Below are 72,089 nucleotides of genomic sequence, written 5' to 3' on the forward strand. Positions count from 1 at the left end.
ATTTATTTATGTTGTTTTTTTCAGAGATCAGTGAGGACTGAGAGAGAAGGATAAATTTGTCAGAGGGGAGGAGAGAATTAATATCTTAAATAACTGTGTGTGTGTTTGTGCGTGTGCGTGTGTATGTAAGTGTGTGTGCATGTGTGCATGCGTGTGTGTGCGTGCATGCATGTGTGTGCGTGCATACGTGTGCATGTGTGTGTAAGTGTGTGTGCATGTGTGCGCGTGTGTGTGTTTGTATCAAAAACTGAAGATGAACTAGTTTTGCTGTGATTAATTACAATAATTTTTAGCTGCCACGTGAACTGTATTTTTTATGTTTTTTGTTTCAAGCTTTTTGTTTTTTATATCTTAATTTATGTGTTTTTGTATTTTAATGTGTTTTTGGATGATTAGCTTTTCATCCACTTGAGCCAAAGATGATTTTCCATCATCTGATGAACAATAAAGTTTTCTTATTTGGAAGTCATCATACTTTTGCTCTCATGAATCCTTAATGGGCATTCAATTAAAGGAAAACATGAGATAGTATTGTAATGGTAAAGAAACACAAAGAAAATATAATTCAAATGAAATTGCAAAATTTTAGGTTCAATATCATGCAATAAATATGGAATAAATACTGAATAAGTTTTAGGGCACATGCACTTCCACTAAACCTTAGTTTTTGTGATCAACCCCTATATTCAATTAAACACAGGTACCCATTTTAAGGGCATATTTTGTATTCACTCAATGAAGCCTTTCAGTTCTCTAAGACTGAAAAATACATGAAACAGGAAGAGGTGTGTCCTGAATGTTTTCGGAAGACCCATGCTAGAAGAGGAAGCTTTTTTTTAAATTATCAAGTGATTGTGTAGTCTGAAAAATAACCTTTTTGCAGCTCTCCAACCATAAAATCCTCATCGTTTTAATATAGATGTCATGGTTTCAGGGTGCAGTGGCTGGGTGCGGCCACCAGGGGAGCACCCTGAGTCCTGATTGGGCTCACCGGTTCACGACAGGGTTGGTCGTGTCTGTGTCGCTATCACTAAGACCAGAGCCAGGTAATAGGACGGTGGGACAGGTGCTCTGTGTGAGCTTTATGTGTTGGGTTGCTTGTCTGGTAAATTCAGCGTAGGTGTTAAGCGCAGTTTAGTGTTCTATAAAAAAAGAAAAGGTTCTTTATTATTTTGCAGCTCTGCGAGCTGGGGTATTTGGGACGTTGTCCTGGTCTTGTATTTCTTTTGGGTTTTTCTGAGTTGCACTCAGATTATTTATTTTAGCTGAGTGTTTGTCACTCAGCTGTATTCTCTGTTAAACCTTAAGGGTTTCCCGTTGGGACTTCTGGGACCTTTATTATTTAAGTACCAGTGTTTGGGTTCTCGGTTTAGCGTTTGTCGGAGATCGGATTCGCTACTATTATTTCTTTGTCTTTTTTTTTCCTTCCCTCTGTTTAGTCCTTTGGGATTTAGGGGCTACTTGTAGTAGCTTGGTGGTACCCTTGTCAGTGCGCTTTTGAACCTCCAACACTACCCATTCCCCATTATAGAAGATTAATAAATAAATAAAACTTTGGTGAGTCACATAAATTGTACATTTTGTGTGTATTCCACACACTGCATTAGTAATTCAGGTACCTGGCTGTAATCTGTAATTTGGTTTGTTTTGTTTTTATTTGTTGAAAGATTTTTAAGAAGTTTTAGCCAATGTTATGCAGGCAGGCTTCTAGAGCTTGTACCTGATTTAAATGGTCAGAATTCAACAAACTGCTTCCTGAAGATCACACAGGTTGTTGCTATATGGCAAAAACTATTTTTCACCAAATACAAGGTGCTCAACTCATTTTTAAATAAAATTAATACTATTAATTTCATTAACAATGGTTAATTCTATTACTACTGCTACTACTACAGCTAATAATAATAATAATAATAATAATAATAAATAATAATTATTATTATTATTATTACTGTGGATAAGTGGGTATAGTTAAGGAATGGATGGATAATAATAATCATAATGATAAAAAATAACTTTTATTTGCATGGCACTTTTCAAGCATACAGGGCAAGCTGATTTACAAGAGTAAAAAAACACAATAAAAAGACTTTAAAAAAGGTACAAATTAATAAAACATCAAAAAGACAGACAACAATGTAAGAAGATAAAAATGGATAAAACAGAAGTGAAAATACAGATCATTCGTTGTAAAAGGCAGGTCAGTAAAACTGGACCTTGTAGAAGGGATTGGTAAGAGGCCGCTGACTTGGCATGAATCGGGAGAGTCACATGACTTGCATGTCCTCCTGACATCAGCACGAGAAGTTGCGGCGGGAGATCGAGAAGTTTGGTTGAGTTCGGTTTGGGAAAATCAGGGCTAAAAGAAATGTTTGACCCCACACTTTTCTTTTTTCTTTTTTTTTTACGGATTCCAGCCAGGGCTGTTTCTGACCTAAACAAAAATGACTCCAAGCATAATTTTATAATAAAGATGGTGGGGGGGGGGGGGGGGATGTGTGATTGTGATGACAGATCATGTGATGGAGATTGTGGTAGCAGAGCAGGGCGGAAGATTGTGACTAAGTGCTGTTTCTCTTTCTCCGCGAGGTCTTTAAGCCAATAAGGGGTTCTTTTCAAGGAAGGCAGGGCCCAACGCGCAGTTCGTATCTCACCTACAGGATGGGGCAACCTTGATTTTAGTGCCCCTGACCAAGACCCGTCTGGATCTGGCAGGTCACTCAAAACCGAGCCGGCAGTGCAGAATACACACGCTAAAAAAAGCACTGTGAGGACAGCGGTCACTCTGAAACGGCTCAAGAGTTCCACAGCCTAAATGTTCCACAGCCAAAATGTTCCACAGCCAAAATGTTCCACAGCTTAAATGTTCCACAGCTTAAATGTTCCACAATAAAATGCAAAAAAAATAAAAATAAATACTCACGAGTCAACAATATCCCTCCATAGAAGGGGGCTGTGTGGCAGGTGCATGAAGGAAAGCATTGCTGAGAGACTCCACAGTGAACAGTTTGCAACAGAACAATTATGCGAGACATTTGGGTCATTGGATTCTTTGTGCTAAATGTTTTGGACCAATCACAGCACTGGAAGATCAGCAGCATGAATTAATAGAATCTTATTAACCCTTTAAAGTGCAAGATCACAAATATGTTATTGGAATGCTTGTGACTGAACATTCGGATGCTGGTGTAAGAATAGCTGCCTTTAATTGAAAGCAATGAAGTTCTAGAACTCCAATTTAGAATTAAAAAAAAAAAAACATCCCAGAAAGTCTACTCTTCTTTTTTTGACATTTTCTCCCCAATTTAGTCGTTATACCAATTCCCCATGTGTATCACAGTCCTGGTCGATGCGCTATCTTCTGTTGGTCTGGGCAGGGTGTAGACTACCACATGCCAGTCTCTGATACAGATGTGGAGTCACCAGACGCTTCTTTTCACCTGACAGCAAGGAGTTTCACTGGGAGAGCGTAACGCATGCGGAGGTTCACGCTATCTCTCCCAGATCCCCTCCCTGCTGAACAGGCTTCCCGACTAACCAGTAGGAGTAGCGCAACGATCAGGACTCATGCCCTCACCGGCTTCCCACCCGCGAACACTGCCAATTGTGTTCGTAGGAACGTCTGACCAAGCCGGAAGTACCGCTGCCAGGGAATGAACCGGGGTCTCTGCGGCGGTAGTCAGAGGTAGAGTGCTTATACCTCTACACTACCCAGACGGCCCAGATAGTCTACTCTTCTAAGGGTTATGATGCACCCTTATTCACGGTGGCATATATGGACTCAGGTTGTGTTGGAGGGTCTCCTGCTGGTCCCAACACGTCATAGACTGTGTTCACTTTTGGATGGTGCTCTGGCTTTGCAGTGGTGACTGTTTCATACACGGTTACTTCCCTGCTTGGATTACTGAGCTCCACACCCGGGCCCTATGGACGAACAGAGACAGGGACAGAACAGTTATCATCATTTAGGGCTTGGTATATATATATATATATACACGGGTGCAGTTTGCAATTGAACAGGTGTACCTAATGAAGTGGCGGGTGAGTGTGTGTGTATATTATATATACACACACACACACACTCACCCGCCACTTCATTAGGTACACCTGTTCAATTGCAAACTGCACCCGTTAAAGCAAATATCTAATCAGCCAATCACGTGATAGCAACTCAATGCATTTAGGCATGTAGACATGGTCAAGACGATCTGCTGAAGTTCAAACCAAGCATCAGAAAGAAAGGTGATTTAAGCGACTTTGAACGTGGCATGGTTGTTGGTGCCAGACCGGCTGGTTTGAGTATTTCAGAAACTGCTGATCTACTGGAATTTTCACACACAACCATCTCTAGGGTTTAAAGAGAATGGTCCGAAAAAGAGAAAATATTCCAGTGAGCGGCAGTTCTCTGGGCGAAAATGCCTTGTTGATGGCAGAGGTCAGAGGAGAATGGCCAGTCTGGTTAGAGCTGATAGAAAGGCAACAGTAACTCAAATAACCACTCGTTACAACCGAGGTATGCAGAAGAGCATCTCTGAACGCACACCACGTCAAACCTTGAAGCAGATGGGCTACAGCAGCAGAAGACCACACCGGGTGCCACTCCTGTCACCTAATGAAGTGGCCGGTGAGTGAGTGTATATATATATATATATATATATATATATATATATATATATATATATATGTGTGTGTGTGTGTGTGTGTGTGTAAAAAAACTGTAACAGATTTATAAGATTGATAGGAATAATTGTACCTCAACAGAAGCATATTCAGTGTTGCACTTGCCCTCTATCTGGGACCCTGTGAAATTCAAATCTAGTTAATACTTCACTGGGTTCAACAGCAGAATTTATCAGGGTTCAATGAAAGAAATGTTCTCAGTAAGGGGCAGCCATTTTTAGAATGAACAACATCACTTCATGTGTAAATGTATTTTAAAATACTTCAAATATGTATTTACATACATTTTCAAATACAAATACAAATACAAATACGTGTTTGTATTTGACCCAGCTCTGATACAGACTGCTCAGGCTTAATAGTGTAGGAGCAGAGAGCATTTTTATCCCACAAGCTACAGCAGCAGTGAACACCAGTGTACACTGATGTGCCATTTTACAACAAATTACACTCTGTACAGCTGTTTACTTTATTAATTCATTCATTCATTTAATTTAATTTACATTTACACAACACCATAATTTCATATTTAAATTGCTGTAACTGTACGGTATGTTATGGCAGACTAGCAGTTAGCCATGAGAGGGGTACAGGGTGGTATGGCTGCATAGCTTCAGCAGTTAGCCATGAGAAGGGTAGAGGGTGGTGTGGCTGCATAGCTTCAGCAGTTAGCCATGAGAAGGGTAGAGGGTGGCGTGGCCACCGGAATAGCAAATGTAATCTGGAAATACTCACTGAATCATTAATCACTCAGTGAATGACAATGACTCATAACTCACTTTTATTTGTGAAATATTAAAACCTGATGCGCCTTACCTCCAGATTTCCTCCTCTTTTTATAAATGACAGTAATGCTGATGACGGCGGCGGCGGCAACAATGACTCCCACAGTGACTCCCGGCGACGCCACGTGATTGATCGGTGTACCTGTAGTGAGAGACAGACTGTCATTTTGGATTTCTCTGATCAGGACATGGATGCCTTCCTACCCCCCTCATCCTCCCCTACTCCATCAGGGGTTCCCAAACTGCAGGGTCGGGTAGCCAGATGGATTAGAAATGTCCAGTTTTCAAATTGTTTGAACAAGTCCGGTTTGTGGTACCAAGCAAACATTGTAAATGTCCAGTCTGAGTAGTTGATTTAAATTGAAATTTAACCGCTAGTTTGTAATGAATTCCAAATTCCCTCTGCATTGTTACATTCACCCCCCCCCCCCCAGTTTGTGATCAGACCCCACAGCATTCCCTCATAATTCCCCCCCGCCCCCCCACTATGTGTCCCCGACATGCAGTTTTGACAAATTCTGAAACTGGCAAACGCAATCCTACTATGAAGCAGTCGAAGGGGCTGGGAGGGGGCGTCACTAAAGACGCTCGAAAAAAAAACAACCTTTCTGTGCAAAATTCCTTTTTACATTCACATCTGTGAAGTGGAACACTTCAGTTGAACATGTCAGGCTACATTTTACAGTTTTTATCAATTTTACATGTGTTTCCTGAATATATGACTATTTTTCACAAAAGCTCTAATCAACTCTATTCAACTGTTTTGGCATAATATCTCTAGCAAATTGAAAATCTGGAGATCGACTAAATGACACTCTCATGCCATGAAATGACTGAGACCAATTACATTCTGGTATGATAACTAAAAATACACTTAAACTTCTGGACCAAATCAACATGGTTCTGGACCAAAGCAACATGCTGTCTGCACGAAAGCAACAAGGTTCTGCACCAAAGCAACACGGTTCTGGACCAAAGCAACCTGTTTTCTGCACGAAAGCAACACGGTTCTGGACCAAAGCAAAGCGGTGGAAGCTTCTAGGATCCCAGACTATATCTTAGTTGGGCTGCTTCGAGCCACTTGGATCTTTCTGTTTTCGTAGGACGAGGGTGTGATAGAGTGCGCCAAGGATAGTAGGATATACAGCTGTTTTATGGTCCTGTTCGGGCATGATGGGATGGTGATGAGGTGAAATTTACCCCACCTGGACTGTGCTTTGTTTCTTAAGAACACTTCCTGGTTTTGTTGAGAGACGTTGCTCACTAGCGCCAGTGCGGTTGGCTCCAGTGTAGGACTTTCAGCCCCTCGTTTCAATGTAAGTCAATAGTAACAATACGGTCAAAATACAGTCAATCATTTTTTCTACAAGAACATGTAGTCACAACAGGTCTCCCCGTGTGTCAATTCATTAAGCTGTGTCATTTGGACAATATTTCAATATTTGTCAACCAATCGGGGACAGTTTGTGTCACTGCCTAGTCACTGTGTGTCACTTAGTGTGGGGAGGGGGGGGGGGGAGTTGTCTCATGTGCTCAGTGGATGACCCCAAGCAGGCCAGGACTTCATGACCATATAAGGGTCCCACCTTTCCCCTACTATGCAGTCTCTGGCTCCATTTATGCAACATAGCGGCTCAAAATGCTTTTCATAAGCCACAGTCACATTGTCCATATTTTTCTACAGTCTGTGGTTTGAACTTGTGAAGATGGGCTGTGTTCATTTAGTATTTTGAATGTTTCCCATGTGAACACAAGGAAAGAGAAGAGCACAGACAGACCTGCAGGTTTTATGCACAGACAGACAGACTTACAGAAGTCCTTTATGGATTTTGATCCCGTCTTTATGTCGACCCGGTTACTGCTGCTGCAGTAGATGGTCCCGTTAGTTGCCGTGACGATGATGTTGACGCCTGTCGGTGAGGTTGTATTTGCTACCTGTGTGCAGTCGTCATGGTCACAGGTGTAGCTGGCCCAGGTGTCTTTAGCAGAGCAGTTCACTGACACGTTGCAGAACCCTCCAGCAGAGAAGAGTGACACCACTCCCACCTGGGGTGTGGGCGGGGCCTCTGCAAAACAACAACCAATCCACTGGGCCAAAGATGTGACACATTACACCCTATAGTCTCATAATAATCTCATACATTAAATTGGCAATAATAATCCCATATATTCAAATTTAACCATATAATTTTATAATAATCTGAGAAATATCATCAAATGACAATCTCATGATAATCTCAGAAATCACATTTATCTGCAGAATGACAGCATTATTTAAATGCATTAGTATTGATGTATTCTCCACCCATATCTTTTTAGCACCCTCATGATTGTACTGTACACAGAGACTGTAAAACAGTGTGTTATTTCTACCTTGAACTGTAAGTCTGTAGGAAGCAACATCTCTCTCCTTTCCTTCAATATCAGTTATCTTTGCTGTGTAGATCCCACTGTCTCTCTCCTGCACATTCTTCAGCAGCAGAGAGAGGTTCTTTTCATCAAATTCTGTTTTGTTCTTATAATCTGGAAATGTTGTCACGACGTTTCCCACATACATGTGTATAAATGTAGTGATATCAAATTTCCAAACAAATATGCTAAACGGGGGTTCTGCATCTCTCCGCACATCCAGACGAACAGAGCCTCCCTTACGCACAAACAGAGACTCCTCAGCTCCGGAAACTGGAAAGAAACAGAGAAATGCTCATTTAAAAATTTAAAAACAAATTCTGTTCTGTAGACACCGTATACACCACACATTATACTGTACAATGAAATAAAATATTTTTACAAGCTATTATTATTCATCTATGAAAGCTTTTCTTACTTTAAATTCAAAACACTTGCAAGCTATTATTGCACAGTAACACAACATTTCACAGCATCCAAACTAATACAGTAACAAATTACCACTGTACATCCAAACCACATTTTATGGCAGAATGTGTTATACAGTATGAAACTGATATTTACAATGTACACCACAGTTAAAAATATAACTATCAACCTAATATATCATTTATATATATTATACAGCCTAATAGGCCTATATCATTTATAATTAAAAAATAATCTCTCTTTTTTTGCTGAACAATTTCAACCTGTTCTACAAATTATCAGCTTGTCAAAAAACATTTTGTCAGTGCAGCAATGGGGCATCAGTAGAAATTACCAAGAGACAAATTCTGTATCAGGAAACATCAGGGGGTTCATTACAGTATTGGGGCTTTGTGTAAAGTGTACAGAAAGAGTTCAGTGTGTCCAATGGTGAGATGAGAGATGTGAAAAGCCAGTTAATTACCCACGCACATACACGTACGCACACACATGCGCACACACTCTTGCACATACACATGTGCACACGCACACTCGCGTGCACATGCTCACACACACGCACATACACACACACACACACTGAATAACAGACACACACTTTAAACCCGAACCACACATTGCACACGCACACACAAAATTTCACAGTTTCTTCTTTGCTGTAAGAGTTTCTTTTTCCGACCACTGAACTACTACCGGATGCATGCAAGAAGCAGGCGTCTCTGAAACATGCCTGAGCTGCTCAACCCTGCACACTACCCTTTCCAGCTGAAAGTTTTTTCTATACCTCAGATAAATTATTCTTTTGGTACACGTGCTTGAAACGGATTAAAAACACAAAACAGAAAAAAAAAGTATTTTTTTGAAGAAAAACTAATTATGCTGTATGGCACAGGTGTCTGACTCCAGTCCTGGAGGGCCGCAGTGTCCGTTGGTTTTTGGGGTGTTCTCAGCACCAGTGATTCATTTAAGTCATTGATAGGCTAAGGAATCCACACACTATGTTCTTAAGGCTTTAACTAGCAGCTGATTGAAAGGAAACTACAAAAAACAGAATTCAGTTCGATACTCTGTTGGAGACATCATTGGGCCTCAAAGTTCAATTTTCTTTTATTTTTTACCCGGAACAGTGAATGTCTGCATTCAGACCCATGAAGTCATTGCAATAATCATTTTAACATTTCAAGAAGAAATGATGCGCTTAAACTATTTTGTACCCTCAGTCTGATTTCAAGTGTAGTTCAAGTAAGCAGTTTTTAGTACTTTTTGTGCATAACCTTCCTTCTATTGAGTGCGGAACTCCATGAAGTGATTACTGTCATAGGTTATGCCCCTAATAACCATCCTTGTTCCTGGATCTCGTCCATTATGTCAGTTTCCACCCCAATCCTAACAAAGCACACCTCATTCAATAGCTAGAGATCTCCTTGAGCTGCTAATTAGTAGAATCATGTGTGCAAAATTATGGTTGAAATGAAAGCCTACGAGATGGTAGATCTCCGGGAACAGGGTTGGTTACCACGGGCATAACCTATGACAGTAATCACTATATGAAGTTCCGCACTCAATAGAAAGAAGGATATGCACAAAAAATACTAAAAACTGCATACTCAAACTACACTTGAAAGCAGACTGAGCGTACAAACAGGGCCACTGGGTTATGCAAAGGCCCAGATTGCATTTCTTGCATCTGATCCACAAGTAGTTCTTAATGCACGGCTTGCCCCATTATATTACATTACATTTTACATATTATATTAATAATGGCTTCCGGCATGGTCATAACTCTGGCCCTTATGCTGACAAATGCCAACAACAAACTCCAAAGACAATCGAAAGGTTAGATTCAAAATTAGATACTGAAAGCTCACTTATATCTGCACTAGGGAAGCAACTGAACTCACCGGACTAATCAGGAACACCTATCACACCATTTCTCCCAAACGTTATGATGCCCTGAAATGAGCGGTCTATCATAAAAAAGCTGTGATTTCTACATATTGGAACCAAAATTTATAAGAAATACCCGTCAGTAAAAGTTAAGAATGTGTGCTTTACCCACACGTGAATTGTTTGGTTAGAAATAAAAAATTGTGGAGCAAAAAGTCGAGTCAAGAAAAGTGTCATCGTTCCAAACGCCAGGGAGTTCACAGAAAATTCATTGTGGTCCCTAAGTCAAGTATTTAAAACCAATAATACATTTTATCAAAGAAATTACTGTAGTAAAGCACCACCCCTAAAACAGTGCGGTTTGTACTGCCAGTCTCACCTAAAAAAGTCTCATCAATAAAGGCCACCTCACCCAAAACATGGCCTTCCGGTTAATTTCGGTACGACGCGCCACGCGCCCGTCATGAATGTATTTGAATACAATATCCCTGATGGACCAGTAAATACATTTATACAAATATACAGAAGCATGAAGAAGATGAGTACTCTAAAAGTGTGTAAAGGTGCCGTACCTGAGATCGCAGAGAAAGCCAGAACGATGATGATCAGAGGTTCCATTCTGCAGTGTGGAACTGTAATGGGCTTCTGAATGAGGAATTAAAGCTGCTACTTCCGCTTATTAATGTTACTTCCGTACGCACCCTGTACCCTGTAAAGCGATAACGATGTCTGTCTAAATGCCTATAGCTGCCGCTACGGGCTGGCTAATCTGAACAGCACCTTCTGCACCAGCAGATGAAGCCCTAACCCCACTACCCAGGGGGGTTGGGGGGTCTTTCGCCGTTACGAAAAAATAATGTGGCAGCAGAGGCATGTATTAAGAAATAAGACAAGAGATGTGGATCTTCTCTCCTCAGATACAAGTGCAAGCGCCCCGCCCCCCCCCAGGTTCACAAGCAAATCATCATTATCTGGAAACATTTCGTCACACTGTCACACTTCCTGTGTGGAAGCTGTGGGCGGTGCGGCTGTGCATATTCCATCTGCCAAAAAAAAAAAAAAAAAAAACTTTACATTTATTTTAAGTTTAAGTTTAAGTTTTAAGTTTAACAAACAAACCAAATACCAACAAATGAAAACACGGTATGGGGTATGTTAGGCTATGTGTCACAGCAGGTGTATATGCATGGGTGTGATCTGTGTGTGGTGCGTGTGTGTGTGTGTGTGTGTGTGTGTGTGTGTGTGTGTGTGTGTGTGTGTGTGTGTGTGTGTGTGTGTGTGTGTGTGTGTGTGTGTGTGTGTGTGTGTGTGTGTGTGTGTGTGTGTGTGTGTGTGTGTGTGTGTGTGTGTGTGTGTGTGTATGAGCAAAAGAAATTCAGAATCGAACAAACCGTCCATTCGGGAGGGAAAGAGATGGGAAACAAAGGAGTACAGGCTCTTCTTAAATAGACCTCCAGCAGAGCCTCCAGGTGTGTTCAATCAGGGAATTGGTGCCAGCTCTCCATGGCTCTCATGTCTATGGCTCCGCCCACCTACCCACTCCTGGGAATGAGATGAAAAAAGAAAACCAGGAGCGGAATCCGGCAGACGGCATCACAGGGAGCTGCGGTTTTTCTGGATAAAAAGCACTATAACGTTTACATTACTCAACCGATTTCAATGAGTCGTTTTTATATTCAAGGGTTTGGGATCTATGTGGAGTAGAGAGAAAAAAAAAAAAACTTTTCTTACTCCACATAGATAGACCGTTTACATGCGACTAAATTAGATTCAACTTTGTCATTGCACAGAGCACATATGTATAATATAAATATAGAATATGGAATATGAAAAGCTAAGGTATATACAGTATGAAAGTGAATAAATATGAATACAATATGATAAATATGAAAGCGCTCGCAGCCTCACTTGTCAACGAGCAGGGGCCCAGAGATAACAATCTTCTTCCCAATGCCCTGAAGCACAGTGAGGAAAGACTGGTAGTGCTGTTCTAACAGCACTGACTGCCTTAGCCTGGTGTCACAGGAGCCAATATGGGTAATGATTGTACTCATGCTACTGTAGTCTGACAAGATGGAGTGTAGACGAGACTCAATGTCCCGGGCACCAGGAAAACAGTGAACCTTTGATGGCCCAGCAGCATCCGATAGTTTAAGATCTCTCCCCATACTGCTCCCAATGACGAGAGTGGACGTTGTGGTATCCGTTGGTGAGGACTGAGAAGCAGAAGGAGAGTGGGGCTCGTCCGAGTCTGACTGAGAGGATGCCCACCAGCGGCTGGAACTGGTTAGACAGCCATAAATCAGGTCGGGAGCGTAGAGGCTGTGGTAAGAGGGAATGGGATTTTCTCTTGCTGCCTGCCTTTATTCGTTCCCATTCCAAGAGGCGGGGAGTGGAGCAGGACGCCCCCAAAGGACGCGTCTCGGCAGGGGCTGTGGGCTGGAGGGGGAGGGGGAATGGGTCCTCCACGCCTTCAGTAGAAGCTCCTGATGCCTTGCGCAGGCCGACGCCGTGTTTCTGGCAGAATCCACTGCGGTCATCGCGGCAGAGGTGCCCAGTCCGCAGTGGTGGACAAAGTACACAACTGCATTACTTGAGTCGAAGTATAGTATAGTAGCACCAATCCTAGCATAATAACTGCAACCACTACAAGCTCAGACAACTTCATAATTAGCAAACGGGCTATCGTTAGCTAATGTTTACATACCTCAACATGCTTTTTCAGGTTGGACGGCGAGTTTTTGAATGCAGCAATGTAGTTTGTGCGCGGTAAGCAGAGCAAACATTTAAAACAATATGAATCTTTTTGAATTTCACAAATCTCAAACGTGGACTTGAGATATGGCCATGGGTGCTCTGGTGGCGAAGAATCATCCTTATCTTCTGCCGTCGCCATAATTTCCGCCGCCAAGTTCAAATTGAACTGTTCAATCTCTGGTGCAACAAGCAAGCACTTGACCGACAGCGTATTAGGAGTAGGTTACTGTGATTGGTTTTTCTCCTGTGAGGAACACAGTGTGTGGCCAATCGCATTTTAGAAAAGAAAAAAAAATATTCAACTGTTGACTTCAAAGCTATGCTTCAAAGTAACGTATAACGACAACCTTCATAGAAATGTAGTGGAGTCAAAAGTACGATATTTATCTTTCAAATGTAGTGGAGTAAGTCATACGTTTTCAAAAAAATAAATACTCAAGTAAAGTACAGATACTCGAAAAATGTACTTAAGTACAGTACTCAAGTAAATGTACTAAGTTACTGTCCACCCCTGCCAGTCCGTGACCAGTTAAAATCGTAGTTTCAAAAGCTTCTTGTATTCTCGAAGTCTCCTTCAATACGACTATGCACTCTTTCAAGCTCTTTATCTCATTGTGGAGGTTGATGAGCTGCTCCTTGTACTCGTGATTCTGGTCATTTTCCACACATCCTCCGGGCTCACCACAATTAGCATGTTGCAGGACACGCATCTCATAGCTCTGCCTCCGCTCTAAGGGCTTAGCTTGCTGGGCGACCCCATGCGGAGAAGGTAACCAGGACACCGGGCTCTCCGTGGATCGTTGCCGGTTCCGGCAGGCGTCGGAACCGCGGGAGACAGAAGAAGCAAAAGAGTGGATGCCAGTCCGGCCTACTTGCTAGGCAATCCGGCGATCCGTGAATCACCAATAAATAAATAAATAAATAAATAAAATTCTTCTACCCGTTTCATTTCTTCCAAAATCAAGCAGGGCACCAGGAGGAGATTACAGCACAAACTGAAAAAATGGACTGTTGCCTTCGCAGCCGAGCCCCGGTGTGACTGGTGGAGCCACTGGGGAGGACACAGAACTTCCAGGACAGGGAAATGAGCAAACCGGTGCCCCCGCCTCGGCCAGAGGCCCTGGGGGTCTGCGAGAAGGAGTATCCCGCAGACAGTGCAGCTGGGGTGGCGGTGTTATCGGGAGTGATCCAGGTTTCTGTGAGAACCAGGAAGTCAAGAGACTTTGTCTTGGCAAAGGCAGCAATGAAGTCAGCTTTCTGGACAGCTGACTGACTGATGCAATTACGTAATTGCATTGAGCTTGTCAGGGCAGAGTAGCACCAGGTGAAACTACTCAAAATTATCAAGACAATACAGGGCTATTTAACAGTACCACGTGATTACATACACTGTTTAAATAATGCATAATTGTGTTCTCTTACTAGCAACAGCTGCTACAAATTAAAGAGAGATTCTAAACTAACGCACAACTATGTTCTCTAACTAACAGCAGGAACAAATTAAGCAAAGATACGCTATCTATACATAGCTCAGGAGGTAAGACCGATTGTCTGGCAGTCGGAGAGTTGCCGGTTCAAACCCCGCCCTGGGCATGTCGAAGTGTCCTTGAGCAAGACACCTAACCCCTAACTGCTCTGGTGAATGAGAGGCATCAATTGTAAAGCGCTTTGGATAAAAGCGCTATATAAATGCAGTCCATTTACCATTTTACCATTTATCTGAAACACAGAGTAGTAGCTGATGGCACAATCAGATGCACACAAGTTTCACAAGCCCTTGTTGGTATCTCCCCGACAGACCACTCCACCCTCAGATGTAGGCGCACACAGGTTTTTATTTGAATTCTAGTGAAACACAGCAGGCAGAACAGATAAAGTGTTAGCAATGCCTACAGCTGTGGCTATGGGCTGGCTAAACTGAACGGCTCCCTCTGCACCAGCAGATGAAGCTCTAACCCCACCACCCTTCCACAGGGGGGTTGGGAGGTCTTTTACCATTATGAAAAAATAATGTGGCAGCAGAGGTATGTATTAAGAGATAAGACATGTAAGAGATGTAGATGTTCTCTCCTCAGGTAGAAGTGCACTTATTGGCATACACCTTTCTCCTCAGATACAAGTGCACTCATTAATGAAGATCTCTCTCCTTAGTACACCAATCAACAAGCCCAGCCCCCCCCCCCCCAGGTTCATGAGTAAATCGTCATTAACAGGAAACTATTTTTCACACTGTCACACTTCCTGTGTGAAGGCTGTGAATATTCCATTTTACAGCACCGCCTCATATAAATAAATAAAAACCCCACACAGGCACACAAAAGTGTATCCACACATATACAAATATGTACACACAGCACACAAACCAAAAACACACGCATACATATTTGTATACACAGTAAACACACACACACACACATACATACACCGACAAAAGAGTGACAACCATGACCACACTGACTTGAAACAATGTTTATTGATCACAGGCACTTAAAAATATCTGATTAAATGTTAAAAATTCTAGTTTTGAACAGGACTACCACATACAGCACAGAAGAAACATTCCCCCCACAAAACTCATAGCCCTACATCGTACCAAAAAAAAAGCAATTTAACAACTAAACACCGATCCCTATATAATAATGAATCTTACATTAAAAAAACAACATGTAGCTGCCCCCTTCCTCCATACTCCACATAAATATAATATAGCAGAAGTGAAACAAAAAAAAAGTTCTCCAAAGCCAGAAAATATGTGACTCATTGCAAAGTTCCTGTTCAGTGTCTAAGCTTATAACTGGAAATTCCCCTAGCGTGTGGGTACAGACAAAACCACAGGCCTTCCAGTGCATTTGACACACAGCCCTTTCTGATGCAGGGTAGCAGTGGTTAGCAGTGACTTCCTGTTAAAGACTTGAAGTGCCATCTTGTAGCCAGGTTCGAATCACACTCAGGCTTTCTGCTGGGGGCGAAAGCCTGAGTGTGTCTGTGACACCTTGGACCTGAGGGGGCGGGGGGGTGTCTGTGACATCATGGACCCAAGAGGGCGGGGGGGGGGGGGGGGTTGGGGGGGGGTGGCGTTGCAGACTTAATAAGGCTGCTTCATACTTTCCGCGTCCGTGAGGGCCCGCTTTGGTCCTCGTGATGTAAATGTGGTCATCCGCCCATGCCCAAAATTTGTGACCGCGCGGACTGTACACATAGCAAGCGCGCCGACTGCGCATGCTCCAGATGACAAAATTTAATGGATGCTTGTTTTGAAGAGAGTTGTGCGAGGAGATCTGCCATTACCACCATTTATATTGTCTATCGTATTCCGTCACAGGCAACAAGATAAACCCGACAATAGCCCTAAGATATGCCAGTACAGCAATGAAAACACTGCTGACTGAATAACAGAATAAAAGTTTTTAAAAATTATACCATGTCATTCTACAGTCAATATCTGGGACTAAATATTGAATAAATATACAACCTTCCCATTGGTTTTATGCATAGAGATGTCCCTTTTGAGACTGAGTGGTTATATAGTGTCTTGGACAGTCTGTGAAATACACGCGCATTTATGATGCCTGGGTACCTTCAAAAATAGCTGTGCGTAATACCACACCTGTTGTTTACGGCGTTGTCGCCCTTTTTACTACAGTGTGGCTTGATTGACAATTCATTTACTCAGTAGGGGAGAGTATAAGCTTTCTAACAATGTATAACATGTCTAATTTTGCTTTTGGAATAGCGTTTTATAGGTGAGCGTAACGGAAAATTTTCTTACCATCGCATTCACTTATGCATTCACTCTGTGGTAATGGAACTGGAATGGAGTGTAGACCGGGAAATGCGCATGCGTGGAACGCCAGACCGACGCGAACCCTCAAGAAAGTGTGAAGCAGCCTTTAGGGGGGTTTAGGTACTTTTTGGAGGAGCTCAGTTCACTTTCGGAGGGGGGTCAGAGCTCCCCCTTGATCCCCCCTAAATTTTAACTCAGTGGTGCATTCTCTATTACTAATAGTGGGTTGAGTGGGTTAAGCTCGCTCAGCCAATCAGAGCTGCTCATTGGCGCATGAAGCCAAAAAAAAAAATCCTAGTTCTTCTTCGATGAGATTGGTGAGTAATTATTTCAGTGTGAAGAAATCTTATGGGAAATGGGGAAATTTCCATTAAGTTTCATTGGGGACTTCAAATGGGAAATTCAAGGGGGAAACTTGCTTTTCTGTCACCAGAGGCTTACCCAAACAACAATACCTCCGGTAACGACTGGAGTCCGCAAACTTCAGGGGTAAATGTCAATCCCTGGTGCCCCGGGCACAACCATCACAATGGCTAAGAATTGGTATGACCCACCGTAGGGGTGTTGGGAATTTGTAGTACAATTTTACTTCATACAGAATGGGGAGACCCATTTGAATATTTACTATTAGACTTACCCAGTTTATGTAAACATTTTAGACTTTAAAAACTTTGTTTTTACTTCCGGCAGGGTGGTTCAAGTCTCATTTAGGGGGGTCAACCCCCCCCCCCCCCCCAAATGCCCTAGTTATTAACACCCTGCAGAGTCACTGCACAGCTCAGCTGGGGGACTGCAGAGTGACTGCGCAGCTCAGCTGGGGGACTGCAGAGTGACTGCGCAGCTCAGCTGGGGGACTGCAGAGTGACTGCGCAGCTCAGCTGGGGGACTGCAGAGTGACTGCGCAGCTCAGCTGGGGGACTGCAGAGTGACTGCGCAGCTCGGCTGGGGACCTGCAGAGTGACTGCTCAGCTCAGCTGGGGGAATGCAGAGTGACTGCGCAGCTCGGCTGGGGACCTGCAGATTGACTACGCAGCTCAGCTGGGGGGCTGCAGAGCGACTGCGCAGCTCAGCTGGGGGAATGCAGAGCGACTGCGCAGCTCAGCTGGGGGAATGCAGAGCGACTGCGCAGCTCGGCTGGGGACCTGCAGATTGACTACGCAGCTCAGCTGGGGGGCTGCAGAGCGACTGCGCAGCTCAGCTGGGGGAATGCAGAGCGACTGCGCAGCTCTCCCCACAGATGGCGGCCTCTTCCGGTATCAGAGTGGAGGGGAGACGATGAGTACTTGAGTACTTCACACCTGAGAACTTGCGTACATGTGAATGTGCAAGTAGGGCGAATACATGCACGTATAAACAGTCGGTTAAATCTTGAACATGGACTGGCAGCAGGTAACAGACACCTGAAGACACGGGGGGGGCAGCTACATCAACGCTAACAGTTAAGACCTTTTGCTGGGTATTAAAGTGCTTTTAGTTTTATTTAGAATTTTTTTTTTTTTTTTTTTTTTTACCCGGAAATTTCACACAGGACTATTTCAGTGCTAAACATACACCACCAGAGACGTACAGTAAGTGCTGCCAAGGTTAGACGTATACACGTTTTTTTATTTTATTTTTTTATTTTTTTTTAAAAGCACTCTCACAAGCACCTCCAAAAAATATATAAATTTCACTTCAAAATCTTCCAGTCATTGTAAAAGCAGTTTGTCTAGGGCGCTGCCTAATGATTAATTCTGTGAAGATGTCCGTGTGCGTTCGTTTCCTGGACCACATCCAACGGCACTATGGGGAACCATTATCGGGCACGTGTTGCGCACTGGAGCTCGGTTGTCGTGGTAACCGGTTTCGCCGAAAGTTCCGGGCAGTTTCACCAAATTCCCCCGCAGGGGACACGGTATTTCTGCAGTAAACCCCCCCCCCACCTTCGCTGTATTCATTCTGGGAGTAACGCTGGTGGTAAACTGCTTGAGACGAAAATGTGTGTGAGTGACTGCATGTGTGTGTGTGCGCGAGAGTGAATATATCTGTGTGTGTTTGAGTGTCTGTGCGAGAGTGAATGTGTGTGTGTGTGTGTGTATCTGTCTGTGCGAGAGAGAATGTATGTGAGTGTGTTTCTGTGTGAGTGTGTGTGTCTGAGAGTGAATGTTTGTTTGTGTATGTCTGTGTGAGAGAGAATGTATGTGAGTGTGTGTTTCTGTGTGAGAGTGAATGTATGTTTGTGTGTGTGTGTGTGTGTGTGTGCCTGAGAGTGAATGTTTGTTTGTGTGTGTGTGTGTCTGAGAGTGAATGTATGTTTGTGTGTGTCTGAGAGTGAATGTTTGTGTATGTGAGTGTGTATGTCTGTGAGAGAGAATGTATGTGAGTGTGTGTTTCTGTGTGAGAGTGACTTTATGTTTGTGTGTGTGTGTCTGAGAGTGAATGTATGTTTGTGTGTGTGTGTGTCTGAGAGTGAATGTTTGTTTGTGTGTGTCTGAGAGTGAATGTTTGTTTGTGTATGTGAGTGTGTATGTCTGTGAGAGAGAATGTATGTGAGTGTGTGTTTCTGTGTGAGAGTGAATGTATGTTTGTGTGTGTGTGTGTCTGAGAGTGAATGTTTGTTTGTGTGTGTGTGTGTGTGTGTGTCTGAGAGTGAATGTTTTGTGTGTGTGTGTGTGTCTGAGAGTGAATGTTGTGATGTGTTTAGTGTGTATGTCTGTGTGGATGAGTGCATATGTGTGGTGTGGAGCGTGTGTGTGTGTGTGTGTGCTGTGAGAGGAGACGAACAGTGTGGTTGTTGTGTGTGTGTGTGTGTTGTGTGTGTGAGAGAGGGAGAGCGAGACAGTGTGTGTGTGTGTGTGTGTGTGTGTGTGTGTGTGAGTGGTGTGTGGAGTGTGTGTGTGTGTGTGTGTGTGTGTGTGTGTGAGAGAGGGAGAGCGAGACAGTGTGTGTGTGTGTGTGTGTGTGTGTGTGCGTGTGAGAGAGGGAGAGTGAGACAGTGTGTGTGTGTGTGTGTGTCTGTGTGAGAGAGGGAGAGCGAGACAGTGTGTGTGTGTGTGTGTGTCTGTGTGAGAGAGGGAGAGCGAGACAGTGTGTTGTGTTGTGTGTGTGTGTGTGTGCGTGTGAGAGAGGGAGAGCGAGACAGTGTGTGTGTGGGGGAGAGCGAGACAGTGTGTGTGCGTGTGAGAGAGGGAGAGCGAGACATGTGGTGTGTGTGTGTGTGTGTGCGTGTGAGAGAGGGAGAGCGAGACAGTGTGTGTGTGTGTGTGGTGTGGGGTGCTGTGTGTGTAGAGAGGGAGAGCGAGACAGTGTGGTGTGTGTGTGTGTGTGTGGGGGTCTTTTGTGTGAGAGAGGGAGAGCGAGACAGTGTGTGTGTGTGTGTGTGTTGTCGTGGAGAGAGGAGAGGAGACAGTGTGTGTGTGTGTGTGTGTGTTTGTGTGTTGAGAGAGGGAGAGCGAGACAGTGTGTGTGGTGTGGTGTGGTACATGTGTGTGAGAGAGGGAGAGCGAGACATGTGGTGTGTGTGTGGTGTGTGTGTGAGAGGGAAGGGACGTGTGTGTGTGTGTGTGTGCGTGTGAGAGAGGGAGAGCGAGACTGTGTGTGTGTGTGAGAGAGGGAGAGCGAGACAGTGTGTGTGTGTGTCTGTGTGAGAGAGGGAGAGCGAGACAGTGTGTGTGCATTTGTGTTTACCAGTGAGCCCGACAGTGTTAACCACCCTCCTCCTCTCACGGTTATTTCTCTCCCTCCTTCTCCTCCTCGCTCTCCTCCTTCTCTTCCCGCATTCTCTTCCCCCTCTTCCTCTCTCAGGTTATTTCTCTCCCTCCATCTCCTCCTCCTACCTCTCTCCTCCTGCATTCTCTTCCCCCTCTTTCTCTCTCTCTCTCTTTCTCTCTCTCCGCCCGTCTCCATCTCTCCCTCTCCTACACGTTACTGATTCGGACGCTCAGAGGGCCGCCGTCTCGGCCCCGCCCCCTCTCTTCCCTGTACTGCTGCTCCAAGCGCAGCTTCTCCGGATCCGCCCCTTCCACCCCGCCTCCTCTGTTGCCAGGGTAACGCTGCGGGGGCGGGCTGGAGGGCGGAGCCTGCTTGAAGAGGGGCGGGGCCTTGGTCTTGGCCACCTTGTCGAAGAAGGAGAAGTCGGCCACGTACTTGCCCGCGGGGGAGAGGGACACCACGGGGGGGAACTCGTACCCCCACAGGATCTCGTCCGGCAGGTAGGACGTGCGCACCTGGCAGGTGGCAGAGGTGGGCTCCACCGTGGCGCTCAGGATCACCAGCAGCTCGAAGTCCGCCAGCTCCGGGTCCGTCCACCCCCCGCCTGCAGAGAGAGAGAGAGAGAGAGAGAGGGAGAGAGAGAGAGAAAATATTTTTAATTTTTTTATTATTATTATTTTTTTTTTTTATTATTGTTATTGTTGTTATTGTATAGCCTACTCGTTGTGCCTTGACACTGTTGTTGCATTGTGTCTCACAATGTTGTTTGTATTTCATTGTCTATCCGTTTCATGTTACGTTTGCATTACATGTATTTCATTCCATAGCTTTTGAATTTGACTTTGAGCAGAGAAGTGAGAGAGTGATTTAGCAGAAGAAGCATTTGAGATGAGGATTGAGCAGAGAGAGAGAGAGAGAGAGAGGGAGAGAGAGGGAGTGAGACATAGAGAGGAAGAGAGAGAGAGGGAGGGAGAGGGAGGGAGTGAGACACAGAGAGGGAGAGAGAGAGTGAGACATAGAGAGGGAGAGAGAGAGAGAGAAAGATGACAGAGAGAGAGAGACATAGAGAGGGAGAGAGAGAGGGGGAGGGAGAGAGAGAGAGAGGAACATAGAGAGGGAGAGATTATTGAAAGTGGTGTAGGGGGTAAAACCTATGATCTAATAAAATCTATGTATACAGGGAACAAATGCGGCATAAAAATTAGCAACAAAAGAACAAATTTCTTCTCTCAGGAATGTGGAGTGAGACAGGGCTGCAGCCTTAGCCCAACTCTTTTCAATATTTATCTTAATGAATTGGCAAACATATTAGAAAAAGCTGCAGTGCCTGGTTTCACTCTACACAACTCAGAGATCAAGTGCCTGTTCTATGCAGATGACCTGGTTCTCCTTTACCCCAGTGAACAGGGGTTACAGAAAAGCCTAGACCTGCTAGAACAATACTGCCAGACCTGGGCCCTGGCAGTAAACCTTAACAAAACTAAAATTATGGCATTCCAAAAAAGATCCAGATCTCAGGGAACAAAACACAAATTCATGTTAGGAACACACTACATTGAACATTCCTCAAATTACTATTATTTAGGCCTAAAAAACAGTTCTACAGGAAACGTCAACATTGCAGTGAATGGACTAAGGGAGAAAGCATTTGGCTTAAAATCGTTGGAGCTGTAATCGAACCAATTGCTCTTTATGGCAGTGAAGTGTGGGGTCCACTCATCAGTCAAGAATTTGGCAAATGGGACAAACATCCAATTGAAAACCTGCATGCAGAATTCTGTAAACATATCCTGAAATTACATAGAAACACAACAAACAATGCATGCAGGGCAGAATTAGGCCAATACCCATTACTTATCAAAATACAAAAAAGTTCAATCAAATTTTGGAAGCACCTAAAACAAAGTGACCCCCACTCACATCAATACAAAGTCCTGCAATACCAAGAGTTGAGCAAAGCAAACAATCCCCTCACTCAGCTGGTCCTGAGCCTTAGTTCCCGACATACACTAACACACACTAACACCTCACCTGCTCAGGATCAGAACAAAACTACAAACATAATTAGAAAAAACCAAATTGAAACACAGCTGAAACAGAATTATATAACCTACTGGGAAACAAAATCGCAAAGTAAAATGAAATGTTATTTGGCCCTAAAAAGACAGTATGCTGTAGCGAACTACCTGACCACAGTTACTGACAAAAAACTGAGAACCACCTTGATGAGGTACAGACTCAGCGAGCACCACTTAGCCATAGAAACTGGCAGGCACAGAAAATCATGGTTGCCAGAAGAAAAAAGATTGTGCCAACAATGCAAAGGCAACCAAATTGAAACCGAAAAACACTTCCTAATGGAATGCACAAAATTTGACCAAATTCGCCAAAAATTCTACCAAAAAATGATCCAGAAATGTCCCCAATTCAATGATATACCCAATGACGATAGATTACCCTACCTATTAGGAGAAGAAAAAGGTTGCTGCATACTAGCAGCACAATTTGTGTTCTCTTGCCATACTCTCATAATATTCAGTCATGCACACAACACACAGATAGTCAGACACACACACACCTAACATCACTTACTGATATTTTTGTATATATTTTTTATATAACAAATTCACATTCTCGGATTCATTGTATATAGTTGTATGTTGTAACCACTGCTTTGGCAACACAAGTGCATATATTTGTCATGCCAATAAAGCTCTTTGAAATTGAAAAAAAAAAATTTGAAAATTGAGAGAGAGGGAGGACAGAGAGAGACAGAGAAAGAGAGAGATAGAGAGGGAGAGAGAGACACATATATATATATATATACAGAGACAGAACGAGAGAGGAAGCGAAAGAGAGAGATATTCTTCATGCAAGGATGTGGTGTGAGACAGGGCTGTAACCTCAGTCCAGCATTGTTCAATATATACATTAATGAGTTAGCGGTGTTGTTAGAACAGTCCGCAGCTCCTGGCCTCACACTGTGCGACAAAGAGATCAAATGTTTGCTTTATGCAGATGATCTGGTCCTGCTGTCACCCACAGAAAAGGGGTTACAGCAACACCTAGATCTTCTTCAGCAATACTGCCAGAACTGGGCCCAGGCAGTAAATTTGACAGGCAGTAAAAAAGACAAAAATCATGATTTTTCAAAAGAAGCCCAGATGTCAGGAAAACAGATACAAATTAACTCTAGGTAACACCGCCCTAGAGCACACTCTGAATTATACCTGTCTTGGTATGACTATCACTGCATCAGGAAGTTTCCGCATGGCAGTAAATGCATTAAAAGAAAAAGCTCGAAGAGCAATATATGCAATAAAAAGACAACTTTTCAAACTAAATATCCCAATTAGAATCTGGTCCAAATTATTTGACAGTGTAATTCAGCCTATTGCACTGTATGGAAGTGAGGTCTGGGGTCCACTCAGTCAGCAAGACTACACTGCATGGGACAAGAATCCAATTGAATCCCTACATACTGAATTCTGCAGAAATATCTTGCAAATACGAAGGAAAACACCTAACAATGCATGTAGGGCAGAATTAGGCCGATTCCCATTGGTAATAAATATACAAAAAAAGCTCTAAAATTCTGGATACATCTCAAATCAAGTCCCAATGACACGCTACAATCTAAAGTGCTAAAATCCCAAGAACTGAACCCAGAAAAGAGTCCCCTCAGTCAGCTGGTACTGAAGCTTACTAATTCTATAACCCAAACTAACCTGCATCACGCTCAGACCAGCACTGCTTACCAGCCGCAAATCAGAATAACCCAAATTATGCAACAAACAAAACATTTGTATTTGGAACATTGGGATAAAGAAACCAAAACACAAAGTCGACTAAATTGCTATCGAACCCTGAAAAAAGACTATACTCCAGCAGAGTATCTCTTCTCTGTCAGAGATACAAAGCAGAGACGGATCCTGACCAAATACAGACTCAGCGGCCACACCCTTGAAATTGAAAAGGGCAGACACAAAAATTCATGGTTACCAAAAGAAAAACGAATATGTGGTCACTGTAAGACAGGAGAGGTTGAGACAGAGATGCACTTCCTCCTAAACTGTACAAAGTATACAAATATAAGAAAAATATATTACCACAAATTTATATATATATTTTCAATTGATTCATGATGCTTCGGCAATATGTACGTATGTATTTCCTGCCAATAAAGCTATTTGAATTTGTATTTATATAGAGACATAGAGTGAGAAAGAGAGAAAAAGAGAGACAGAGATAGAGGAAGAGAGCGAGAGAGACAGAGTTAGAGACAGCAAGATAAAGACAGACAGATAGAGAGACAGAAAGATAGAGATGGAGAGATAGAAAAAGAAAGATGAGAAGATAAGTGGAAGAGACTTTTTGACATTTAAGGTCTGCTTTATTCACCATTCCACCAACCTTCAAAAGACCTCAAAAGCCATTTTTTCCAGAGAAGACAATGAACCACAAATCCATGACCTGCACAATACCCCAGGCACCAACAAGAAAACCAAAACATTCACTGAAAGAGTGGAAGAGAAGAGAAGAAAAAAGATGCTGCAGGAGAACCTGGCTCTGTGGTAAAAATGTGTCAGACCTGAGCATTCTCATAATCAGTAATTACATTAATCATTATATTTTAACATAAGAAACTCATTTGAGGAAGCCAGGCCCACACAAACGAGACATTAAAGCACTGCTAACACTGCGGTTCTGTTTGATTCACCATTCAAGTGTTAAAACAATAATGATTCAGTAAGCAACTAGCACAGTGGTTAAATTATAATAACTGACACATTTCTGTCATGTATTTCTTTCTTTCATTGTTGCACTCAACTGTGAACATAACTCACTAGCTTCATTTTTACACTTTAAAGCTCTGGACTCCAACTCCCATCAGCCCCTTTGTTTCTGTGATGCGTTTCCTGCTGATTGCACCCCAGCCAGTATTAGGGATACACAATAATACTGTGGTTCTATCAGTATCGGCCAATAATAGCTTAAAACTTACTTATCGGTTTGAACCCAATGCTAACATTATATGTGACAGGCTGCTATGATGAGATAGGGAGGGAGGGGGCTGAGGAGAAAGAGAGGTAGGATTATAGACGGTTTCATCAGTGGCACGCGCGTTGCCAAGGTTGTGCGCTTGGCCCAAAATTAACTTCCGGTCTGTGTTTGTTTATTATTGGGTTTGTGTTTACTGGCTAATATGGCACCGATTACAAATGGAGTGAAAGTTAAACTGATGAACAGACTGATGTTGGGCTCAGGTTGTTGTGCTGTGGGGTGCAACCTGACCTCAGGAACAAACTATATTTCGAAAATTAGTAAAAATACATAATTTAACTTTGTAACCTCACTAGGAAATTGTGAAACGAATTGATGAATCCCTGCGATTATCATAGCTGGTGCTTGCCCGTTGTTACTTCGTATTTTTGAGAAATAACTGGACATCGTTACCTATTAAAATGTAAGTCCTGTAAAAATACACATAATAAACTGTATTTTAAAAAATCAACTTCATACATACACATTTAGTAATACTAATACAGCCTTATTTACTATATCAATAGGGAGGGCAAAACGAAGCTTTAGAATGTCGCCAGCAGTGTATGCGCGTGAGCTTGACAATACATTTCTCACAGAAAAGGTCGTTTGTTACCTTTTTTTAGTTCATTACAGTGGTGATAGAAGTTACTAGAATTAAGTGGTACTGTGCTGTTAGCCTTTATTGATCGCTGTACAAGGTTAATGTGAAGTACCTAGCACAATCTGACAGTACTAACCCATAAAAATATACTTTGAATGGTACTTGGTCAATCGAACGGTAAATATGAAAAACATTCGATTATAGTCAGCGGCACCGAAATTTTCTGTCACACCCTCGATAAACAGCAAAAGTCCCAGTAGAAGACTGAATTAAATCTTTAAAAGTTATATATTTTCTGAAAGCTTATCGATTCCGCTTGGCCGTAGTGAGTGAAACTAGGCGATCTGAGCATATAGTCGCTATGTAAATTACGTCAGAAGGATTCAGCCTTGTTGTTATCTAGGCTGTATCACAGCCTAGATATTACTACAGCCGCTCAATAAACCCTGAGGTTATTCCAAAGTTTTTAAATATGCTTCCGGAGTCATTCCTCTCCATAGAAGAAAAGACTGATGAAAATGCTGATGAAGCCGATCTGGACCAATTGACCAACCAGCTAACCTTTACCCTCAGGAACACTCTTGATGCCGTTGCCCCCCTTAAAAGAAGAAACCCTAGTCAGAAAAAACACACTCCGTGGTATAACGATACCACCCGGGCCCTGAAGCAGTCTACTAGAAAATTAGAGCGAAAATGGCGATCAACAAAGCTAGAAGTATTTCATCTTGCATGGAAAAACAGCTTTCTTCAGTATAAGCAAGCTCTTGCTTCTGCTAGATCTGCCTTTTTCTCAAAACTTATTGAACAAAATAGACATAACCCAAAATTCCTATTTAGCACTGTGGATAAATTAACTAAAAAACAATCATCAGAGTTTTCATCTTATCCTTCCAACCTTAGCAGCAATGCCTTCATGAACTTCTTCGATCAGAAAATTGAGGCTATTAGAGACCAGATTTCCAAACTGTCTCCATCATGCACTATTCCTGTTCTTGCTAATAAACAGCCCCGCACCTGGTTACAACAGGAAGATTTACAGACAGCAGTACTGAGCTGTTTTATGCCCATTAGCATGATTGAGTTATCCGAATTAGTCATGTCTTCAAAACCGACGACTTGTGTACTCGATCCTATTCCTTCAAACTGGATTAAAGAACTATTTCCAGTACTAGGCCAGCATATCCTAAAAATCGTTAATACATCCCTAGTCACAGGATACGTACCTGAGTCACTAAAAGTGGCAGTCATTAAGCCATTATTGAAGAAACCAAACTTAGAACCCGATAAATTGGAAAATTATAGACCTATTTCAAACCTTCCATTTCTTTCAAAATTATTGGAGAAAATTGTTGCTAAGCAACTAAGTGCATACCTTAGCTCTAACGGTATCCATGAGGTATTCCAATCTGGGTTTAGACCCCACCACAGCACAGAAACCGCACTTATCAAGGTTACAAATGATTTACTACTGTCAGCCGACCGTAACTCTGTGTCGGTTCTTGTGCTCCTCGACCTGAGTGCAGCTTTTGATACAATTGACCATGGAATACTCCTGGACAGACTCCAGGCCTGTGTTGGACTTCATGGACAGGCACTTGCATGGTTTGGTTCATACCTCTGTGACAGGAAACAGTTTGTCAAATTAAAAGAAGATGAGTCCAGCTCCTCAATAATGAAATACGGTATTCCACAAGGATCAGTACTAGGACCAGTACTCTTCTCGCTATATATGCTACCACTTGGCAATATTATCCGATGGCGTAGAGTTCCACTGTTATGCGGACGATACCCAGATTTATATTTCAATGAAACCTGGCGAAGCACTGCCGCTTTCACGGTTAGAGGCCTGTATTGTAGATATCAAGGTTTGGATGCTTTCAAATTTTCTGCTCCTAAATTCAGACAAGACTGAAATGTTGGTTTTAGGTCCCAAAATATTAAGGGAGAAATTGTCTACTCTCACCTTAAACTGTGATGGTTGTTTGGCTGAACCTAATATGGTCGTTAAAGACCTTGGTGTCACCATTGATCCTGATCTATCTTTTGACACCCATATAAAAAACACATCCAGAATTGCCTTCTTTCAGCTGCGCAACATAGCTAAAATTAGACATTTCCTGTCAGTCGAGGATGCTGAAAAATTGATCCATGCATTTGTTACGTCTAGGTTAGACTACTGTAACGCCCTGCTTTCTGGCTGCCCTAATAACTCGTTAAAGAGTCTCCAGCTTGTGCAGAATGCAGCTGCTCGTATCCTGAGCAGAACTAAGAAGTATGAGCACATTACACCAGTACTAGCGTCGCTTCACTGGCTACCCATTAAGTATAGGATAGACTTCAAGGTTTTGCTCCTGACTTTTAAAGCTCTGCATGGACGTGCACCTGTGTACATATCGAACCTGCTCCTACCTTATAAGCCCACAAGGTCACTCCGATCTCAAGACGCAGGCTACTTGGTAGTCCCAAGAATTTCCAAGAACCTAAAAGGTGGTAGGGCTTTCTCCTACAGGGCCCCACTACTGTGGAACCAGCTTCCATTATTTATAAAGGAGTCAGACACAGTCTCAATATTTAAATCTAGATTAAAAACGCACCTCTATGCTCAAGCTTACAATCAGTTATAGTCTGGAGACAGGGTGCGAGAAGCCTGTAGTCATAGAGCTTTCTAGGTGGCAATCCTTTCCTTACTGTCACCTGTCAATCAGCTGTGACCCGACTTTACATGGGCTGGCTCTTGATAGGCGGGTATGGTTGTCTACCCTCATGATTGCATGGGCTCTCCATCCCTGTCCTAGTAGATATGCAGCCATATTCTACTCCTGGCGGCGTCCCACAATACATAGCACTGGCACTTACTCACTGTCTGGTATATTGCAAATCCCTTAACTGCTGTTTCCACCCTCTTCCCCACGCTGCCGGCGGGGCTCTTGCCCCAACCCTCGAGAGTGCTTCGAGAGTCGTCTGGCCTCCCCCACCTCTGCGGTCCAGCCCCTCCTTCGTCATTGCCTCCACCCTGCCCACATCTGCCGCCACCTGCTGTTCCCCATCACCGCCACCTGGCCCCACCCATCATCTGAGCCACATCACTTATCATATCTTCTGCATAAACTGGCTGACATGCTGGTCACCAGTCGGCACCCTGAGCCGACCAGAGGAGGATGGGTTTCCCCCTTGAGCCTGGTTCCTTCCAAGGTTTCTCCCCATCTGCCACAGGGAGTTTTTCCTTGCCACTGTTGCCTTAGGCTTGCTCCTGTGGGGGTTTAGGCTAGGGCTGTCTGTAAAGCGTATTGTGACAACTGTTGTAAAATACGCTATATAAATAAAATTTGATTTGATTTGATTTGTTTGCTACCTAAACTTCACAGCACACTCAAATCCCTTAGCATGCTTGTAGCATGAAGTGTCTACTTTCAAAATCCATTTAAACCATTCACAAATGACTTGGGACTTTGAAGTTATAAGTCGGGATGTATCAAGTGTCCAGTGAAAATACTGACCTGGCTCTCAGTCAGAATTCTGAGAGAACCAACTGCCATAAATGACCGCGTAAAATCAACCAGTAAGAGTTATTATGATGTCACTCGTTCAGAACCCCATAAATGTAAACAGTCGAATGTTCAGTGAAATCTATCGGTTTTCGGTGCCGTGGGAGTCCCGATCTTATCATTGATGGAATTTTGGGAAAGTGCGAGCTAAAAGGCCACAAAACAGCCAATATATCACATTAATATTCCATATATGTACGATCGCTGTTCACAATACGTTAATTTAAGGCTAAACTGGTATTTTAATCACAATACTTATGCTAATTTCCGGAAATAAATTTTTCGATTGTCCTCCCTAATATCAACTTAAGACAATGAATTATGTCATCGCGACCCATTAAAGTCAATGGCGCAGACTTTGCTTCATAATTTCAAACTGCTTTCCTAACGGCTATTTTGCGTCCTGCGACTTAGGTTACAACAGTGAATATGTACGGATTCCTAGACGTGCTGATGAGAGACCACCCTTTCTCATATTAACCTCCAATATGCAAGACAGGATACTAGCAAATTTCCATTCATTTATATGGGGTGGTCGATACACGTCCCCTTAGCAACCAAATGCTAGCGCTGGACCACGTCTGACTTATTTGCTGGCACACAAAAAAACGTGAAAGTACTGAAAAAATAACCACAGGAGGATAACAAGGATATTTTTCCTACATAACTAGGTACAGGTTGTTATCGATATTTCGCCTATTTCATATATAGTTGCGAATCAGTTTACGCTTTCCTGTCTGTCGAACGAAGGTGGTCGAATAGGTGCTCTCACTCTAGCACTTTGTTTCAGGTAACAAACTCATAATAAGCGATAACTAAGCTGACCAGTAACACGCCTGAAATAGTTATGAATTAGCTAACTAAATTGATTGTAGCTTAATTAATTCATTCTAGTTAGCTAGCCAACTAGCTAGCTAGCTAAACGTAGCTACCATTTTATAAATTATGCACAGTAACGTTAGCTCAATGCTAGTAGTTCATACGCTTTAGCTACGTTTTTTACTAACGTTATGATACCTGTTTCCAATGACTTGACAGCGTTACATTGCCCGATCATTTTTGTTGTGGTAACCTAGCAAGATGACCCAAACTATAAGAGCCACGATGTTTTCCCATAAAACATCTAGGTTAAATAAATAACCTACAGTAATTGCATTTGGTACACATGCTGCCCACTAGCCCCAGTGTGTGCTTCTAATCATCGTTTTTAAGCAACATCATAGAAAGAGTGCACTTTTTATACAGGAATGAATGTGCATGTAACCCAGAACAGTTATGGATTATGTAAGGAATGTATGATGCTCAGCAAGGTGCAATACTGTGAACAGTTATCTGTCACTTGATTTTCTGGTAATGTAACATTATCGCATTTCAGTTTGGCCAAGTAACGGTTCTTTTCTTCGAGTGGTAACCCCAAATAATACGGGCTAGACATAGTTTTAACTAGCTAGCTAACGTAATTTACTTGTTATTTACTTTGCTTGTTATCAGAAATAGTCTAGAGGGACTCTGTTGTTATTGATTGTTTGCGGAAGTCTGCCGGAAGTCAAGTTAGGGCCAGAACAACGCACATGCGCAGTAACGTTTGTTTATGTTGTTACCGTTGAAACCGTCTATAGGGAGATAGGATGGGGTAGAGAGAGGGGGAGGGACAGAGGGAGAAAGAGAGGTAGAATTGAAGAAAGAGAGGATGGGATAGAGAGAGGGAGGGAGGGACAGAGGTAGAACTTAAGAAAGAGGATGGGGTAGACAAAGGGAGGGAAGGAGGGAGGGAGGGAGAGAGAGTGAGAGAGAAAGAGAAGATGGAAGTATATAGCCACAGAAGAGAGGATGGGGTTTAGAGATGAAGGGAGGGTGGGCGAGTGAGAGAGAGAGAGAAGATGGAAGTATATAGCTACAGAAGAGAGGATGGGGTGTAGAGATGAAGGGAGGGAGTGTGAGAGAGAGAGAAGATGGGAGTATAATGCTACAGAAGAGAGGATGGGGTATAGAGATGAAGGGAGGGAGGGAGAGTGAGAGAGAGAGAAGATGGAAGTATATAGCTACAGAAGAGAGGATGGGGTGTAGAGATGAAGGGAGGGAGTGAGAGTGAGAGAGAGAGAGAAGATGGGAGTATAATGCTACAGAAGAGAGGATGGGGTATGGACATGAAGGGAAGGAGGGAGACAGAGAGAGAGTACCCTTGGCCGCCCAGGCGCGCAGGGGGCTGGCGTCGTCGATGACGTGGTAGAAGGTGAGGGGGAGGATGAGGAAGGGGCTGTCGCTGGACGTGTCCACCTGGAAGGGCACGTTCCTCTGGTCCAGACGCACCGTCTCCCCCTCCTGAGTCAGAGACGTCTGCAGCAGCTTCCCCGTTACCTGGAGAAACACACACAGGTGTTACAGGTGTACACACACTCACACACACACACACAAACACACACTACACACACACACACACAAACACACACACCAGACACACTCACACATACACACACACACACACACACGCACACACACTACACACATGCACACACACAAACACACACACACACTACACACACACACACAAACACACACACACGCAAACCACAAACACACACACACATACATGCATGTACACACACATACACACACACAGGTACTACATTATACATACACTACATTATACATACATACACACAAACACACACACAGGACAACAATATACACACACTACATTATACACACACATACACACACAGCCACAGAGGTAGTACACTATACACACACACACAGTGTGTAATTACACTCACACACATTCTCCACACACTCACACATGCAAGCCTGAGATCACACTGTCATCGTAAGCCCCGCCCCCTCTTACCTGGCAGCCCAATAGGAGGCTCTTGCGCATGTTGGCAACACGGACCATGAGGCAGGGCCGGCCCTCGTGACTGGACACCACGGCGTGCTGGCTGAACTTCACCGTCTCGCCGCGCTTCTTAGGCCGAGCCACCTAGGACGGAGTGTGGCACAGTGGGTAAGGAACTGCGCTTGTAACCGAAAGGTCGCAGGTTCGATTCCCGGGTAAGGACACTGCCGTTGTACCCTTGAGCAAGGTACTTAACCTGCATTGCTTCAGTATATATCCAGCTGTATAAATGGATACAATGTAAAATGCAATGTAAAAGTTGTGTAAGTCGTTCTGGATAAGAGCGTCTGCTAAATGCCTGTAATGTAATGTAACCTAGAGAGAGAACAGCGCCTAAACAGAACAGCTGCAATACTGCATGTGACCACCGGATGGCATAAGACACAGTTACAATTCCAGTTTGGTCATTTAGCAGGCACTGGTATCCAAAGCAGAGGTGTCCAATCATATCTGAAAGGGCCAGTGTGGGTGCAAGGTTTCCATATTAGCACAGCACTACGACACGTAATTAAACTGATTAACTAATTATGTTCTTCAATCAAGTAGTATCAGGTGCCTTAGTGCCGGGCTAAAACAAAAACCTGCACCCACAACTGGCCCTTTTCAGATAAGACTGGACACCCCTGATCTCGAGTTACCTACATTGTCACAATGTTATACAGCTGCAGAGCTTGACTGAAACAACCTTGCTCAAGGGCACAGTGACAGTGTGTCCTGACATGGGATTCAAACCTGCAACATTTTTTGGTTACCAGTCCACTACACCACCACCTCCCCTCCAGAACACCACCTGCAAATGGCGCCCACTGCCGCCCTGGCACTCACCTTGGCAAGGAAGGTGCCAGTGATGAAGATCTCCATCACCATGGTGATGACGAGCTGCAGGATGAGGAGGAGGATGGCGATTGGGCACTCCTCGGTGATGCAGCGGAAGCCGTAGCCAATGGTGGTCTGAGACTCCAGGGAGAAGAGAAAGGCACCCGTCAGAGTCTGCACCTGCATCACACAGGGCGTGTGGTTCGAGGGGGGGTCCATCTCTGAGGGAGGGGCACAGGTACACAACACGGCAGCACCTTTACTCACCTGTACACCTTCTGCATGCTACGCACTACACGTCACACACTGCATACACACACTACACACACACACTTAAATGCACAGTTTAACAGTAATAGAGTATTCCCCCTCTATAGATGGCCCTAGTAAGACAGGTCTTTTCAGTCACAAAAGGCAAGATTGAAAGTTTCTAACAATTAAGTAATGTTATGTGATGTGACCCCAAGTGAATGTTCACAAATTTCCATGACACCCCACCCACACACACACCCCACCCGTAACAGCGCCGTTTAGTCGTGACTACATTGCCTATATACCACAGCCCCACGTGCCTCATTGCTTTATTATAGCTGGGTTGTTATGCTGTTTGACATGCAGTTGCCTACATTCACATATTTTAGAGAAAAAAATTCTGTTTTTTTTTTTTACTTTTTTTCCCAAAATTTTCAAGCAACTCCACATGGGGTGTGTGTGTGTGTGTACTAAACAGTGCACATACTCACACATACACATAAAACACTACCCACAAGTACACTAAACAGTACACACAGACTCACACACATACACGTGAAAAATACTACACCCACACGCACACTAAACAGTGCATGTGCATACACACGCACACAACACACACACTCACTGAAAATGGGAAAAAGTGCTTTGTGGGAATGGGAGGTAGTTGTAATAGTAATTGATCATTCCTCCTCTATATATGGAACTAGTAAGGCACATCTTTTCAGTCACAAAAGACCAGATTAAAAGTTTCTCAAGACAAATCAAGTAATGTTACCATGTACCTAAGGAACTCTTAAATATTTAAAAGCAGTTGCTCAAATTAAAATGTACAGGACACACTATTGATAATGTACTTAAAATAGTTGCAGGCTAAGCTCTGTCTTTTTCTGACACCAGGCCTCCGAATCAGCCTCCGCCATGACAGCTAGCAGCGTCAGATTGCTGTTTTACAGAAAACTCCGAAGTTCAAAGGTTAAGATTGTTCATAAGGCAGCACATCGCCATCTAGTGGCTGTAACTGCCTAGACACCTAACAGGCAGGACAAATGCCACTTGCTTTTAATCGTCTTTTGTATATATATATATATATATATATATATATATAAAACTAAAACATTAAGAAAATTATGTTTGCTTTCATGTCTTTGTGTTTTAGAGGCAAAGATTCTAGTTTCAGTTTAATTTTTAGTATCTTGAACAGGAATTATTCTTATTTATGTCAGTTCACAAATATATCAGTTATTGTTTTATTTTACTTTTATGATAATAGCCTTGCTACACACACACACACGCACACACACACAATTTGAATGCCACTACACACTACTACAGAGTAAAATGTCCAGTGTTACTTCAGCTCTACTACTTCAGCGAACATACGAGTCCAACAGAGACCATATGTACTCTGTAGGAGTAGATTTTTAAAAATATATTTTTTAATTTAAAACCAGGGTAGTCACATTGAGATTGACATCTCTTTTACCAGTAAACCCTAGAGCCTGCATGTCTAGAGTATTGGTACTGGTACTGGTAACCTAAAGGTCACAGGTTCCATTCCCAGGTTGCACACTGCCATTGTACCCTTGAGCAAGGTTCCCAACCTGCATTGCTTCAGTGAGTGTATACCAAAATGTATAAATGAAGGCAATGTGAAAAACTATGTAAAAAGTTGTAAGTCGCTCTGGATGAGAGCGTCTGCTAAATGCCAGTAATGTAACGTCTCTGGACTCTGGGAGGAGCCTGTAGGATCCAGAGTTCAAAACCACACGAACACGGGGCGAACACGGAAAAAACTCCTCCACGCCGACAAGACGGCACAACTACCCCCCCCCCTCCCCCCAGGCCTCGTCGTCCATCTTACCCAGCAGGTCTCCGTGCACGAGCGCCACCAGGTACCACAGCACGCCGAACAGGAACCAGGTGCCGGCGAAGGTGGCGGAGAACAGGAAGAGCTTGTAGCGCCACTGCATGTCCAGGAAGGTCGTCCAGAGGTCGCGCAGGTAGAGGGCGCCCCGCCCGCTCACGTGGTCGATGCGCACGTTGCTCCGCCCGTCCTTGGAGAGCACGCGCCTCCTGCGGCGCAGGGCGGCGGGCCCTGCCCCCGCGCCCGCCCCGCCCCCGGCCCCGCCCCCCAGCAGCGGCTTCGTCGCCTCCGTCTGCGTCTGCGAGTGGCACACCTTCTGGGGGGAGGAGCTTCGGGAGGAAGGGGGCGTGGCCGTCATCTCCACTCTGGGGGGGGGGCGGAGACAGTGGGTCAGACGCGGGTGAACGCAGAGGCCGTTTTTTTTTTTTTTTTTTAATACCGGATCAGCCTCATAACTGTCGTGTACTCAGAATGTGTACTGTCTACAGAAGCATAGCTGCATACTGTTTAGTGCATATGGTTTAGTTCTGCCTAGTTGGCTTTGCAGAGGTTGGGGCTGAATAGTGTTCACTGTGTGAACTAAACTGTGTTCTTGGCTAGAAATAGCTGTACAAAATAAGTATTGTACCTTACTGAACCTGTGTTTAGCAGTTGTCTATGACCATGAAATGCACTTTTTGTACGTCGCTTTGGATAAAAGCGTCTGCCAAATGAATGTAATGTAATGTAATGTAATGTATTGTAATGTTTAGTACGCGATGGGCAGTATGCGAACAACATCCTCCACACTATTTTCCAGCTGTCCTGTGGACGTGTCTTAGGATGGTTAGCCCTTGTGCAGTCATGCCCATGTGGCGTTATCGTTGTTAATGAAGGAAAACGTCTGCAAAGCTGTGCCTCCTTTTTAAAATGAAGCTGCACGTATACATATATATATTATTTTTTAACATATCTGTATCCGAGAAAAACAGAGTACAACTGCCAGCACCGCATTTAAAAGTACACAAAATATTATATATCCTCCATCCCTTCCCCTGTACAGACACAGACACCTACAAACACAGTCACACACAGATCCATGCTCACAAAATGGATGCACATCTTATTTATGGAACCAAAAGAGTTGTTTACTTCCTGAAAGGTATACTTCCGAATTTACTCAGCGAAACCCTGTATAATCCCTGTAATATCCGGCTATATCCACCTGGAATTACACTACATTTTGAGAAATTTCTTCCTACTTCACAACTTTCTCATCCAGTGTATTCAACAACTATACTCAATAACTGTACTCAAAGTAGGCAGTAGGGCCTTTAGTTTAAGGGGAAAGATTACAGAGGATCTTAGGTGCACGTTTTGAACAACCTTAATTGATCAAGAGATAGGCTGCAACAGCAACAAAAAAACAACCGCAACATAACACTGTGGGACTGTGGGACTGTGGGACCGAAAAAAACAGCTCTGCTGCACCCTGGAGAGACAAGGAATTTTTCTTTTTCTTCTGGAATGAAAGGCTCGCAGAAAGAGAGATTTCTGCTACAATGCTGCAATGTTTCACACTCAAGACATCCATCTTTCTTAGCCCTGCTTTGAAAAAAGACAGTATTTTATTTCTTGCCGTGGAATTAATACGGTAAAAGTTCATTTTACGGTCGTTGAATGGAGATGGAAAGAGGGGAAGCTGTCTTTCGTCTACAGGGAGCGTTTATCCTTATCAACCAATCACTGCCACTGAGACACCCTGCACCCTCCTCTCAACCAATCACAGCCGCTGAGACACCCTGCACCCTCCTCTCAACCAATCACAGCCGCTGAGACACCCTGCACCCTCCTCTCAACCAATCACTGCCACTGAGACACCCGGCACCCTCCTCTCAGCCAATCACAGCCTCTAAAACACCCTGCACCCTCCTGTCAGCCAATCAGCCTACCCTATTTCACTCTTCTGCTGCTTTGCATTGGGAAGCTGTTTACCAAACATTAAATGGAAAGCAGAAGGCTCTAAAAAAATTATAATTTTTGTTTTTCAAGAGTTCCTCTTTAGTAAAAAACCACGAACAGGACTTTGGCTATAGATGGGGTAGGTTTTGACATGAATTAAAGTTGCTTACAAAGACAACATAAAAGATAAACACACACAAGTAATCAATATCAAAAATGGAATCTAGATCAGTGGGTCCCAAACCTGTTACTGGAGATCTACCAACCTGTAGATTTTCACTCCAATCCTAACAAAGCACACCTCATTCAACAGCAAGCGATCTCGTTGAGCTGCTAATTAGTATAATCAGGTGTGCCCAATTAGGGTTGAAATGAAAATCTACAGGATGATAGATCTCCAGGAACAGGGTTGGGAACCACTTATCTAAATCCATATCAAGTATCAAGTAAAATACATAGCATCAAAAACAGTGACAAAAACATTAATCAATAAAGTTACTCTTGATCCTTCAAAATCCATGGGAATTCGTATAATCAAGTTATGAGTTACACAGGTGACAGCAGGATGTGATGTAAGCAGAATATGCTGTGAACAGGATGTGATGTCTGTTATGAATATCACACAGATTGTTTCTATGTATTTTGGGGGGTTTTAGGGACCCCGATTGCAACTGAGTGTCTTATATAAGAGATCAAAAACATCTGGAACAACAGGAACTAAAAATCCACAAATACACTCGCTCTTACTACCTTTGTCCAGCTCTTTCACTCTGTCTCTCACACTCTCTCTCTCCATCTTCTGTTTCACAGTCTCTCTCTCTCCATCTGCTTTCTGTCACATTTGCCCTTCTGTCTCTCGCTCTCTCTGTCTCTGTCTCTAACACTGCCTCCCTCCTTCCCTTCCCTCTCTCACTCTGCACAGAAAGAGGGAGAGAGAGAGAGAGAGCGAGAGAGGGGAGGAAGAGTTTCTGGGCAATGATCCCATGTGTAAATAAAGTGTGTGTAAGGGGAAGGGAAGCCATGTGCCTGGGGGCCGTGCTCACACACCCGACCTTTGACCCCCTTCATTGAGTCGCAGCCCACTCACTGAAATGACTGAGTGAGCCCCCCCCCCTTCCCCCGCCCAAAACGCACGCTCATGATGCATGTATGCCCACACAGGGGGCAGGAACGCCCCCTTCGCTCCCCACACACACATAGTCCAGCACCACACAACCATTATATAACCTCCACATTAATTAGGAGTCATCACAATGCAGCTATGCAGTTGCGATCTTTTGCCACTCAAAGATTTGTAATTACAAACAGCGCGCACACACACACACACACACAGCAACACAATAACCCCTCTTTTAGCTCTCTCCCTCTCTCTTTCTTTCTTTCTTTCTCCCTCTCTCTCTCTCTCCTCCTCTCTCTTTCTCTCTCAAATTGACATTTCTCTCATGGCAGGAAATAAAAACATTAGCATTTGAAACCCGACTGTAGATAAGGGGGGTTTGGGCTGAGCCTGCAGATGAGGGCCTGCGCAGGAGCACACAGGGCTCGATAGAGGCCTGTAGTGAAAGGCGTACGGTTCGATAAAGGCCAGCAGATCTGGCGCGATACCGTCTGATGGCGCTTGTCGTTGTTTAAAAGAGTCTCGTATTTCTGTCTCTCTTTTTTTCATCTCAGAGCATAACGTATTATCTGACGGTGAGGCACTGTGACGGTAGGTGGAGCCTGACCTGGATTCTTGTATGCTTCGAGCTTGTATTTTTGCTTTTGGCCACGATAACAACAAACTTTTCTTTCAGCACTCTTCTTCTGCAAATAATATGATTAAGCATACCGACACAGCTAAAAGCATAGACACGGAATAGAACTGATAAAATCATCATAGAAGAGTAATGATAATGTATTAAACAAAAAGTAAAGTTCTGAGAACCAGTGATTAAAGAACAATCACGCGACAAGGCCACGCACAAGAAAGGCAAAGTTCAGAATAAAAAAACAGGCGAGAGAGAGCGGATACACTGTAAAAACAAATTGCGTCTTTTTATTGCTTCAACATGTTTTCAGTTGTCAAGTCAACTTGAAATTAGTAGTTGTCTCAACAAATTAGAGGATTCAAAGCTACAGTGTATGGTGCAAAGCAGATATAGGCCAGAGTTCTAATGATTTTCTTTTGACAGAAAAAATAAGAAAACTGTAAAAGACAAAACTTTAATTAATACTGGTTAGCCCAAATTAGTTAGCTACAGAGACGCTAGGAGGGCACCTGCATTTTCAAAAACAAGGTGAAGGAAAAACTAATGGTGCTTGTCCTGAAGCACTCACCTATTCACACAGGTATCAAAAAAGAAGATCTTAGCAAATCTCAGAAACCTGCCAATCGAACTGATTTTTTTTTTTTATCTGTTTGTGAAAAGCTCTATAATAAATCCTGTGTAATGTCCAAGCCTGTAGTATTACATCACAGAGCCAGTTCACTGTTTTATACATCACAGGGTCAACACACCCGCATTGTCACATCACAAAGCCAATTCACCCGTTGGTTAATGTAGCAGATTCAGTATTGCAGTCTGTTACAAGACACAGCCAATACACAACTGTAACACAACACAGTTCAAACACTGCTACACAGCACTGCTGCTACATAGCCCAGCACAAACAGTACTTGTAAACAGCACAATTTGAATGCTGTTATGCAGCAGAACTCAAATGCTAAGGTTACACAAGGCAACATAAACTCTGCTGTTACACTGTGTAGCTCAAATCCTACTGTTACACACCGCAGCTCAAATGCTACTCTTACACAGCGCATCTCGGATGCTACCCTCTCAAAACACATGTGTTAATAACAGCACATAACGTTTCATGTCTTAACACACCGCCATGTCAAGTTAAGGACAACACATTTTGTGCTACTGCACATTCAACACAGTCTGTTGAAAAGTCTAGCTTTGTATCCCGGAAGTTGTACATTTGTAACACAAAAGTAGTAACTTTGACGCAAAATGTTTTGAAAGTAACACAAAAGTTGTAACACAAAAAGTGTGTTGGATATTAACACATCCTTTTTGAAAGAATACTATTACACAGAACCGTGTTGCATGACGCTTCTGTTACACAACCTGAACACAACTGCTACACAGCACAGCTCAAACGCTGCTCTTACACAACCTGAACACTACTGCTACACAGCACAGCTCAAACTCTGCTCTTACACAACCTGAACACTACTGCTACACAGCACAACTCAAACGCTGCTCTTACACAACCTGAACACTACTGCTACACAGCACAGCTCAAACACTGCTCTTACACAGCACTGAACACTACTGCTACGCAGCACAGCTCAAACACTGCTCTTACACAGCACTGAACACTACTGCTACACAGCACAGCTCAAACTCTGCTCTTACACAGGACTGAACACTACTGCTACACAGCACAGCTCAAACACTGCTCTTACACAACCTGAACACTACTGCTACACAGCACAGCTCAAACACTGCTCTTACACAACCTGAACACTACTGCTACACAGCACAGCTCAAACTCTGCTCTTACACAATCTGAACACTACTGCTACACAGCACAGCTCAAACACTGCTCTTACACAGCACTGAACACTACTGCTACACAGCACAGCTCAAACACTGCTCTTACACAACCTGAACACTACTGCTACACAGCACAGCTCAAACTCTGCTCTTACACAGGACTGAACACTACTGTTACACAGCACAGCTCAAACTCTGCTCTTACACAGGACTGAACACTACTGTTACACAGCACAGCTAAAATACTGCTCTTACACATCCTGAACACTACTGCTACACAGCACAGCTCAAACACTGCTGCAGCCTGAACAGTACTGCTACACAGCACAGCTCAAACACTGCTGCAGCCTGAACACTACTGCTACACAGCACAGCTCAAACACTGCTCTTACACAACCTGAACACTACTGCTACACAGCACAGCTCAAACTCTGCTCTTACACAGCACTGAACACTACTTCTACACAGTACAGCTCAAACACTGCTCTTACACAACCTGAACACTACTGCTACACAACACAGCTCAAACTCTGCTCTTACACAGCACTGAACACTACTGCTACACAGCACAGCTCAAACACTGCTGCAGCCTGAACACTACTGCTACACAGCACAACTCAAACACTGCTCTTACACAGCACTGAACACTACTGCTACACAGCACAGCTCAAACATGACCCTTCACATGCACCTGTTCATCAACACTGGTCAGTGAACAGTACGCTTAAGACACGAGTAATTGAGCCACTTGCTGTTGGCACTTTTGAAATGGCTTGGATTGAATTCCAGATAATTGATGCGAAAGGAACTAAAAGCTCTTCTGTTTTTAAAACAGCTGAGAGGGATGCCCAAGGAGTCGAAGTTCCTTAATGCTTAAGTGTCACAGGGGAAATGAAAGGCTCACACAAATTCCAGGTAGCGGGACATAATTTCATCATAATGACTGGTATTTTTGGGACAAATATTACATTACAATGATGGCTGCTCCTATGAAATAAAAAAAAATAATAATAATACATTGCTGTATAATGGCGGATAGTTGGAATTTCTGGGGTAAATACTCGTATTTGTTACATAATTGCTCCTTTCTCCTCCTGTCTTTCTCTCTCTCTCCTGCCGGTCACTATCATTCCTCTCATCTCTCCTCTCTTCCTCTTCCCGTTTGCTTTCCCTCTCTCCTGGGCGGACAAGTATCCTTTGTTTGAAAGGGGGAGATGAAAGGGACAAAAGGACCATTGAGAGAAAAAAGGGGTGAGAGAGGGAGAGTGTGGAGGGAGGGGACATGCGGACAAACACACACACACACACACAGTGTGTGTGTGAGAGAGAGTGTGTGTGAGCAGGGGACAGGACAAAGCAGGCTCGTTAGTATTCCACACGGCGTCGGAACGCGGCGGAGCGCTACACAGCTCACTGGCTCTTTACATCCACATTCTGGGGCCTCCGGGACGCAGTCACGGTCCAAACGCAGCCTGAACACTGCATCGCCACAGCCTGAACGCAGCCTGAACACTGCATCACTACAACCTGAACACAGCCTGAACACAGCCTGAACACTGCATCGCCACAACCTGAACACTGCATTACTACAACCTGAACACAACCTGAACACTGCATCGCCACAACCTGAACACTGCATTACTACAACCTGAACACAACCTGAACACTGCATCGCCACAACCTGAACACAACCTGAACACTGCAACTCTAAACTAACACCTGCAACTACAACCTGAACACCTGCAACGCACAACCTGAACACAACCTGAACACTGCATTTCTACAACCTGAACACAATCCTGAACAACAACACACCTGACATGCATCGCCACAACCTGAACACTGCATTACTACAACCTGAACACAGCCTGAACACTGCATCACCACAACCTGAACACAGCCTGAACACTGCATTACTACAACCTGAACACAACCTGAACACAGCCTGAACACTACATCGCCACAATCTGAACACAGCCTGAACACTACTTTACCACAACCTGAACACAGACAGAACCCTATATTATCGCAACCTGAACACAAACCAAACATAGCATTCCCACAGCCTGAACACAGGCTGAACACTGCATTACACACCTAAACAACCTGAACACTGCATCCACAACAACCACTACACTGCTTTCCACAACCTGAACACAGCCTGAACACTGCATTGCCACAATCGGAACATCAGAATCTGGAACACATCTGTAACACCATCGCACACAGCCTGAACACTGCATTCTCATCCGAACAAACACTCAAAGCTAACATACAACGCTCTGAACACGCGTATTAGCACAATCTAACACCTAAAACTGTCACAATGACCGACAAACCTGTTTCGAACCTAAACCAAACGTCGAGCATGCCTGCACATCTAAAACACGCTCCCAACCTGAATACTCTTAACACAACCGAACACAGGCTGATCAATGCAACGCATTCGAACATCAATCTGACACAACTAACTGACTTGACCACAGCCTGAACACAATCTGATCCCATCCCAAACACTCAAAGATAATCACAGCTAGAACACGGATTTATCACAAGAACCTAAACACAAACGGGTCACAATCTGATCACAGCCTGTTTCGTGACCTGACCAAAGGTTGAGCATGGCCTGGCACATCTTAAACACCTCCCACCTCCAACCAAGAATACACACAGCATGAATATAGTCAGACCATTTATACCCTGAACACTATCTGATCATGACCAGAACAGCAATTGTATTGTTTACGATAAACAATAAAACTTTTTTCTTCCTCTCAACTTCAAGTCCAGCTGTAGTTTTTTCCCCCTCTTGCTGCTACTGTTTTCCACTCCATGCTCCTTGATAGTTCAGCAAAGTATCGTAAGTGTCCATTTTTATCGTGACCAGAACACAGCCCGAACTTAACCCAAGCACAGGCTGTGTGTACGTGCATATGTGTGTGTGTGCGTGTGTGTTCAGAGCTGTAAGTGAGTTCAGAAACAAGCATTCCTCAGCTATTTGCTTTAGATTAGCAGACCTTAATTGACACTGATAATTCAATTAACGATTGGCTGCTGTAGTTCACAGAAAAATAATCACTGCTCCACACTGCTGCTCTGACCACTGATCCACACTGCTGCTCTGACCACTGCTCTACACTGCTGCTCTGACCACTGCTTCACACTGCTGCTTGGACCACTGATCCACAATACTGCTTTGACCACTGCTGCTCTGACCACTGCTTCACATTGCTGCTCTGACCACTGCTCTACGCTGCTGCTCTGACCACTGTTCCACACTGCTGCTTGGACCACTGATCCACAATACTGCTTTGACCACTGCTCTACACTGCTGGTCTGACCACTGTTCCACACTGCTGCTCTGACCACTGTTCCACACTGCTGCTCTGACCACTGCTCCACACTGCTGCACTGACCACTGCTCCACACTGCTGCTCTGACCAATGATCCACACTGCTGCTCTGACCACTGCTCTATGCTGCTGCCCTGACCACCATTCCACGCTGCTGCTCTGACCACTGCTCCACACTGATGCCCCTACCCCTGCTCTACACTGCTGCTCTGACCACTGCTCCACATTGCTGTTCTGGCCACTGCTCCAGACTGCTGCTCTGACCACTGCTCCACACTGATGCTCTGACCACTGCTCTACACTGCTACTCTGACCACTGCTCTACACTGCTGCTCTGACCATTGCTCCACACTGCTGCTCTGACCACTGCTCCACACTACTACTCTGTCCACTGCTCCACACTGCTGCTCTGATCACTGCTCCACACTGCTGCTCTGACCACTGCTCTACACTGCTGCTCTGACCCCTGCTCCACACTGTTGCGCTGACCACTGCTCCACACTGCTGTTCTGACCACTGCTCCACACTGCTGCTCTGACCACTGCTCCACACTTCTGCTCTGGTCACTGCTCTACACTGCTGCTCTGACCACTGCTCCACACTGCTGCTCTGGTCACTGCTCCACACTGGTGCTCAGGTCACTGCTCCGCACTGCTGCTCTGACCACTGCTCCACACTGCTGCTCTGACCACTGCTTTACACTGCTGTTCTGACCACTGCTCCACACTGCTGCTCTGGTCACTGCTCTACACTGCTGCTCTGAGCACTGTTCCACACTGCTGCTCTGGTCACTGCTCCACACTGCAGCTCTGACCACTGCTCCACACAGCTGCTCTGGCCACTGCTCCACACTGCTGCTCTGACCACTGCTCCACACTACTGGTCTGGTTACTGCTCCATGCTGCAGCTCTGACCACTGCTCCACACAGCAGCTCTGACCACTGCTCCACACTGCTGCTTTGACCACTGTTTTACATCGCTGTTCTGACCACTGCTCCACACTGCTGCTCTGACCACTGCTCCACACTGCTGCTCTGACCACAGCTCTACACTGCTGTTCTGACCACTGATCCACACTGCTGCTCTGGTCACTGCTCTACACTGCTGCTCTGACCACTGCTCCACACTGGTGCTCTGGTCACTGCTCCACACTGCAGCTCTGACCACTGCTCCACACTGCTACTCTGACCACTGCTCCACACTGGTGCTCTGGTCACTGCTCCACATTGCAGCTCTGACCATTGCTCCACACTGGTGCTCTGGTCACTGCTCCACACTGCAGCTCTGACCATTGCTCCACACTGGTGCTCTGGTCACTGCTCCATACTGCAGCTCTGACCATTGCTCTACACTGCTGTTCGGACCACTGCTCCACACTACTGCTCTGGTCACTGCTCTACACTGCTGCTCTGACCACTGCTCCACACTGCTGCTCTAGGCACTGCTCCACACTGCAGCTCTGACCACTGCTCCACACTACTGCTCTGATAAACTGCTCCACACTGCTGCTCTGACCACTGCTCCACAATGCTGCTCTGACCACTGCTCCACACTGCTGCTCTGACCACTGTTTCACATTGCTGCTCTGACTACTGCCCTGACTACTGTTCTACACTGCTGCTCTGACCACTGCTTTACATCGCTGTTCTGACCACTGCTCCACACTGCTGCTCTGACCACTGCTCCACACTGCTGCTCTGACCACTGCTCCACACTACTGCTCTGGTCACTGCTCTATCCTGCTGCTCTGACCACTGCTCCACACTGCTGCTCTGACCACTGTTCTACACTGCTGCTCTGACCGTTGCAAATATCAAGATGAACTGAGTCTCATTTCAGGAAATGTAATAGCCTACATGTGATATTGAAGGATCAGGAGACATTCGAGCAACTATTAGCACGGAGCTCAATCTCTGTACATCCACACCCCTTTTAGCACATCTGCCCCATTTTGTCGAACCTCCGGCAGGTGAAACAGGTGCAATTATGACAGACAGACAGATTTGTGGATCGGTTGACCACTGTGGAATGATCAACCCCCTATCATTCAGTTTTATATCTCCACAAAACAGCTGTCAATCAGGGTTTTTTTTCTGTATATTAAACATGAACACTGTGTTACCAAAATGAGTAATGTCACTATGCTCCAAGAAGAGTGTACTGAAATGGGTCTAAAACTTGTACACTTGCGGTTATTACTGTGAAGTTTGTCTCAATGCGAAGTTTGTTGTATTTCTTTCGGGGGAATGCGGATATTGGGTAAGACGTCAATGGATGGAGTGATATTTATGTGGCAACACGTGTCAGGCAACATTTGGTTTTAGTATTTTGCGCATAGTGATTGGGGTAATAGTTAATGATGGGTTTTTTTTTTTTTTAATTACTCTCAGATCGAATTTTGGGTCAGGGTACCCGTACATTAAAACGATGCGTTTGCACTTCTGCACGGCACCAACCATTAACGCATTACATGCGTTATTTCCAAAGAAAATGTTTTTTCGAAATTATATCACAAAGACGTTCTTTGATTCCTTAATGACTCGGTTCTTCGTCTGAACAATTTTCACCTCTGGTGAATGGGGTCAATAGAAATGATGAATTAATCTCCTTCATCTGTGCAATTGTTATTTCCATGTTCTATTATCTAGTCATCTAAATGTGTTCAGACACATTAAACACCTGTGGGGTGAAAGGGAGTTATCACGTTAAATGTTAGTAAGGTTATTTTTTGGAACTAGTTAGCGGTCAAGTGTGCGCGCGCAGAGAGAGATTCTGCTCGCTTACCTGTTTGTCGAGATTTCTCAAGTGCTGGCTTGATGGCAGGATTAATAAATAAAAGGCTAAGTCCCGCAGATAACTATGCGGACTGTCGGCGTTTGGAGGCGCGTGCGGATTTTGACAGTTTTGTCACACACATGCTCACGCGAACAGTCTGTGCGGGTCTTTAGAGCACAAACGGCTGGCCTTTATTTTCTTTGGAGTTCCTATACATTTAAAAAGTCATATATTTCAATAAAAAAAATAACTAAAATATTTCTATTTTATAAAGCTTTTTTTAAAAAGTTTCTACTGTTAAATAAACTACATTGCAGTCGCAACGGTCCCGGTCTGCTAAGGAAAAGAAAGACACAAATTTTAAACTGTCCGTCCGTCTCACATGAACAACTTTCCTATCAAGCTGTGAGTTTATGTTTTTAAGAAGATGAGGCAAGTCGCATGTGTTCCGTCTCTCTCGCTCTCTCTCGCCCATTGGGAATGGATAACTAACTATTCAGTCACTTTTGTTCGCTCTCTCTCTCGCTCGCTCTCTCTCTCCCTCTCACTCTCTCGACCTTTTAATTCATTAATTCATCCCCCCCCCCCCCCCCCCAACCATCGTTGCTAGTTCGAAAGCGTTGCATTGGCAGCCTTTTTAAGACATTAAAATAAAGAAACGGGGGTTTATACACAGTGCTTATGGGTGAAAAAAAGTGCTTTAGTTCCGAATGAAAAGTTGTCTTTTGAATATAGATGTTTTAAATAAAGCGCTTTCCCTTCTGGTCGCGCGCTGCAGCCCGACTGACAACCCCGGTCACGTTTGTTGTCCTGAGAGGCCTCCGCGAGAATGTGTGGGGCTCCTTTCAATTGTGCGTTTCTGGGAAAGGAGAACGGGTAACGTCCACCCAACGGCGTTGAGTGGTGGGGGAAAGTTACGTTGAAACAGATTAACGGTGAAAAGTAATACTTTTTGTTCCTGGTCGATCTAAAGTTTGTGGGTGTTTTGCGTGCGCTTGTCTTGTTGTTAGGTCTTGTGAAGCTCGGGTGGGCGGGTTCATGGGGCACATTACCGAATGTTCGGGATGGACGAAGCAAAATAACCTCAGGCTGCCGGACTCGCACGTGCGCGTACAAACCCTGCTAACACCTGCTAACACATAACAAGTATTGTACACATACACGTACAAGTTCTTAACTGAGATATATTTTATTTATTATATCAGGTATAGGCGTTAATGCACATCTTCATTTGGCTTCTCAATATTCTGTATTCCGCGTGAATGCTGTATGCTCTTAGAGTTGTGTATGCAGGGAGTTGGAGTCAGCTCCCTGCATAGGAGCTATAAGAAGTATAATTAGTGTGTGTGTGTGAGTGTATGCTTGTGCGCACGTGTGTGTGTCGTATAATAGTGGGTACAGCCAAGTCCAGAATCTTTATGAAAGTTAGTTTTTTAAAAAGGTGTATTAAACAAAATAGTTTTTAGTAATAATTTGTTTCTCAAAAACTTAGGTGTAACAGTTATTGTGCCACCCTAGATTCTATGAAACAAATAAAGCTAAATCTGCGATAACATTCTGCTTTTTTTAAGTCCATCTCAGTCTTAAGGAAATGTATAGTGCCCTTCATTCCCTTCCTGTTTCCATTCATCCATCAATCCATTATCTATATCCGCTTATCCTGAGCAGGGGGGTGCTGGAGCCTATCCCAGCGTGCATTGGGCGAGAGGCAGGAATACACCCTGGACAGGCTGCCAATCTATCGCAGGGCACACGCACCATTCACATACACACTCACACATATGGGCAATTTAGAGTCTCCAATTAGCCTACCTGCATGCTTTTGGACTGTGGGAGGGAACCGGAGTACCCAGAGGAAACCCACGCACAAAAATGTGTTTTGTTTGATTCTTTTGAATCATTAATTATGGGCTATGTTTTTGATGTGTGGGTAAATCATAGTATGTCTCAATGATAGTGTAATTCGTTTTTTTTTAGTATTTTTGTGTATCTTTTTCAATGGTGCCAAATAAAAATTGTTTCATGAAACTGATTGTATGATACAGTACTTGTTTAGAGTACACACTGTAAATTTTAGAATACTCCCACTCCATATTGTTATCCTTTTGACTGATAATTTCTCTTGTCTATTCGTTTTAATGTTGTAGTTTGCTTTCTTGTGTATGCACATTTGAGTAATTGACTTAGTAGTGCGCACACTTTGGGAATAGATTTTTGTCACATATATATTTTGATATAATAGACTTTGCGATTGGCTGTGCTTAGTAGATTTTGCTAGTGATGTGAGATGGTGCTTCGTGAGCTTTGTGATTGGCTGTGATACAGTGGCTAGTAGATTTCGTGAGTGATGTGAGATGGTGCTTCGTGAGCTTTTTCATTGGTGGTTAGTAAGAGCAGACAGGAGGGTATATTTGGGGAAGTGGGAGGGGTGGGGGGGGTGGTCTGTACAGCTGCTGTGTGGTCTTTCTCTACCCATGAAGGGTCTGAATGTCCTTTTTGAGAAAAACACACAAAGAGGGATTTAATCTTCTGCTCTAATCACAAGAGAGTGTTGATGCCTTTCCTTAAATGAAAGAATGCACGCAAGTTTGTGTGTGTGAGTGTATTTGTAAATGTGTTTCTGTGCGTGCGAGAGGAAGAGAAAGAGAGGGAAAGAAAGAGAGCAAGAGATTAGCGGTGTGAAGTCCAGGGCAGCAGTGTGGAGTAGTGGTCAGAACAGCAGTGTGGAGCAGTGGTCAGAGCAGCAGTGTGGAGCAGTGGTCAGAGCAGCAGTATGGAGCAGTGGTCAGAGCAGCAGTGTGGAGCAGCGGTCAGAGTAGCAGTGTGGAGCAGTGGTCAGAACAGCAGTGTGGAGCAGTGGTCAGAGCAGCAGTGTTGAGCAGTGGTCAGAGTAACACTGTGGAGCAGTGTGGAGCAGTGGTCAGAAGAGCAGTGTGGAGCAGTGGTCAGAGTAACAGTGTAGAGCAGTGGTCAGAAGAGCAGTGTGGAGCAGTGGTCAGAGCAGCAGTGTGGAGCAGTGGTCAGAGCAGCAGTATGGAGCAGTGGTCAGAGCAGCAGTGTGGAGCAGCGGTCAGAGTAGCAGTGTGGAGCAGTGGTCAGAACAGCAGTGTGGAGCAGTGGTCAGAGCAGCAGTGTTGAGCAGTGGTCAGAGTAACACTGTGGAGCAGTGGTCAGAGCAGCAGTGTGGAGCAGTGGTCAGAAGAGCAGTGTGGAGCAGTGGTCAGAGTAACAGTGTAGAGCAGTGGTCAGAAGAGCAGTGTGGAGCAGTGCTCAGAGCAGCAGTGTGGAGCAGTATTCCATTTCTACACTGGGACCTCAGGGAATTCAATTAAAAATATGATGATGAAAAGTATGATGTAGATGTTTGCAGAGTCCAAACATCTACACTGAATGTGCGCTGGTAGCAAGAGTGACCATGCAAGTGTGTAACCTTTGACCTCTGATCTCTTATGAATCAGCAGTGGACCCCACCCATGGTAAATGGTAAATGGTAAATGGACTGCATTTATATAGCGCTTTTATCCAAAGCGCTTTACAATTGATGCCTCTCATTCGCCAGAGCAGTTAGGGGTTAGGGGTTAGGTGTCTTGCTCAAGGACACTTCGACACGCCCAGGGCGGGGTTTGAACCGGCAACCCTCCGACTGCCAGACAATCGGTCTTACCTCCTGAGCTATGTCGCCCCCCATGGGATTTTTAAAATAAGAAACCTGCAGCGAAACAGAAAATTGCTGTCTGTAGCGACATCACATCTATTCACATCTATATTTACATAGGGGGAAAAAAGAAATGGTGAGAGAAACCACAAAAGTGGGAGGTAAAGCGAGACGGAAATAGAGGTGGGGAGAGAAAGAGGGAGACAGAGGAAAGAGGGGGGCTTGAGAAAGGGAGAGGTACAGAGGGAGGTCAGAGACGGGGGTAAAGAGAGAGGGGGAAGGAGTGTGGCTGTTGGGGGGTCAGCGCGCTTGGCTGCTGTTGCCGGTAGTTGAGTCGATTTTCTTCTGCCTTTCTTTTTTTTTCCCCCTTCCCTTTATTCTGTCCCTGTTTGCTGTGCCGTCTCAGGCTCCCCTTCTCTTTCTCCATCTTTCCTTCCTTCCTGGGTCTTTCTCCTTCCTTTCATTCATCCGCTCTTTTTTCGGCCCCATTCTGTCGCTTTCTTGGCCAAAGTCTATCACCCTGGAATGAGGAACGGACTGCCAGGGGGGGTTGGGATACCCCAGTGTCGTGCGACTGGATTCGACCAGACGGCTGTCAATCAAATTCACCACGGGCCCGGACCCACCCCCCTTATGGTAGCGTGGGCTATGACCTGAGGGAGAGCTTACTGTTCAGCTTTCTTTTTCCCTGTCGAATCCCCGTGGGAGGACCAAGCAAGGAGGCTGCCTGGTGGTCGATTCCTCTTCCAAAGAATCACGCTTGCATGAGTAACCCATCATGGGCCTTTTAAATTCAGAATGGACTGCTGGGAGGTTGGGAACGTACAGTCCAGCGTGTCCCGTAGGATCCCCCCCTCCCCCCAACCCCCCAAATTGGAGCGACATTATTGTGAGGGGATGTACGACATTCAATAAATCCTTTGTACTCGTTGCCCATGGCAACAAAAAACCAAAAACACAAAAAAAAACCCCACACAATATGTTGTTTGTTCCAATTTGAACAAAAAAAAAGTTAACATTAATAATATTAATAAATATATTAATAAATGTTATTTGAACAATTCCATCAAGCAACAGCGTGCAGCTGGCAGGTTATTAAGAGAAATGGCCATAAGTGAAATGACACCTACAAGCCAATGAGAACACCTCTGGGTGAGGCCTTGCCCACAGAACCAGCTCCGTAACACACAAACGGCTCATAAACCCGCCATTTTCCAGGCTGGAGACAGTGCTGGGTGACCTGTGGGGACTCCTGGCATTAGCTTTCAGATCACAGCATCCACGCGTTTCTATCGAGTATCTTCAGGGGGACTGGGGGAGGCCAAAGGGAAATGCATACATTACATTACATTACAGGCATTTAGCAGACGCTCTTATCCAGAGCGACGTACAACAAGTGCATCAGTTCACGGTGCAGAGGTGCAGAAAAACACACTAGAGTGAAGTAAAGAAGCAGAGAATTCGTTAACACCGCTTTATTACATGCAGCGTATGAATTTCCAACGTCAGGCCAGATCAGTGATGGGAAAGTACACGTCTTTGAGATCTACGGAGGCAGTCCAAAGGACGCTCCACAGAATATGCACAGGTCCTCAGGATTGTGAATTAGGTCGCCCTGCGGTGACTGTCGAGCATCCAGGCCTCACGTCAATCAATCATCAATCAATCAGATTTTATTCGTATAGCGTATTTTACAGCGGTTGTCACAATACGCTTTACAGACAACCCTGGCCTAAACCCCCCACAGGAGCAAGCCTGAGGCAACAGTGGCAAGGAAAAACTCCCTGTGGCAGATGGGAAGAAACCTCGGAAGGAACCAGGCTCAAGGGGGAAACCCATCCTCCTCTGGTCGGCTCAGGGTGCCGACTGGTGACCAACATGTCAGTCAGTTTTATAAGGTTTATGATGTGGCTCAGATGATGGGTGGGGCCGGGTGGCGGTGATGGGGAACAGCAGGTGGCGACAGGTGTGGGCATGGTGGAGGCAATGACGAAAGAGGGGCTGGACCGCAGAGGTGGGGGAGACCAGACGACTCTCGAAGCACTCTCGAAGGTTGGGGCAAGAGCCCCGCTGGCAGCGTCCTGTTCTGGCACTAGGAAGTGGCGGAGGTATAAACCCCGCTGTGTTCGGTTTCCAGGCCATGCCTTGTGGATGGCGCCTTTCACCAAGGGTTTCTACTTCCAGGACCAGAGCTTGAAGCGGGTACAATCAAACAATGGACTGTTTGATCACCCACTGAGAAACAAAAAGAAAAAAATCCATTGGATTCACTCAGTCACACAGTGGTTCCGTGTGTCGTTCGCTTGCTTTAAATGCACCTGATGTATTTGTGATGTTCGCTTGCTTAAAGATTAAATGACTGCATTGAATAAATATGATCTGATTGAGCTCTTTGAATAGATGCTCCAGTCTTTGCATGTGAGGGAGATGGGGGATGGAGGTGGGGGGGGGGGGGGGGGGGGGGGGTAAAGAGTGTGAGAAATGAGAGGCAGTGGCAGGACATCAAATCAAATTAATTTTTTGTACAGAGCTATTTACCAAAAACTGTCACAAAGACGCTTTACAGAGTAGCAGGGAAAGGGCGAGAAATGGAGCAAAAGAGCACACACCAGACCTGAACCCCTAAATAGCACGCACATGAGGTAAAAAAACAAAAACTCCCAGTGGGGAGAAAAAACATCAAACAAAGGCAAGAAAGAGCTCCCCAATGGGAAGAAATCTCATGAGGAACCCAGCTATAGAGGGGGAGCCCATCCTCCACTAGCCAGCCTGGTGTAAAGCAGTGGCAGAATGGATCTATCGCAGAAAATTAAAACAAGTTGAGCGGGTTACAGCTGAGGTAAGTGAACTAACTGGAATAGTAGAAGATCAAATTGGGAGATGTACAACAAATTGTATAGTTCAGTATAGTGCAGTTTAGAGGGGCAGGGTGATACATCTGGAGCTCCAGGCTACGTCAAGGTGTGGGCAGGTGAGGAACAGGGCTGCAGGTATCCACGACATACCTGAGGGGACATTCCATGCTGGGCTCGCACGGCAGGTGGCTGTACTTAGGGAGGTGCACCTGAGACCAGGTGCAGGCCATTTGCCCAGGTCTCTGTGCCTTGAATTGGGCTAAGGAGCTGGTCTCAGGTTCGATTCCCGGCTAGGACACTGCCGTTGTATTCTTGAGCAAGGTACTTAATCTGCATTGCTTCAGTATATATTCAGCTATATAAATGCAATGTAAAAAAAAAAAAAGTTGTGTAAGTCGCTCTGGATAAGAGCGTCAGCTAAATGTCTGCAATGTAATGTAATGGGCTGTATTCATACTTTTAAAAAAGCATGTAACTGATAATTTTAGGCATGAAGAGTGCAAGACATGTTGAAATGCAACACCCGGTCAGAGGAAAATGGCTACGACTGGCCACATTCACAAGATGGTGTAGGCTAAAGCACATCTTGGGAAATGATCTTAGGATTACATTCAAGTTTAAATTTTTATGAGTCCCCAGGAGTAGATGAGCACACTTATCGGAGTAATAGACCACATCCTGTGCATTCACGTTTGAACAGTTTGAAAACTGTATATTGTTAGCAAAGCTTAACCCTTTGACAATGTAAGATTGCAAACGTGTGATTGGAATGTTATAGTGACGGAACATTCTGATGCTGATGTAACAATCACCCACTGGCGACTGAACGAAACAGAGTTCTAGAACACTTACTTATCGTTCTGAACCCTAATCTTCAAAGGGTTAATAACGGAGCACACAGTAAACGATTGTGCCGGTCAATGCAGACATTGAACAGAGCCTGGGTGTAACGGGTGGGCTCAGGCCAACTCTGAATTTGACAGACGGCCGTCTAGCCAATCCAGTCATGCCACACGGGACGTCCCAACCGCCCTGAGAGTGCATTCTGAATGAACGGGTACGACCGCTGTCCTGGCAGCGGCACACCGTCAGCACCACCTAGTGGTGGACAGGGGCACTGAGCACTCAGTCCGGCTCTGTAGGCTTCGCGGGGACTTTTGTTGTGCCCCAAAATGACACATTTTTTCCCCGGGCACACAGCGGGGCGCTCATCTTGGCTGTGTTAAATGTTATGTACGATCCCGACTCTGCTCATTGCTACCGGAACTAGCTCGATGGCTTGCTTCAGAAAGGAGGCGCGTGTAAGCGCTCTGATTGGGTGCTGCCCGTGCGATCATAATTGCATGTGATTACTAAGAGTGACCAGCAGAGGGCGATAGAGGAATACACAGGTTTATGCTGCGGACAAGTCAGCCGCTTCAACATTTCTGAATGTAATATTCAACACATTCCACCGCTCTATCGCACTGCCCTCCTCCTTCGGCTCACTCTCTCTCTCCCTCCCTCTATCTCTCCCCCTATTTCTTTGTCCCTTTCTCTCCTGTTTGTTATGTCACATGTCAGTCTGCTGATCCCATGCTCATATTTGATCTATGTGACCTGAGCTGTCAAATGGACAGTGCGACAGGAGGGGACCGTTGGGCCATAGGGCCACCTGGGAGAATGTTGTCCTGGAGAGTGATTTTGGAGTGGGGAGCAGCGTTAGGGTTGTCATGGCGAGGGCTGCTAGGGCTGTCATGAAGAAAGTTCCTCGAGAGGGCATGTTGAGAAACTGCCTTGGAGAATGTTTGCCAGGGAGAATGATGTGACGGTCGTCATGGAGATGTCTGCCCCCGGGGGAGCAGTAGGGGAGAGATCTGTTCGAGAGTGGGTTGCCATGGCATGAGGGTTGTCAGGGAGCAGTGTTTAGACTGTCACGGTGAGGGTTACTAGGGAAAATGGTGTGACGCTTGCTGGCGAGAGTGGTGTAAGGGGTCATCATGGACAGAGTTGCCGGGGAAAGTGGTGTAAGGGGTCGTCATGGAGAGAGTTGCCGGGGAGAGTGGTGTAGGGGGTCGTCACGGAGACAGTTGCTCAGGGGAGAGGCCTGGCACGCGCTTGGTTCAGAGAGTGCAGCTGTGGTGATTATGACGATTCGTTATTAAGGCTGTAATTCCAGCTCTTCATGGACAGGATGTGGATAATTCCCAATGAGACATGGTAATAATCTCACTTTATACAGCTCTTATCACATCTATATACGCACATAGTACGCCTCTTACAACAGGGATATGTAAGTTTTGAAACTATGTATATATATATGTGCATAAACTGTGCCGCTAACACAATTAATTGTTTTGTGCAAAACTATCATTTACAGACATGACCACCTATCTACCAGACATCACTCATCTGTCAGCAGAACATTTCCAGGATGTACTGAATTGCACAAACCCCCATGTCAGCATTTTTGGTATTACGAGCAGACAGACAGTCAGAGGAGGAGACATCGATTGACCTCAGCGTTTATGAGTCTCAAAGACCTTGTCCTGGTAGTGTAAGGTCTTTCTCTCAGTGCGTTTTAAGTGTACCTTCTGCTCATGATCGGTAGGGACACTTCATGCAGTGCAAAATGTTTGCATTGTTCATTAGCCCTTTATGGCGTGAGATCACAACTGAACTGAACTGAACACACACACACACACAACTGAACATTCCAAATGCTGATGTCACAGTCGCTCACTGGTCATTGAAAACAATTGAGTTGAATTCTAGAACACCGAATTGAAATTTAGAAAAAATAAATAAACATTCCAAAACAGCTTACTCTTCTAAAGATTCAATAATTCCTTTACGTCTGCAGGAAGGCATTTTCATTGGCCTTGTGTTTGACCCCGTGTTTCACCCTGTGCCTTATTCTGTGTGTTTGTGCTGAAATTCTGCTGGCTGGCATGTTCACAGTTCAAGTCTGTAGAGTAATTAACAGAACCACAGACGTGAACCTAAGGGATGAACCGCAGACAAGGATGGTGACCTTGAGGACACTACAAAGTCCCGTTCAAAGGACTAATGTGGCCCAATGCCTTCAAAACGATACGCCATGCAGCCGACACGTGCAAAAATTGTGAACATTATCTGATTATAATTCCTCAATTAAAGTGTAAATATGTGTATGGCAGCTACTAAACTTTTTGTAAATCTGTTTGCAGCATATTATTATAGAGATGTCCTTATTTTGCAAAGTAGGTAGCATTCTCCGACCTCATACATACACACATAGACTCACGCGCACACACACACACACACATACATGTGCAGACACACACACACGCTCACACATACACGCACACACACACACATGTACATATACAGACACGCCTCTTAGCTGTCCATCGTGTCCGATGATGACGCTTGCTCCGGGGCACAGTGGGGGGGGGGGGGAGCGGGGGGGTTCAGCGACGTTGATGCTGGTGCCACTTCATGTGGCTGTGGAGGCCAATGCGTGAGCCACACACTCGTCCACAGGTGGGGCAAGGGAGCCCAGATGTTGGGGTAATGCCGGCAGCCCTCTGGTGTCGTTGGGCACATCTTTCGGTCCTCCTCTGTTGCATGGTGTAATGTATTTGTTCGGCCACCCTGGCACAGGTGCCCTGCCATGCCGATCTATCGAGTGCCAGAGGTTCTAGTTGGATGGGGTTTATGTTGCAGTGCTTCAGGAGGTCTTTGGTGTAATACTTGTAGCGCCTCTTTTGTCCGCCAGCGGCCCGTTTTGCAGTTGCCCATAGAGGGCTTGGTGGGGTAGGCGGTGGCCAGGCATGCGGATAGTATGCCCTATCCAGCGAAGATGTTTTTTAGCCACTGCTGCTTCCATGCAGACGGAGTTGGTCATGGAAAGAATCTCAGTATGGGGGATTCGATCTTCCCAAGACAGGCCGAGGATCTTTTGAAGGCATCGGATGTGGAAGGCCTCCAAGTTTGTGATGTGTCGTCTGTATGGGGTCCACATTTCTGACTGTTACGTCCCTCCGCCTCAGGTGGGGGCGCTGGCCGTTTGGACAGGCGTGTGTCTTGTTAAAGTTAATTGTGAGCACCTGTGGTGGTGCCCTTTTAAGAAGCCTGGAGTCGGCTTCTCAGGAGAAGGGAGCTTTTTCTCCTCACCTCTCGACCACAGCCGGGTCTTGATTTTATCTGGTGTTTTGCGTCTATTTTAGTATTTCTTTTTGTAATTAAATAAAGTTATTGGTTAGTTTTGGGAAACCTTGGTATCGGCATCGCTTATGTTTGCGGGGGCTTGAGAGCAACCGTAACATAAATGAGGGCTCGTCCGGGATTTTACCCTTTAGAGTTTTACATTTTCTGTTCTTAGCCCGGTTAGCTTAGCCGCCGGGCGGGTCCAAGGGACTTGTCACTTTATTGTTTTTCCTTTTTTGTTTTTGGTGGTTAATATGAGTGGGGGTACGCTTCGGGGCACTGAGGTCGACTAGTCAAGTGGTCTGCTGACAGTGCTCACGAGTTTAGCGTTCAAAGTCGCCCCGAGCGCAGAAAACTAGACTAGTTTGAGTTAGAGTTTTTTTTCTGTTTGGTTAGGTAGGATCGGGAAAGCCCACAATAGTTAAATGGTAGCGCCACTGATTGGTTTAATCACTCTAGATTTGTATCGGCTGTTTTGTCCAGCTGGGCCGATTGAGCTGGGAAAAGGATAGACTCGTGTGACTGGTATGGCTTTTTTTTGATAGCACTGTTCAGTTTGATAACTGAGTAACATGGACGCCTAAACATTTAGGCTACGTAAAGTTTTGGTTAGTCTCTTGTTATCGGTGCTTCGTGATAATTGTCTGTCAGCTGATCCCCCTGCACGGTGTTTTGCTTACAGCGTTCGGCCAGGTTAGACTGGTTTAGCACAGACGGTCTTTCGATTTCCTAACTTCGCGTTTATTGCTTTCTCGTTCGTTATTGTGGATGATACTATCGTGCATTTGTCGTTTTCCGAATATCAAGTCTCTGGCCTTGTCCGTTTCGTGTTAGCCTGGTAGTGCTTCTGCTTCGGTCCTAGACTATTTATATTGCGGAACCGTCCGATAAACTGCTCAAGCCTCGAGATGTAACGTTGAGTTTGCTCGAGTGTCTGTGTACTTGCACATGGTATTATAGACTAATAGTCCCTTGCTTTTACTGAACATCCTTTCACTACCAGTATTTAATTGAATTGCCATCTATGCTATGGCTGAGTCTGGATTTGAGTAATTACTATTTGAATTCAGTCAGCTAGATGCCTCTGGATGTGCATCAGTTGTATGGCTGGCAAGTGGAAAAAGTTCCTGCGGCGGAAATGTGTGTGTGTCATGTGTGTGCATGCGTGTATGTGTCGTGTATGCGTGCGTGCGTGCGTGCGTGCGTGCGTGCGTGCGTGCGTGCGTGCGTGCGTGCGTGCGTGCGTGCGTGCGTGCGTGTGTGTGTGTGTACATGCATGTGTGTACGTGCATGCGTGCGTGTGTGTGTGTGTCATGTGTATGTGTGTGTACATGCATGTGTGTGCATGCGTGTGTGTGTATGTGTGTCATGCGTGTGTGTATGTGTGTCATGCGTGTGTGTGTGTGTAAGTAATCAGCGCGACGGCACCGCGTGTGTCAGGGAGCGGGAGAATTCGGTTCATGCGGTGTGTAATGCGCCCCATTACAGGAGCACGTGGAACGCCTCTTTAAGCCCTGCTCATTTCATACCCTCCTGTCCCGTGTCAAACCTCCGGGGCTAATGCAATAATGTAGAACAAGACCAGCCATCCCTGCGTCTATCTGAGGGTCCGTCTGCCCCTTTCCTCACTGCCAAACACGCGCGCATGCTAGCTGGCTCCTGGCCGTTTAATCTCTGTGTGTGTTCGGTTGCCTACGGCAGGATGACTTGCAGAAGGCAGAATTTTGAGTAAACACAAAGGTATCTGTTTGCACAGTTCACATTCTTTCTCTCTCTTGCTCTCTCTCTCTCTCTCTTTGTTTTCTCATTTTTTAGAGACAGGGAGTACAAACAGACTCGGGACCTTGGCCCAAATTCTCCAGGGACAAACCAACGGCTTCACCCCGTGAGGGCAAACGCTGACGCGCAGCTTCTTTCTATCTACCCCCCCCCCCCCCCCCCCGTTTTCACTTTCTCTCTATCCTGCTCTCTCTTTCCCTCCCTTTTCTGCATCCCCTCTCCGTTTCTTTCTCTGCCTCCCATTCTGCCCCTCTCTTCTTCTCTCCCTTTTTTTCTGTCTCATTTTGTCGTCCTCAACTTCATTCCTCCGCTCTGTCTCTTTCGCTCTCTCTCTCTCTGCCTCTGCCCCTACACGCCCCCGCGCACGCCCCCACCCGTCCCCCTCCACCTCGGCCCCTCCAGCCCCCACCCCCACCCCCACCAAGTTCTTCCTCAAACACAGACACAGAAAATGACAACACGTTATATAAAGAAAGTTTGGACTGCAGCTCGTTACGTAACAGGCCCTGTTTCGGCGCGAGGCTCCCTGTCGTTGGCTCCCTGCGCAGGGCAGCGCGGTGGTGCCTTGTACCTGTACCTCCCCGGGGGGGGGGGGGGGGGGCGGGGGGGGGGGGCTTTCTGTGGGGAGTTTGCATGTTTTCTCCCCCCGGGGGGCCTGTGTGTGTTTTCTCCGGTTGCTCCAGGTGCTCCGGTTTCCTCCCCCAATCAAAAACACATACAGGTTAGGCTACCTGTGTGGGTTTGGGGTGGGGGTCAGGGAATTAACAGCGTTTCTGTTAAATCACGTGTGCTCGGTCAACATACCGTGCGAACAAAGGTACAATAAATAAAATTTGCGGCCAACGTTTGGCGTTTCACCTGCCAAATTAAGCGTGCACGCTCTGTGCGGATGGACAGTGCACATTCGGTTCAGAGCAGGTAATGTGTTATGAAACACGAGCGGACACGCGGAGAGGAAGAAATGTGGACAGGTACGTACGTTGAACAAGAAAACAATGTGTGAGCGACACAAGTGCCACACAAGGGTCACGCCTGGCAAACTGCAGGGCTGCAAAAAAAAAAAAGCCAAAGGTACTCGACTGACCGCCCTGGAACAAAACCTGAAAGCAGAGAAACTGCCGGAACAGGAGAGAAGGCAGAAAGAAGACGAGTGTCAGCGCCCAGCGTTCCATTGAACAGCAAACATCGTGCAAAGCAGGAGACGCCCGTCACACAGCGCTTTACAATTGATGCCTCTCATTCACCAGAGCAGTTAGGGGTTAGGTGTCTTGCTCAGGGACACTTCGACACGCCCAGGGCGGGGGATCAAACCGGCAACCCTCCGACTGCCAGACAACCGCTCTTACCTCCTGAGCTATGTCGCCCCTAATCGCGCGTATCCTGTCTGTTCACACACTGACCGTGCAACGCGGTGGGCCAGTGCCCTGTCCCTCATCCCATTGGTCGTGACCCACTGAGCCCCTGAGTGACGGGGTCACCCATTGGCTGAGAACGAAGATGTGCCCCCGCATGGCTGGTTGCACTATTGCAGCTGTGAGCAGAAGAGAGCAGGTCGTTGTTGTGGCATAAGCAGGCACCTGCACAGGCGTAAGAGGTGTACGCAGACACCTGCACAGGCGTAAGAGGTGTACGTAGGCACCTGCACAGGCGTAAGAGGTGTACACAGGCACCTGCACAGGCGTAAGAGGTCTACGCAGACACCTGCACACGCGTAAGAGGTGTACGCAGGCACCTGCACAGGCGTAAGAGGTGTACACAGGCACCTGCACAGGCGTAAGAGGTGTACGCAGACACCTGCACAGGCGTAAGAGGTGTACACAGGCACCTGCACAGGCGTAAGAGGTGTACGCAGGCACCTGCACAGGCGTAAGAGGTGTACACAGGCACCTGCACAGGCGTAAGAGGTGTACACAGGCACCTGCACAGGCGTAAGAGGTGTACACAGGCACCTGCACAGGTAGACACCAACATATCCTGAAGCGTATGCCCCCCTGCCCTGAGACAGCAAAAGTGATTTCTTTGTAAAGTACAGGTTCCTTTTGTGATCGCGATGGCACCCACCCCCCACCCCCCGCCCACCCCCTCACCCACCCCCGCTTTAAGGAACCCTTGTGAGCGAATGGGGCGCAGAGCTCAGGAACAGCCAGCCCGGGACACTCAGGACAGTACGCAGAGAGAGGAGGAGGAAGAGGAGGAGGAGGGACAGTGAAACAGACGGACGGGGACAACACGCTCCACTTGCAAAACAGTTCGACTGGTCAGTGTGAGCAAACACAGCCAAGGCCAATGGACACTGCCGTGACACAGACCAACAACCTTATATAACATTTCACCAGGTTATCAGACACACACACACACACACACACGTGTGCACACACACATATAGATACGCATAGCTACTCCCACAGACCAATGCACACATATACAATGCACACACAGGTATGCATTCCTACTCCCACACACAAATACACACACCTGTGCGCACACAGACACACACGTGCGCAAAAACACACACACACACCTGCACACACATACATACACACACAGGTATGCATTCCTACTCACATACAAATACGCACACCTGTGCACATACACACACACGCACAAACGCACACACAAATGCACACACATACCTGCGCACACAAATACACACACACACATACACACGCACGCACAAACGCACACATACCTGCGCGCACGCACGCACAAACGCACACACAAAACACACATACCTGTGCACACACACATACACACGCATGCACGCACACACAAAACACACATACCTGTGCACACACACACACACACACATACACATAAACACGCATGCACGCACACACAAAACACACATACCTGCACACACACACACATACTAGAATTGTACTTGAGAAAAGAGCACATGCTTTCATCACATGTACCCTGCGTGCCTCCGTCCCATATCTGCAGCCTGAACGCAATTCGCATCGCGTGATAGAGAACCCTGTTCCCAAAGGTTATGTGGGTTCCATTCCCTCCTAAGGGCGCTACCAGGTGCACTCCGTTGTCCCCATAGCCACAGAGTGTGTTATTCCTCTGCATCCCAAAAAAACTGCGGAGTAAACCACCCCTCCACCCTTTGTTTCCGTTTCCTCCTGCTGCTGGCAGTGGATTCAAAAATTCACCAGGTTCCTGGGGTTTCATACGGGCTCAGAGCCGAGTATGTAATATGATCTCTGCTCATGTCTCAGGTGTACCCGTACGTTTGTATTTTTGAAATGGTCGACCTATTAGAGCACCTGTTTTGCTAAGTAGGTAGGTTTCATTACAACTTTGGGGGGAGACACACTGCTGGGCCACCTAGTCTGGCATAGTCATACATCGAGTGTCACAAGCATACCGCCTGGTTCTAGCAATCGATTCATATGAAAATACCGAGGGTGACATGTCTCCCTGTCTTCCCCCAAAAACCTAAACTTTATTTTGATTTAAAAAATTAAATAAATAAAAAACCTATATCGCAGATGACAACTATCCAGAAAAAAAAACTAGCAGACACTGCTGAGGACAGGGGCTTCTTCAGTAGTCTGAGAGAGATGTGACCATGAGTGAAAACAAAATAGACACGCGAAACAACACAGGGAGCCCGCGTGTGGTCGGAGTAGAATTTTGTTGTGAAACGGCCGGACGGTGAAGTTCACCGCGTGCTGTTCCTAAACCTTCCCAGGATCCGTAGCCGTACGTAATTATGCGGAGAAAACAACCTGCCGCGTGTCTTGTGTTGCCACAATTTTCGAATAGGATCAATACAAGCGCGTGTTTAATACACGCCTTCTGGCCTTCAGTAGGGAGGTGTGAGCATCATTTCCGAACAACGCCCGTTTGAGCGGCCAATCGGAGGTCCGTTGCGTCATCCTTATGTCAGATCGAGAGGGCGGGATGGATACAGAAGTGTTTATAAAGCTACCGGCGACAACGCGTGGACAGGGTACCGAAAGGAAACGGTTGTAAAGGAACTGTCGTATAGACTCGCACGTGTTAATATCTGAAAAGGCTATATTTCTTGTACTTTTATTTATTTTGTGAAGAGTTCTTAAAGTATTTATTACATTTTTTAAGAAAACATATCTGGTTGCCCGTTGATTATTGTGATTGAGAAGGCATACGCATAATTTCACATTTTAAGAAGGATTTCAGTTCTGTACGTAACATGTTTCCCAAGGCGGCCGCTGGGTAAGTTGTAATATTAGTTTAACGTTTTTAAAATGAATGTAGCCTACTTGCTTGTTCAATAAATGCATTTGGATGTACGTTGGGTGCCACGTTGGATATAATCTTGAAGCCGGAGACCAGAAACTGTCTCAATTACGTTTGATTCGGGGGTTATGGAAAATATTCATGGATGGAATGGTAATTTTACGAAACATCACCACTGAGGAATCGCTAATGTGTGTGTCTGTCTGTGTCGAAATACGTGCGTTTAGGCATGGTGGGGGGAGGGGAGGGGACGGGGGACGCGTGGACTGATGCTCTGGAGACCTTAAGTGCCGCTGTCGTACACAGTCCTCGAGTTAATTCTGTTGTCCCAAAGCTACGGGGATAAAACCCGTTTTAGTAGGCTAAAAGTGTTACCATGTGCCGGCGTCACGTTGTAGAATGCATGTGAACTTCACACCTGGTTGTGCGATGGCTCTAGCACGACCGCTGCGATCTGTCTATTTCGTGCTTGTTGACTGTGTAGCTACTAGGCTACGTAACTAGCCTTCTTTTAGTTGTAGTAGTAGTAGTTTAGCTGTAGGGTAGTTCCAAACGACGCTAAGTAAATATACTTAGTTTAAAATGGGAAACTATAATTACTATGAACTGTTGGACGTGATGGTCCACACGCGTGCAGCTGTTAAGACAGAAGTTGTGTTGGCCGACGAGTAGTGGAAAAATCCGACGTGACTCATAAGGCGCGAGGCTCCCCAGTTTTTCAGTACATTTATGTGTAATCGGAACAGTGTGAGCCCACTGGGACAGCCGAGAATTCTTTTTCCTTTATTTTTTAAAGTGGTAGATTCCTTATACAGTGCGCATACCTACGCAATAGAGGCGTTTTTGAGAGTGTCGAAGTGCGGTTGCGTGTGACTATTCTGTGCCCGGGAGGCAGGGAAATAAAGCGGATATGTTAATTTATAAATAAAATATAGGCGGGAACTCTAGATTTTTTTCACAAGGAAAAAAAACACCTTTTCAATAAGATTTTCAGGTTTCTGTAGCCTATTTCAGTCACTAAGTTAAAACAGTCACTAAGTTAGACGGTCAGACCAAGTTTTCTTGTAAATGCGACAAGTTGAATGCGTTGTTCGTCATGACTCTTCTGAACGATACTGGATTGTTTCTTGGAAAACGTAACGAAATATTTAATATCTGGGGAGACGACATGCTTGGTATTTGAGGGTAGTTTAAAATAAAGCCATAGGCTACCACCACATTCCACTTTGGAAATCCACTGTCCACTTTGCACAGTCTGAATAGACCAGCTGAAGGACGCGACGCACGTACGCTTTCCGGAAATGTTCCGAGGGTACAGCGCAGTCTGTTTTTTTTTTGTTTTTTTTTGACCCACCTATGTGTGCTCGCGCTGAACACACACACACACACACACACACACACACACTGTAACGAAGGTGATAAAAGTTTCAGACACCGGGAGTCTGAAACTCTGAAGCTCACATGATGAATTTCATGCGTTCTGGACACCGAATTCGTGCTTTTTGGTGATCATCTGCAAAGCCGGAATTGGATTAAACCCTTGTGAAAATTTGAGGTTGAGTGAGGACGAATTTTTCAGACGACGGTTTTTTTTCTGACTAGTTTCTGAATAGCAGCGCTGTTTGAGATTTTATGAGACGCTCGTGGTGCTAAACCAATCAAGGTTAATAATTGATCACATCGAGTGAATCTCTCTGTGGCTTCCTCTTCTCTTTGTGTGTGTATGTGTGTTTGGGGGGGGGGGGGTGGAGGTCATGGTCATGGCCTTGTTTTGACCCGTCTATTGGTTGGAGAAAGTCAAGTGACTTGAGATGGAATTCCCTCCTGAAACCCTGTTAGACCGTAATGAACTCGAGACAGTTGGAGAATTCTCTTGCATTAAATCACCGATCAGAATCTACTATTCAGAGTGAAAGCCAAGTCAGGGAGCCTGGTCAGAGATTGTGTGTGTGTGTGTATTTGTGCAGGTGAGGTTTTAGGGTGATACTCTTGTTTATTTAGGGCCTGTTACATAGCACATTTCACAGTGAAACAGACAAACTGTCGAGCTCCACACACAGCCGAGGATTCAAAGAATTCCACTGGTCATTATTGGCATAACGGGACATATCCAGTGTTGTGAAAGGTTTCATTTGTGTGTGTGTGTGTGTGCGCGCGTGTGTAACAACAACAACACACACACACACACAAAGTATAGTTTATTATTAATATATTACTATGTACCCTCACCTGTATATGCAGGTACAGGCTCTCAGGTGGGTGTTCCTATATGTGCAGACGGTCTCATGATCCTGTGTGTGTCTCAGGTACAGCTACGAGGACTGCAGAGCCACGGCTGATTGGCTCCTGGCTCAGACGTCACTGCGCCCCCTGGTGGGGATAGTGTGCGGCTCGGGCCTGGGCGGACTGGCGGAAGCGCTGAAGGACCAGGTGGTCTTTAACTACAAGGATATCCCCAACTTTCCCCATAGCACAGGTAAGCCTGCCTGCCTGTCCGTCTCGCTGTCTGTCCCCATGGGCCTGCTGTCTTCCTGTCTGTCTCTCTGCAAGTCTGTTGCTCTGTGTCCCTTTGTGTGGAGCAGACCCTTATGGAACTGCAATATATTATCAAATATACTGACAGGGAGGGGCAGGAGCCCCAGGAAAAAATAAAAATAAACAAACAGAGAAGATGAGTTTAGGCACTTTAGATTCTGAGCACGCAAAATAAATGTACTGGAGCCCCAACTCCATTTTAGTTTATGCCCTAACCCTGCAGGGTTTCCTCGGATCATACATTCATGCTGTAGGCTAAGCTACAACGTGTGTCAGCTTCGTTAAGGCCAGTTTGACGCTCTGTTTGTGTCGGCTCTGTAACAGCCCACTTGGCACTTCGTGTACGCAGCCCGGTTGCTTGCTGTGTGTGGCTGGCGTGTGCCGATTGGTTGCTTGCTGTGTGTGGCTGGCGTGTGCCGATTGGTTGCTTGCTGTGTGTGGCTGGCGTGTGCCGATTGGTTGCTATGCGCATGGCTGGCGTGTGCCGATTGGTTGCTATGTGTGTGGCTGGCGTGTTCCGATTGGTTGCTATGTGTGTGGCTGGCGCGTGCCGATTGGTTGCTATGTGTGTGGCTGGCGTGTGCCGATTGGTTGCTATGTGTGTGGCTGGCGCGTGCCGATTGGTTGCTATGTGTGTGGCTGGCGTGTGCCGATTGGTTGCTATGCGTGTGGCTGGCGTGTGCCGATTGGTTGCTATGTGTGTGGCTGGCGTGTGCCGATTGGTTGCTGTGTGTGTGGCTGGCGTGTCCCGATTGGTTGATGCACGCTGATTGCGGTGTCTGTTCCAGTGGACGGTCATGCGGGGCGATTGGTGTTCGGAACTCTGAAGGGGAAACCGTGCATCTGCATGCAGGGAAGGTTCCACCTGTACGAAGGATACCCTGTCCAGAAGGTACCTGCACATACCTGCTCTACAGTACCGCACCGGCACACCCTGTACTTCACCTCCGCGCACCTGTGTGTCTGCGTGTGAACGAACGAACGAACGCAGACGCGGCGCACTTACCTGTCGCTTCTCCATTTAGATCACGTTACCGATGCGGATCTTCAAGCTCCTCGGGGTGGAGACGGTGATCTTGACCAATGCAGCCGGTGGCTTGAACCAGGACTACAAGGTCGGGGACATCATGATTATCAAAGACCACATCAACATGCCCGGCTTCGCAGGAAACAACCCCCTGGCTGGACCCAATGACGAAAGGTATGTGTGTATGTGCGTGGCCTGTGTGCAATGGTAAATGGTAAAAGGACTGCAATTTATATAGCACTTTTATCCAAAGCGCTTTACAGTTGATGTCTCTCATTCACCCATTCACACACACACTCACACACCAACGGGGAAAGGCTGTCATGCAAGGTACCAGTGAGCTTGTTGGGAGCAATTAGGGGTTAGGTGTCTTGCTCAGGGACACTTTGACACGCCCAGGGTGGGGGATCGAACTGGCAACCCCCCGACTGCCAGACAACCGCTCTTACCTCCTGAGCTGTAATGTAATGTAATAAGCTATGCCGCCCCCGTAAAGCGGTTGGAGGTTGGGTGTAATGCGGCGTAACTTGGTTTTGGGGCGTAACGGGGTGCAGATGTGTGTGTGTGTGACGGCGTTTCTCTGCTGCAGGTTCGGGGTGCGATTCCCCTGCATGTCCGACGCGTATGACCGGGAACTGCAGCAGCTGGCCCAGGACGTGGGGGCGGAGCTTGGCTACAGCGACTTCATGCGCGAGGGCGTGTACTGCGTTCTTGGCGGGCCCTCCTTCGAAACCATCGCCGAGTGCCGGATGCTCCACAAACTGGGGGCCGATGCTGTTGGTGAGATCAGAAACCCTGTTACAATGTCCCCACAATGTCCCGATGTTACATCAGAAACCCTGTTACAATGTCCCCACAAGGTCCCGATGTTACATCAGAAACCCTGTTACAATGTCCCCACAAGCTCCCGATGTTACATCAGAAACCCTGTTACAATGTCCCCATAAGGTCCCGATGTTACATCAGAAACCCTGTTACATTGTCCCCACAAGGTCCCGATGTTACATCAGAAACCCTGTTACATTGTCCCCACAATGTCCCGATGTTACATCAAAAACCCTGTTACAATGTCCCCACAATGTCCCGATGTCACATCAGAAACCCTGTTACAATGTCCCCACAAGGTCCCGATGTTACATCAGAAACCCTGTTACAATGTCCCCACAATGTCCCGATGTTACATCAGAAACCCTGTTACATTGTCCCCACAAGGTTCCAATGTTACATCAGAAACCCTGTTACAATGTCCCCACAAGCTCCCGATGTTACATCAGAAACCCTGTTACAATGTCCCCACAATGTCCCGATGTTACATCAGAAACCCTGTTACAATGTCCCCACAATGTCTCAATGTTACATCAGAAAGCCTGTTACAATGTCCCCACAATGTCCTGAGGTTACATCGTTACAGGGCCATTACGTCGTGCCCCTCTGTGTCTCCATCGAAGAACCCAATCTAGTTGGAAAGGGTTCTTTGTTGGGCAAAATGGTTCAATCTGGGAGTTTTCACACCTGCCGTGGAGGATTAAGAGCTATTTTTTTTTAGTTATTTCCGTAAAGAACTGAAAACGGGTTCCCCTATGGAGACGAGTGTAGTGTAGGCTTGAGAGAATCAGAGCTTTCTCAGTAGCCAGGGCAGCGGTCTTTAACCTTGAATTGTGCTGGTAAACCACCGTCCAACTGTCAACTGGTACAGTCCTGTGAAGTTCTGTAGCCAAAAGTGTTGTGATTCCTGGTCCCTGTATTACGGTGTGGTAAGTCCTCCCCCTGCCTCCTTTTCCAGGAATGAGCACGGTGCACGAGGTGATCGTGGCACGGCATTGTGGGATGCGCGTCTTCGCCATGTCCCTGATCACCAATCAGGCGGTGATGGACTACGACAGCGAGGAGAAGGCCAATCACGAGGAGGTGCTGCAGACGGGCGAGCAGCGCTCCAAGCAGCTGGAGAGGCTGGTCTCCGCCATGGTGACCCGCATCGAGCACAACACCAACTACGCTTGACCGAACTCCCGCGGCCCACAATGCACCTGGCTGACCAACAATCGATAGCAACAAACAACCCCCACAGACTTACCCAAGACCAGTGCATCTACTTTATGGGTAACCTGTGGGCAGATTGGTCATTCAGATTTAGCATTTGTACTGGTCTGAGTGAAGTCAGGCTTATTTTTAAAAAACATATTGACTGTTGCTGAAAAGTATATGCACTTGACTGAACTGCATCGATCAGTAAAAACAAACTTACCAAACTTACCCGAGACCAGTACATCTACTTTTCAGTAACTCTGCTCAATATATTAAAAAAAAAAAAAAAAAAAACGCTTACTACCCTCAGACCAGTACAACTGCTAAATCTGACTGACCCCATCCCCTCACTCTCAAAACAAGATGTGTTAAAAACAACACACGTCATTTTTAAAAAAAAAACACGGCTCCATTTTGTGTCAAACACAGTTTGTGTTTTTTTTTTTTTTAAGTATCCATTTTGTAACACATAAATTGTATATTTTGTAACATAAAAGCAGTAACTTTGACACGAAATTTGTGGAAAGTGACAGAAAAGTAATAACACAAATAGTGTGTCGGATATTAACACATCATTTTTTGAGTGCTCAGAACGGACCACGGACCGGTGTAGCACGAGCTGAGCTTGTGTTGTGAGATGCACATCTCCGTCAGATCTTTTTTTATTTTTTTAACAAAGAATTCTTGTATCACATTCCTACTGTAGACATTCCTGCCGTCAATCACCTAGTCCTGACATCAGCAACATATCAGCGCTCAACTTAATCCAGTGTAAATGTCTTTAATTGAACTAATATTGTACAAAGGCTGTAGCTTTTATGGCAAAAAAAAAAAAAAAATTCTTTTTCGGGTCTTAATGTTGTTATGTATTAACTTAAAAATGGTATATTTGGCACTATTTATTTTTGTTCATTTCATTAGAGTACTATAGGTGCAATGTACTCCTGTAGAGGGAGGGGTGGTGCCCCCTGCAGGCAAAGTGAGGCATAGGCATGAGTGGACTGTGGTTGGCGAGATCTCAGCACCACAGGGCCTCAAGCGTCATTGCATTTTTAATTTAAATATATTTAACAGATAAGAATATATTAGTTATTTATGAGCACGTGTTTTTTTTTTTTTGTTTTTTTTAAATGTGAAGTATATATCCACAGCCCTGTGTTGTGGGACGGGCGAGCCACGGAATGAGTTTAGTCTGGGTTTGTTTTTTGGACACAAGTCCTCCCAACCCACCGCAGGGACAGGGACTGGAACGCTGTTGGTTCAGACAGAAACATTTAAGCCTGTGCGAACCATTGAAAACTACTACTGCTACTGCACTGCCGAAATCCAGTGGCCAGAATGTCGAGGAAAACCAGAGAGAAGATGCGTTCCGTGTTCCATGTTCCGCATTCCGGTGAGGGTGGGTGTGTGTGTGTGTGTTTGAAGCAGACTCTTTGAAAAAGGGGCTTAATTAGCAGGTTTCTGACAGTGGACTGTTTGTCATCCAGAGTGAGGAGTTGTGCAATTAATGTTGTCACAGTTCTTGTAAGCAATTTTAAAAAAAACTCCCAATAAAAATTTCCAAACCTGGACGTGGTTAAGAAAGCGTGTGTGTTGTGTTTGTGCGTGTGTGTGTGTGTGTGTGTGCGCTTTTTGGTTGTGACAGCCAAACCACCACACAGACAGATGACTTTTTGATTCCAACACTGCTGTGGCTCCAGTCTGGCTCTTGAGAGGAGGGTTAAGTACTGTTTATTTTAAAGGCGGGCAGCTCGCAGTAGTTTCACTCTGTAACTGGACAAAAAAAAAAAAAAATTGTGGAAAACTTTCCTGCTAGCAAGGTGGAAAGAACCAGCCAGGACATTTCCATATAGGGACTGATGTGGCCAGACTGACGTCATGGAAATGGCCAGTTCTGGGGACGGAGCTTTAAAAAACGTGATGGGGAAATGGTATGAGTTCACGTGGAAATCACATTTTAAATTCTGAGTCAACTGAATTAATTTGTAATGTGTATGTGCAGTCGTGCACATACTCGATCTTTTCCAATATTTTGGCAAAACCTTTTTCTTTCGTAGTTACAGCATTGGCAGTATAAATTAAATGTTTTCTGCATAAGTATGATCGTTTTTTACTTTTTTTATGAAAATTGAGGTCTATTTTGAGACTGTAAATCCCGAAACGGTACACGTGTAAGTAACCAGGTCACAGCTGCATAAAATTGCGCTCAGATAGCTCATGATAGTATCCCTTTTACAGGGTGAACTTCACATCTGCTAGTCACAAGGGCACATTTTTGTTTTGTTTTTTTGTTAGGGGCAATTTTCACACAATTGTCCGCCCCCACCCCCCCGCTACCAGCTCCCCGCTCCCAGTTTGGAATGTCGGCCTAAGCCAATCGGATCATTGCAATGTCCTCCCACGGTGAAGAAGTACAAACAATCGCATACTCTCTGACAAAGGCAGGGAAACATGGAAAGCCTTATCCCAGACTTATATTTCCACCTATCTGATTTGTGTTCGATATGATGGCATATCTTGTGTGCCGTCACATTGATATAAATTATAAGCAAGACGTTGGATTACAAGAAGCGTTTATCCAGCGTTGCGTGCATGTGTAAAAGATACATTTTTGGAACAGATGGTGGTTGTCAAAGAATCAAAATAAAAGCAATGCCATAAATAAAAAATATATTTTGAAATAAACCACATTAGACACATCAAAGACATGAACAGAATCGGGAGCATTTAAAAGCCACTCAAACATTTAACTTGGATAAGGA

General features: G+C 45.3%; 4 protein-coding genes across 5 annotated transcripts in view; 1 reads left to right on the top strand and 3 right to left on the bottom strand.

Annotated features, from left to right (window-relative positions):
* Positions 1-1,401: 1,401 nt before the first annotated feature.
* Positions 1,402-11,925, bottom strand: LOC135260622 (SLAM family member 9-like). The gene is made up of 7 exons (XM_064346008.1): positions 11,579-11,925; positions 10,760-11,230; positions 7,839-8,147; positions 7,277-7,531; positions 5,497-5,607; positions 4,754-4,800; positions 1,402-3,924 (listed from the first exon to the last, which is right to left on the bottom strand). Exons 2-7 carry the CDS (start codon positions 10,803-10,805, stop codon positions 3,745-3,747), a joined length of 948 nt encoding a protein of 315 aa, XP_064202078.1. The 5' UTR covers positions 10,806-11,230; positions 11,579-11,925; the 3' UTR covers positions 1,402-3,744.
* Positions 11,926-20,299: 8,374 nt separating this feature from the next.
* On the bottom strand, positions 20,300-47,525 carry LOC135260619 (ATP-sensitive inward rectifier potassium channel 10). The gene is made up of 6 exons (XM_064346002.1): positions 47,061-47,525; positions 35,436-35,803; positions 33,329-33,540; positions 32,456-32,587; positions 31,791-31,968; positions 20,300-21,022 (listed from the first exon to the last, which is right to left on the bottom strand). The coding sequence occupies exons 2-6, from the start codon at positions 35,794-35,796 to the stop codon at positions 20,625-20,627; spliced, it is 1,281 nt and encodes a 426-aa protein (XP_064202072.1). The 5' UTR covers positions 35,797-35,803; positions 47,061-47,525; the 3' UTR covers positions 20,300-20,624.
* Positions 47,526-63,449: 15,924 nt separating this feature from the next.
* Positions 63,450-70,896, top strand: LOC135260628 (purine nucleoside phosphorylase-like). Its single transcript, XM_064346016.1, has 6 exons — positions 63,450-63,716; positions 66,047-66,216; positions 67,064-67,167; positions 67,301-67,476; positions 67,892-68,082; positions 69,086-70,896. Exons 1-6 carry the CDS (start codon positions 63,694-63,696, stop codon positions 69,301-69,303), a joined length of 882 nt encoding a protein of 293 aa, XP_064202086.1. The 5' UTR covers positions 63,450-63,693; the 3' UTR covers positions 69,304-70,896.
* A 1,084-nt stretch (positions 70,897-71,980) lies between these two features.
* LOC135260638 (zinc finger protein with KRAB and SCAN domains 2-like) overlaps positions 71,981-72,089 on the bottom strand; it is a 6,699-nt gene continuing 6,590 nt past the window's right edge. For both annotated transcript variants that reach the window (XM_064346051.1, XM_064346050.1), the window contains exon 3: positions 71,981-72,089. This exon is cut by the window's right edge and continues 4,292 nt beyond it. The gene's annotated coding sequence lies outside the window, so the exon portion shown is untranslated.

Source organism: Anguilla rostrata, chromosome 8, assembly GCF_018555375.3.
Source record: "Anguilla rostrata isolate EN2019 chromosome 8, ASM1855537v3, whole genome shotgun sequence".
Taxonomy (NCBI): domain Eukaryota; kingdom Metazoa; phylum Chordata; class Actinopteri; order Anguilliformes; family Anguillidae; genus Anguilla; species Anguilla rostrata.

Bases quoted from the DNA above. Each gene is read 5' to 3' on its own strand.
- LOC135260622 (XM_064346008.1), bottom strand. From the start codon at position 10,805: ATGGAACCTCTGATCATCATCGTTCTGGCTTTCTCTGCGATCTCAG. The intron at 7,532-7,838 runs GTAGAAATAACA...GTTGTTTTGCAG, and splicing joins CTACAGACTTACAGTTCAAG to AGGCCCCGCCCACACCCCAG. The intron at 5,608-7,276 runs GTAAGTCTGTCT...CTCTCACTACAG, and splicing joins AAAATCCATAAAGGACTTCT to GTACACCGATCAATCACGTG.
- LOC135260619 (XM_064346002.1), bottom strand. From the start codon at position 35,796: ATGACGGCCACGCCCCCTTCCTCCCGAAGCTCCTCCCCCCAGAAGGTG. The intron at 33,541-35,435 runs GTAAGATGGACG...CCCCTCCCTCAG, and splicing joins CGTGCACGGAGACCTGCTGG to AGATGGACCCCCCCTCGAAC. The intron at 32,588-33,328 runs GTGAGTGCCAGG...ACTCCGTCCTAG, and splicing joins CTGGCACCTTCCTTGCCAAG to GTGGCTCGGCCTAAGAAGCG.
- LOC135260628 (XM_064346016.1), top strand. From the start codon at position 63,694: ATGTTTCCCAAGGCGGCCGCTGG. The intron at 66,217-67,063 runs GTAAGCCTGCCT...TGTCTGTTCCAG, and splicing joins CAACTTTCCCCATAGCACAG to TGGACGGTCATGCGGGGCGA. The intron at 67,477-67,891 runs GTATGTGTGTAT...TCTCTGCTGCAG, and splicing joins GCTGGACCCAATGACGAAAG to GTTCGGGGTGCGATTCCCCT.